The 60,948-nt window shown below is 41.8% G+C and overlaps 1 protein-coding gene across 1 annotated transcript; it reads left to right on the forward strand.

The window, feature by feature from the left end:
- Window positions 1-6,443: 6,443 nt before the first annotated feature.
- On the forward strand, window positions 6,444-60,663 carry ankfn1a (ankyrin repeat and fibronectin type III domain containing 1a). The gene is made up of 17 exons (XM_061926681.2): window positions 6,444-6,563; window positions 23,997-24,192; window positions 28,588-28,798; window positions 37,931-38,125; window positions 38,191-38,304; window positions 38,389-38,486; window positions 38,564-38,654; window positions 45,648-45,755; window positions 50,073-50,172; window positions 50,238-50,370; window positions 50,431-50,763; window positions 52,803-52,969; window positions 56,090-56,261; window positions 56,322-56,490; window positions 57,618-57,784; window positions 59,935-60,157; window positions 60,219-60,663. Exons 2-17 carry the CDS (start codon window positions 24,013-24,015, stop codon window positions 60,413-60,415), a joined length of 2,658 nt encoding a protein of 885 aa, XP_061782665.2. The 5' UTR covers window positions 6,444-6,563; window positions 23,997-24,012; the 3' UTR covers window positions 60,416-60,663.
- The last annotated feature ends 285 nt before the right edge of the window (window positions 60,664-60,948 follow it).

A 60,948-nucleotide genomic window follows, 5' to 3' on the forward strand; every position in this document is an offset into this window, starting at 1 on the left:
CTCCCTGCGTGGGTTCTAGTTGAAAGTCTTGAAATACAAAAGGGTTCTTAGTGGAACTCCCTGTGTGGGTTCTAGATGAAACCCTTGAAATACGAAAGGGTTCTTAGTGGAACTCCCTGTGTGGGTTCTAGATGAAACCCTTGAAACATGAAAGGGTTCTTAGTGGAACTCCCTGCATGGGTTCTAGATGAAACCCTTGACAAACGAAAGGGTTCTTAGTGGAACTCCCTGTGTGGGTTCTAGATGAAACCCTTGAAATACAAAAGGGTTCTTAGTGGAACTCCCTGCGTGGGTTCTAGTTGAAAGTCTTGAAATACAAAAGGGTTCTTAGTGGAACTCCCTGTGTGGGTTCTAGATGAAACCCTTGAAATACAAAAGGGTTCTTAGTGGAACTCCCTGTGTGGGTTCTAGATGAAACCCTTGAAATACGAAAGGGTTCTTAGTGGAACTCCCTGTGTGGGTTCTAGATGAAACCCTTGAAACATGAAAGGGTTCTTAGTGGAACTCCCTGCATGGGTTCTAGATGAAACCCTTGACAAACGAAAAGGTTCTTAGTGGAACTCCCTGTGTGGGTTCTAGATGAAACCCTTGAAATACAAAAGGGTTCTTAGTGGAACTCCCTGCGTGGGTTCTAGTTGAAAGTCTTGAAATACAAAAGGGTTCTTAGTGGAACTCCCTGTGTGGGTTCTAGATGAAACCCTTGAAATACGAAAGGGTTCTTAGTGGAACTCCCTGTGTGGGTTCTAGATGAAACCCTTGAAATACAAAAGGGTTCTTAGTGGAACTCCCTGCGTGGGTTCTAGATGAAACCCTTGAAACATGAAAGGGTTCTTAGTGGAACTCCCCGCATGGGTTCTAGATGAAACCCTTGACAAACGAAAGGGTTCTTAGTGGAACTCCCTGTGTGGGTTCTAGATGAAACCCTTGAAATACAAAACGGTTCTTAGTGGAACTCCCTGCGTGGGTTCTAGTTGAAAGTCTTGAAATACAAAAGGGTTCTTAGTGGAACTCCCTGCATGGGTTCTAGATGAAACCCTTGACAAACGAAAGGGTTCTTAGTGGAACTCCCTGTGTGGGTTCTAGATGAAACCCTTGAAATACAAAAGGGTTCTTAGTGGAACTCCCTGCGTGGGTTCTAGTTGAAAGTCTTGAAATACAAAAGGGTTCTTAGTGGAACTCCCTGTGTGGGTTCTAGATGAAACCCTTGAAATACGAAAGGGTTCTTAGTGGAACTCCCTGTGTGGGTTCTAGATGAAACCCTTGAAATACAAAAGGGTTCTTAGTGGAACTCCCTGCGTGGGTTCTAGATGAAACCCTTGAAACCTGAAAGGGTTCTTAGTGGAACTCCCTGCATGGGTTCTAGATGAAACCCTTGACAAATGAAAGGGTTCTTAGTGGAACTCCCTGTGTGGGTTCTAGATGAAACCCTTGAAATACAAAAGGGTTCTTAGTGGAACTCCCTGCGTGGGTTCTAGTTGAAAGTCTTGAAATACAAAAGGGTTCTTAGTGGAACTCCCTGTGTGGGTTCTAGATGAAACCCTTGAAATACGAAAGGGTTCTTAGTGGAACTCCCTGTGTGGGTTCTAGATGAAACCCTTGAAACATGAAAGGGTTCTTAGTGGAACTCCCTGCATGGGTTCTAGATGAAACCCTTGACAAACGAAAGGGTTCTTAGTGGAACTCCCTGTGTGGGTTCTAGATGAAACCCTTGAAACATGAAAGGGTTCTTAGTGGAACTCCCTGCATGGGTTCTAGATGAAACCCTTGACAAACGAAAGGGTTCTTAGTGGAACTCCCTGTGTGGGTTCTAGATGAAACCCTTGAAATACAAAAGGGTTCTTAGTGGAACTCCCTGCGTGGGTTCTAGATGAAACCCTTGAAACCTGAAAGGGTTCTTAGTGGAACTCCCTGCATGGGTTCTAGATGAAACCCTTGACAAACGAAAGGGTTCTTAGTGGAACTCCCTGTGTGGGTTCTAGATGAAACCCTTGAAATACGAAAGGGTTCTTAGTGGAACTCCCTGTGTGGGTTCTAGATGAAACCCTTGAAACATGAAAGGGTTCTTAGTGGAACTCGCTGCATGGGTTCTAGATGAAACCCTTGACAAACGAAAGGGTTCTTAGTGGAACTCCCTGTGTGGGTTCTAGATGAAACCCTTGAAATACAAAAGGGTTCTTAGTGGAACTCCCTGCGTGGGTTCTAGTTGAAAGTCTTGAAATACAAAAGGGTTCTTAGTGGAACTCCCTGTGTGGGTTCTAGATGAAACCCTTGAAATACGAAAGGGTTCTTAGTGGAACTCCCTGTGTGGGTTCTAGATGAAACCCTTGAAACATGAAAGGGTTCTTAGTGGAACTCCCTGCATGGGTTCTAGATGAAACCCTTGACAAACGAAAGGGTTCTTAGTGGAACTCCCTGTGTGGGTTCTAGATGAAACCCTTGAAACATGAAAGGGTTCTTAGTGGAACTCCCTGCATGGGTTCTAGATGAAACCCTTGACAAACGAAAGGGTTCTTAGTGGAACTCCCTGTGTGGGTTCTAGATGAAACCCTTGAAATACAAAAGGGTTCTTAGTGGAACTCCCTGCGTGGGTTCTAGATGAAACCCTTGAAACATGAAAGGGTTCTTAGTGGAACTCGCTGCATGGGTTCTAGATGAAACCCTTGACAAACGAAAGGGTTCTTAGTGGAACTCCCTGTGTGGGTTCTAGATGAAACCCTTGAAATACAAAAGGGTTCTTAGTGGAACTCCCTGCGTGGGTTCTAGTTGAAAGTCTTGAAATACAAAAGGGTTCTTAGTGGAACTCCCTGTGTGGGTTCTAGATGAAACCCTTGAAATACGAAAGGGTTCTTAGTGGAACTCCCTGTGTGGGTTCTAGATGAAACCCTTGAAACATGAAAGGGTTCTTAGTGGAACTCCCTGCATGGGTTCTAGATGAAACCCTTGACAAACGAAAGGGTTCTTAGTGGAACTCCCTGTGTGGGTTCTAGATGAAACCCTTGAAACATGAAAGGGTTCTTAGTGGAACTCCCTGCATGGGTTCTAGATGAAACCCTTGACAAACGAAAGGGTTCTTAGTGGAACTCCCTGTGTGGGTTCTAGATGAAACCCTTGAAATACAAAAGGGTTCTTAGTGGAACTCCCTGCGTGGGTTCTAGATGAAACCCTTGAAACCTGAAAGGGTTCTTAGTGGAACTCCCTGCATGGGTTCTAGATGAAACCCTTGACAAACGAAAGGGTTCTTAGTGGAACTCCCTGTGTGGGTTCTAGATGAAACCCTTGAAATACGAAAGGGTTCTTAGTGGAACTCCCTGTGTGGGTTCTAGATGAAACCCTTGAAACATGAAAGGGTTCTTAGTGGAACTCGCTGCATGGGTTCTAGATGAAACCCTTGACAAACGAAAGGGTTCTTAGTGGAACTCCCTGTGTGGGTTCTAGATGAAACCCTTGAAATACAAAAGGGTTCTTAGTGGAACTCCCTGCGTGGGTTCTAGTTGAAAGTCTTGAAATACAAAAGGGTTCTTAGTGGAACTCCCTGTGTGGGTTCTAGATGAAACCCTTGAAATACGAAAGGGTTCTTAGTGGAACTCCCTGTGTGGGTTCTAGATGAAACCCTTGAAACATGAAAGAGTTCTTAGTGGAACTCCCTGCGTGGGTTCTTTGTAGAACCTCTCATGGGGGGTTCTGGGTGGAACCTTACACACACAGTTCTAGGTAGAACCCTCCAAAAGGGTTCCAGGTGGAACCTTTATAAAAAGGTTCTACCTGGAGCCAAAAAGGGTTCTCCTATGAGGACGAGCCGAAGAACCTTATATGGTTCTACTTAGCACTTTTATTTCTAAGAGTGTAGACAGCACCGACGCTCAACAACAACACATCATTTGCAGACTATAATTACCATATTTTCCGCACCATAAGGCGCCCTGGGTTATAAGCCGAGCCTTCAATGAACGGCATATTTCAAAACTTTGTCCACCTATAAGCCGCCCGGTGTTGTAAGCCGCATCTAACTGCGCTAAAGGGAATGTCAAAAAAACAGTCAGATAGGTCAGTCAAACTTTAATAATATATTAAAAACCAGCGTTCTAACAACTCTGTTCACTCCCAAAATGTACGCAAATGTGCAATCACAAACATAGTAAAATTCAAAATAGTGCAGAGCAATAACATCAATGTTACATAATGTTGCTCGAACGTTAATGTCACAACCAGGGCCGGCCCGTGGCATAGGCCGTATAGGCAAATTCTAAGGGCGCCGTCCATCAGGGGGCGCCACGCAAGTGCCACAAATGTTGGAGAGAAAGAAAAAAAAAGAGAAAAAAAGGTGGTACTATTATTTCTAAATACAAAAAATAATCCCACGTTAATTAAAATGCAAAGTAAAGCCTATTTAATAGAAATATTATTTGTTACAACATTCCGCCCCCCCAGCACGATGCGCCCCCTCCCTTCCCGTATCATGACTCTTTTTGGACGTCACCACATCAAAAAATCAACACAAGATGTCAAAACGGCCAAAACTGTCAGGTGCCCAGGGAAGAAAAAAGAGAAAAGAAAATGAGGAGAAACAAGAAAAGACAGAGGTAGCAGGTAGGTAACGTTAGCCTACATGAAATTATTTGTCTGTTACAGAATGTGATAGTAACCTGGCTTTTTAGCATTAAGCTAATGTTACATGATTCGGCAATTGCTAATCAATAAATAGCTAGTTCTGTTTTAACGTCGGGTTAATATTGTGGAGGGGGCTAAATTGTTATGGAAAATAATAATGTAACGTTAGGTAATTACAGTACTCCCACCTTACATTCCTCAGGGACATTTGTATTAGATCTTTTAAGCAGGTGTTTTTTGTTTACATTGTTATTGCCTTCTGGTTAGCTAATGTTTGCCCTGCAGGTAATAGTCACTTTTCCACCCCTTTATATATTAGGTATAGTTGTAAGTAAAAAAAAAAAAGGTCAAAGACAAAGCTATTCGGTTTCTTGTGAGTATATACAGTTCACTGCCGATGTGGGGGGGGGCGCCACCTAAAATCTTGCCTAGGGCGCCAGATTGGTTAGGGCCGGACACAAAATAAACATAACGCTCACTTTCTGAAGTTATTCTTCATTCATAAATCCCTCGAATTCTTCTCCTTCGGTGTCCGAATTAAAAAGTTGGGCGAATACGGGATCCAAAATGGCCGGCTCCGTCTCGTCGAAGTCATTGCCTTCCGGAAAGCTCGGACCACAGTTGTGACCGAAATATCCGCCCAGGCATTTACGATCCACTGGCAGATGTTGGCATATGTCGTCCGGCGCTGTCTCCCTGTCTTAGTGAAGGTGTGTTCGCCTTCGGTCATCCATTGTTCCCACGCCGTTTGCAGTCGTGCTTTAAATGCCTTGTTGACACCAATATCAAGCGGTTGGAGTTCTTTGGTTAATCCACCCGGAATGACGGCGAGTGTTGTATTTGTGTGCTTCACTTGTTTTTTGACACCATCTGTGATGTGGGCGCGCATGGAGTCGTATATCAACATGGAACACACAAAGGAAATGAAACGTAATACCCGCGCGCTTCTTCTTCTACGGGGGCGGGTGGTTGCTTACCGTAGAAGAAGAAGCGCTTCCTCTTCTACGGGGGCGGGTGCTTACCTTGGCAGTTGCTTACCATAGAAGAAGAAGCGCTTCCTCTTCTACGGGGAAAAAAGATGGCGGCTGTTTACCGTAGTTGCGAGACCGAAACTTTATGAAAATAAATATTTATATTAATCCATATATAAGGCGCACCGGGTTATAAGCCGCACTGTCAGCTTTTGTGAAAATTTGTGGTTTTTAGGTGCGGCTTATAGTGCGGAAAATACGGTACTGCTTTGCAAAAAATATTTTGAACCCAAATAAGTGAAATGACATCATCTCCCACGGCACACCAGACTGTATAGTGTGCCGCGGCACAGTGGTTGAAAAACACTGCTTTGATGTACCTAATTGACTGGCCGCCGTGTGCACGTAGTTTGCCAGTGACGGTTGGAACGATGGACTGTTTTTCCGTCCCCTGCAACATCACATCATTTTCACGCCCGCTAATCCCCCCCCATTGTTGCCTTCTCCTGCGCCTGCCACTCCTACATGCGCGTGTGTGTGCGCCCGAGATATGAAAGGCTCTTCAAACATCTCCATCTCATCACTTCTCCTCCCTCTCGCACCGCTCTGTTCGCTCGCTCGCTGGCTCTGGTGCCGGTGGACCATGCGCCCGCCTGCTGAACAGGTGGACGCAGAGCCTGAAGGCAGCCACTGGCTCTCCTCCAGTGAGTATCAGCCACTTTCGGAGCCGCCGTCAGATGAATAGTTTTCTGGAGATGTTCTGGGGGTCGGTCTTCCACTCGCGGCGGCAAAAACACTTTCCTTCCGGGCGCCGGCGGCTGGGACTTGACTTGCTCCTGATTGTCTTGTGTCCTCCAGGACCGAGGGTAAGATCTCACGCTTGGCTCAGAGGTGGAACCGGCGCGCGGCAGGAGATGCTCTGATCCAAGAACTCCAGCCCTGGTTTTACACGGGACTCCCCGGCTCCTCGGTCAGCCTGGACAGGTGAGGACACGCGTGGAAGGTCCAAGTGACCCGCCTGCGGGATGTGACGGAAATAACGGCTTTTTTTTTTTACGAGATTGTGTCCATTTGTCAGGTCAGAAGTTAGATGGATGTTCCTCTTCCCAGAACATCTAGTCCAACATGTCCTGCTGAAATGATTGAACTCATTAAAGGGTTGGAATTAGGACTTACATTTAAAACACGTCCTTGAGGTCTACTTTTACACTCAATTATTAACACTGAATTATGCTTTAAAGTTAAAGTAGCAATGATTGTCACACACACACACTAGGTGTGGCGAAATTATTCTCTGCATTTGACCTATCACCCTTGATCACCCCCTGGGAGGTGAGGGGAGCAGTGAGCAGCAGCAGTGGCCGCGCTCGGGAATCATTTTTGGTGATTTAACCCCCAATTCCAACCCTTGATGCTGAGTGCCAAGCAGGGATGTAATGGCTCCCATTTTTATAGTCTTTGGTATGACTCGGCCGGGGTTTGAACTCACAACCTACCAGAGGTGGGACCAAGTCATTGTTTTGCAAGTCACAAGTAAGTCTCAAGTCTTTGCCCTCAAGTCCGAGTCAAGTCCCGAGTCAAGACAGGCAAGCCCCGAGTCAAGTCCAAAGTCAAGACTGGAAAGTCTCAAGTCAAGTCCTAAGTCCTGCATTTTGAGTTTCGAGTCCTTTCAAGTCCTTTTAACCACAGACTAATATATTAACACAGATTGTGTATGCTTTTCAAACGCTGTATTTATTTATTAAAACAAGTGCATTTTAAATTGCAGGAAAGAAAATTGTGCTGACATTGCACTTTATAATAGCACTATTAACCAGTCATTTTAAACATTAACTCATTCCTTTACAGAACAAGCACATTGAAAAATAAAGTGCAAATGTACTTATTTGTACAAAAGTGTTAACATTGAAAAAACATGACATATACGTGAACATAACAAAAAAGTTGTACTTTTTATATGTCAGGGCCCTATGCTGCATTGCATTTGCAAAAGACCAAATTAGCCAAGAGTCTGTCAGTCATTTGTGCACGATGGGGGCGTAGTATGATGCCACCATGGCTGAAAACTCGCTCCACTGGAGCACTGGAGGCAGGCACTGCCAAGACTCTCATGGCCACTCGGAACAGTGAAGGAAGAGTCTTCATGTTCAATGCCCAGAACAAAAGGGGGGAGAGAGTTGTTTTGGGTTGGTGCACTACTTGTAAGTGTATCTTGTGTTTTTTATGTTGATTTAATTAAAAAAAGAAAAAAAAAAATTATTTCTTGTGCGGCCCGATACCAATCGATCCACGGACCAGTACCGGGCCGCGGCCCGGTGGTTGGGGACCACTGAGGTAAACAACCAACAGTATGTCAGAAAGCTAGCTAAAACGGTACACATATTTATAATATAGTATACATTTTAACTGACCTTTATTTGACTATTTTTGTCTTTTTTTAGGTGGCTAAAATACGCGGTGCTGCTGACCGCCGTCTAACGTTACGTGTGATATATTGACTAACGTAACCCTGCTTAAAAAAAATCACTGAACAAAAAGTATGAATAAGGTAGTGAACTGCAACAGATTCCCGTGTTTGCAATAACGTTATAACGTTAGCAGTGAGTTTACAGCCTCACTGATTTAACTACACAGCAAATAAAAGTCACGTTACTTAGCCAATAAACGTTATCTTACATTCAAAACTTACCCTTCTTTGTGCAACTTCAAATGCCGGACGAAGTTGGAAGTTGTTGCCTCTCCATCAGTCATTTTGGAACCGCATGTGTTGCATACTGCAAACCGTTTTGTGTTGACCACCTCGTAATTTTTATACCCAAACAAAATTATTTTAGGTATCATTTTTTGTTCACTGGCGTGTGGTTTGGACATGTCTTCTTCGTTGGTTGTCCTGCAGTTTGATTGGATGAATGCTGTGTGATGAAAACAAAGTAGATCTAATTTGATTGGCTGTTGTACTGAGAGCACACCAGCTGACACACGCAACGCTGATAGACAAGTACACAATGAAAAATACGGAGCGCTCCCGAATAACTTTTTCATCTTTGGGTTTTGGGGAAAGTAGCAAGTCACGTCAAGTCATGTCAATTCAAAAGGCTCAAGTCCAAGTGAAGTCACAAGTCATTGATGTTAAAGTCTAAGTCGAGTTGCAAGTCTTTTTACATTTTGTCAAGTCGAGTCTAAAGTCATCAAATTCATGACTCGAGTCTGACTCGAGTTCAAGTCATGTGACTCGAGTCCACACCTCTGCAACCTACCCATCTCAGGGCGGACACTCTAGCCACTAAGGCCACTTATTGTTGTGCTATTGAAAAATGATATCAGTTCACAACCTTGTCTAATGACATTAAGTTGATTCTTTATTGGACATTTAAACATTGATTAAGAAAAATAAGAAAGGACAAAACAACATTTACATACAATTATGTTGTGCTACAATAAACCAAATTAATAATGACTGTTCTAACTAAACTGTCAATGTAAGTACAAACCCCGTTTCCATATGAGTTGGGAAATTGTGTTAGATGTAAATATAAACGGAATACAATGATTTGCAAATCATTTTCAACCCATATTCAGTTGAATGCAATACAAAGACAACATATTTGATTTAATTTAGATTTTCCTGGCTGCAACACGTGCCAAAGTAGTTGGGAAAGGGCATGTTCACCACTGTGTTACATGGCCTTTCCTTTTAACAACACTCAATAAACGTTTGGAAACTGAGGAGACACATTTTTGAAGCTTCTCAGGTGGAATTCTTTCCCATTCTTGCTTGATGTACAGCTTAAGTTGTTCAACAGTCCGGGGGTCTCCGTTGTGCTATTTTAGGCTTCATAATGCGCCACACATTTTCGATGGGAGACAGGTCTGGACTGCAGGCGGGCCAGGAAAGTACCCGCACTCTTTTACTATGAAGCCACGGTGATGTAACACGTGGCTTGGCATTGTCTTGCTGAAATAAGCAGGGGCGTCCATTTGGATGGCAACATATGTTGCTCCAAAACCTGTATGTACCTTTCAGCATTAATGGTGCCTTCACAGATGTGTAAGTTACCCATGTCTTGGGCACTAATACACCCCCATACCATCACACATGCTGCCTTTTACACTTCCGGATGGTTCTTTTCCTCTTTGGTCCGGAGGACACAACATCCACAGTTTCCAAAAACTATTTGAAATGAGGACTCGTCAGACCACAGAACACTTTTCCACTTTGTATCAGTCCATCTTAGATGAGCTCGGGCCCAGCGAAGCCGACGGCGTTTCTGGGTGTTGTTGATAAACGGTTTTCGCCTCGCATAGGAGAGTTTTAACTTGCACTTACAGATGTAGCGACCAACTGTAGTTACTGACAGTGGGTTTCTGAAGTGTTCCTGAGCCCATGTGGTGATATCCTTTACACACTGCTTGTTGATGCAGTACAGCCTGAGGGATCGAAGGACACGGGCTTAGCTGCTTACGTGCAGTGATTTGTCCAGGTTCTCTGAACCCTTTGATGTGATTACGGACCGTAGATGGTGAAATCCCTAAATTCCTTGCAATAGCTGGTTGAGAAAGGTTTTTCTTAAACTGTTCAACAATTTGCTCACGCATTTGTTGACAAAGTGGTGACCCTCGCCCCATCCTTGTTTGTGAATGACTGAGCATTTCATGGAATCTACTTTTATACCCAATCATGGCACCCACCTGTTCCCAATTAGCCTGCACACCTGTGGGATGTTCCAAATAAGTGTTTGATGAGCATTCCTCAACTTTATCAGTATTTATTGCCACCTTTCCCAACTTCTTTGTCACGTGTTGCTGGCATCAAATTCTAAAGTTAATGATTATTTGCAGAAAAAATAAAGTTTATGAGTTTGAACATCAAATATGTTGTCTTTGTAGCATATTCAACTGAATATGGCTTGAAAATGATTTGCAAGTCATTGTATTCCGTTTATGGAAACAGGGTTTGTACATCTACATGTAATTATGATGTGTTAAAATATATAAACCAAAATAATATATATATATATTTTTTTTAACAAAACTCAATAAAATGAAAATACAGTTTTACCAATTTGGTCGTATTTTTTGCACTTCTTAACTTTAGCCCCAGACTTCATCTTTTTGTTTGATATTGTTATTACTGCCACAAGTGGCAGAAAAGTGTATTACAACTGAGAGCTCGGCTGATAAACAGATATTTTTTGGCGGCCCCATAGGGGGCCCCGTGGTTAAGAGACACCAACAGATATATGGTAGAGATTTATCCAGAGTGCTTTGCGCGTGTCCGACGTAGTCCAAACTTTTTGACATGGGGGGGCCGCAGTGGCCTAAAAAAAAATTTGCCCGGGGACCAAAAGCCGCCTGCATGTAAAGTAACAATATATATATATATATATATATATATATATATATATATATATATATATATATATATATATATATATATATATATATGTATGTGTGCGAAAAAATCACAAGACTATTTCATCTCTACAGGCCTGTTTCATGAGGGGTTCCCTCAATCATCAGGAGATTTTAATGGGAGCATTCACATACCATGGTTTATATAGGGCACAGAGTGGGTGGGTACAGGCTGGCGTAGGGGCGTGGTGATTGGCTCATGTGTTACCTAGGAGGTGTTTCCGTCTGTGGCGGCATGCTGATACAATTTCGCTGCGCTTGTTGAGGGACGACAGGTCTGGACGGTAAATAATAAACAGTTTCTCTTTCAAGCATAGGTTGCATCTTTTATTACCACTATTGTAAGGTGTGCTGGATGCAAGAATTTGCCATGTTATTGAATATTCAACATTATTGTCTTTGAGGTCCCAAATGTGTTTGCTGAGTTCTGTGGTATTCCGCAGGTTTTGGTTCCTGAAAGAAGCCTTGTGATTGTTCCATCTGGTTTTAAACTCTCCCTCGGTTAATCCTACATATGTGTCGGATGTGTTAATGTCCTTGCGTGTTACCTTAGATTGGTAAACAACTGATGTTTGTAAGCACCCACCGTTGAGAGGGCAATCAGGTTTCTTGCCCTCTCAACGGGGGGTGCTTACAAACATCAGTTGTTTACCAATCTAAGGTAACACGCAAGGACATTAACACATCCGACACATATGTAGGATTAACTGAAGGAGAGTTTAAAACCAGATGGAACAATCACAAGGCTTCTTTCAGGAACCAAAACCTGCGGAATACCACAGAACTCAGCAAACACATTTGGGACCTCAAAGACAATAATGTTGAATATTCAATAACATGGCAAATTCTTGCATCCAGCACACCTTACAATAGCGGTAATAAAAGATGCAACCTATGCTTGAAAGAGAAACTGTTTATTATTTACCGTCCAGACCTGTCATCCCTCAACAAGCGCAGCGAAATTGTAACAGCATGCCGCCACAGACGGAAACACCTCCTAGGTAACACATGAGCCAATCACCACGCCCCTAGGCCAGCCTGTACCCACCCACTCTGTGCCCTATATAAACCATGGTATGTGAATGCTCCCATTAAAATCTCCTGATGATTGAGGGAAACCCCCCTCATGAAACAGGCCTGTAGAGATGAAATAGTCTTGTGATTTTTTTTCCCACACATACATATATATATATATATATATATATATATATATATATATATATATATATATATATATATATATATATAGCTAGAATTCACTGAAAGTCAAGTATTTCTTATATATATATATATATATCTTAACCACGCAAAGCTGTAATTGTAGTCTGCAAATGATGTGTTGTTGTTGAATGTCGGTGCTGTCTAGAGCTCGGCAGAGTAACCGTGTAATACTCTTCCATATCAGTAGGTGGCAGCCGCTAGCTAATTGCTTTGTAGATGTCGGAAACAGGTAAAAAGGTGTCTAATGCTTAAACCAAAAATTAACAAAAGGTGAGTGCCTTTAAGAAAAGGCATTGAAGCTTAGGGAAGGCTATGCAGAACCAAACTAAAACTGAACTGGCTACAAAGTAAATAAAAACAGAATGCTGGACGACAGCAAAGACTTACTGTGGAGCAAAGACGGCGTCCACAATGTACATCCGAACATGACATGACAATCAACAATGTCCCCACAAAGAAGGATAAAAACAACTGAAATATTCTTGATTGCTAAAACAAAGATTGTTTTTAATCATATTTATTTTATATTGTTTTAATTGTGTTTAATATTGTTGTGCAGCACTTTGGAAACATTTTGTTGTTTAAATGTGCTATAAAAAATAAAGTGGATTGGATTGGATTGAAAGTAGATGCGGTAAATATCGCTCAAAGGAAGACATGAAACTGCTACAGGAAAATACCAAAAAAAAGAGAAAAAGCCACCAAAATAGGAGCGCAAGACAAGAAGTAAAACACTACACACAGGAAAACAGCAAAAAAAAGTCCAAATAAGTCAGGGTGTGATGTGACAGGTGGTGACAGTACACCTACTTTGAGACAAGAGCTATACAGGTAAAAGCCAGTAAATTAGAATATTTTGAAAAACTTGATTTATTTCAGTAATTGCATTCAAAAGGTGTAACTTGTACATTATATTTATTCATTGCACACAGACTGATGCATTCAAATGTTTATTTCATTTAATTTTGATGATTTGAAGTGGCAACAAATGAAAATCCAAAATTCCGTGTGTCACAAAATTAGAATATTACTTAAGGCTAATACAAAAAAGGGATTTTTAGAAATGTTGGCCAACTGAAAAGTATGAAAATGAAAAATATGAGCATGTACAATACTCAATACTTGGTTGGAGCTCCTTTTGCCTCAATTACTGCGTTAATGCGGCGTGGCATGGAGTCGATGAGTTTCTGGCACTGCTCAGGTGTTATGAGAGCCCAGGTTGCTCTGATAGTGGCCTTCAACTCTTCTGCGTTTTTGGGTCTGGCATTCTGCATCTTCCTTTTCACAATACCCCACAGATTTTCTATGGGGCTAAGGTCAGGGGAGTTGACGGGCCGATTTAGAACAGAAATACCATGGTCCGTAAACCAGGCATGGGTAGATTTTGCGCTGTGTGAGGGCGCCAAGTCCTGTTGGAACTTGAAATCTCCATCTCCATAGAGCAGGTCAGCAGCAGGAAGCATGAAGTGCTCTAAAACTTGCTGGTAGACGGCTGCGTTGACCCTGGATCTCAGGAAACAGAGTGGACCGACACCAGCAGATGACATGGCACCCCAAACCATCACTGATGGTGGAAACTTTACACTAGACTTCAGGCAACGTGGATCCTGTGCCTCTCCTGTCTTCCTCCAGACTCTGGGACCTCGATTTCCAAAGGAAATGCAAAATTTGCTTTCGTCAGAAAACATGACTTTGGACCACTCAGCAGCAGTCCAGCTCTTTTTTTTCCTTAGCCCAGGTGAGACGCTTTTCGCGCTGTTTCTTGGTCAACAGTGGCTTGACACGAGGTATGCGGCAGTTGAAACCCATGTCTTTCAAGCGTCTCTTGGTGGTGGATCTTGAAGCACTGACTCCAGCAGCTGTCCACTCCTTCTGAATCTCCCCCACATTTTTGAATGGGTTTTTTTTCACAATCTTGACCAGGGCGCGGTGATCCCTATCGCTTGTACACTTTTTCTGACCACAGTTTTTCCTTCCCTTTGCCTCTCCATTAATGTGTTTGGACACAGAGCTCTGAGAACAGCCAGCCTCTTCAGCAATAACCTTTTGTGTCTTTCCCTCCTTGTGCAATGTGTCGATGGTTGCCTTTTGGACAGCTGTCAAATCTGAAGTCTTCCCCATGTTTGTGTAGGCTTCAGAACTGGACTGAGAGACCATTTAAAGCCCTTTGCAGGTGTTTTGAGTTAATCAGCTGATTAGTTTGTGGCACCAGGTGTCTTCAAAATTGAACCCTTACACAATATTCTAATTTTGTGACACACGGAATTTTGGATTTTCATTTGTTGCCACTTCAAATCATCAAAATTAAATGAAATAAACATTTGAATGCATCAGTCTGTGTGCAATGAATAAATATAATGTACAAGTTACACCTTTTGAATGCAATTACTGAAATAAATCAAGTTTTTCAAAATATTCTAATTTACTGGCTTTTACCTGTATGTCATTTCACTTATTTGGGTTCAAAATATTTTTTGCAAAGCAGTAATTGTAGTCTGCAAATGATGTGTTGATGTTGAGTGTCGGTGCTGTCTACACTCTTAGAAATAAAAGTGCTAAGTAGAACCATATAAGGTTCTTCGGCTCGTCCTCATAGGAGAACCCTTTTTGGCTCCAGGTAGAACCTTTTTACAAAGGTTCCACCTGGAACCCTTTTGGAGGGTTCTACCTAGAACTGTGTGTGTAAGGTTCCACCCAGAACCCCCCATGAGAGGTTCTACAAAGAACCCATGCAGGGAGTTCCACTAAGAACCCTTTCATGTTTCAAGGGTTTCATCTAGAACCCACACAGGGAGTTCCACTAAGAACCCTTTCGTATTTCAAGGGTTTCATCTAGAACCCACACAGGGAGTTCCACTAAGAACCCTTTTGTATTTGAAGACTTTCAACTAGAACCCACGCAGGGAGTTCCACTAAGAACCCTTTTTTATTTCAAGGGTTTCATCTAGAACCCACACAGGGAGTTCCACTAAGAACCCTTTCGTTTGTCAAGGGTTTCATCCAGAACCCATGCAGGGAGTTCCACTAAGAACCCTTTCATGTTTCAAGGGTTTCATCTAGAACCCACACAGGGAGTTCCACTAAGAACCCTTTCGTATTTCAAGGGTTTCATCTAGAACCCACACAGGGAGTTCCACTAAGAACCCTTTTGTATTTGAAGACTTTCAACTAGAACCCACGCAGGGAGTTCCACTAAGAACCCTTTTGTATTTCAAGGGTTTCATCTAGAACCCACACAGGGAGTTCCACTAAGAACCCTTTTGTATTTCAAGACATTCAACTAGAACCCACGCAGGGAGTTCCACTAAGAACCCTTTCGTATTTCAAGGGTTTCATCTAGAACCCACACAGGGAGTTCCACTAAGAACCCTTTTGTATTTCAAGACTTTCAACTAGAACCCACGCAGGGAGTTCCACTAAGAACCCTTTTGTATTTCAAGGGTTTCATCTAGAACCCACACAGGGAGTTCCACTAAGAACCCTTTCGTTTGTCAAGGGTTTCATCTAGAACCCATGCAGGGAGTTCCACTAAGAACCCTTTCAGGTTTCAAGGGTTTCATCTAGAACCCACACAGGGAGTTCCACAAAGAACTCTTTCATGTTTCAAGGGTTTCATCTAGACCTGACACAGGGGGTTCTAAAAACATCCCTTTTCAAAGGTTTTCACCGATAACCGTCTTGTCTTCTGAGGGTTCTATAAAGAACCATATTGTATTCTACAGATCAGTTTTTGTGGTCATTTATCATGTTGACATTGAACAAACATTCAAAACATTTGAATGAGAAAAACATTTATTTAAAGATAGGCACCATTATTGGCAAATGTTATCAGGCAGTATGTCCCTGGTGACACAGGATCTTACCCATGCTTTCAACAATCCCTGAAGAACTCTTTCTTCCAAAAACGGTTCTCTGGATCAAAATAGTTCTTACTGGAACCCTTAGTGTTAGTGAGAACCCTTTTAAAACCAATTATTCAGAAAAGGGGTTTTAAAGGGTTCTCTGGATCAAAATGGTTCTTACTGGAACCATTAGCGTTACCAAGAACCCTTGAAAAACCCTTTCTTTGGGAAAGGGTTTTTCAGAAGCAAATGGTTCCAGTTAGAACCTCAGCCCTTGTAGAAGAACCCTTTTAGAACACGTTCTCTTAGATTTCCATGTTATGATACATGTTCACATTATTTATTGACTGTATCTAAAAAAGATAAAAATATATTTTTATTTAAATGAAGATATGAAATAATCCTAAATGAAATACGATGACTTGGTTTATATTATTGTATATACTAGGGCAGGGGTCACCAACGCGGTGCCCAAATATTCTAATTTACTGGCTTTTACCTGTAGTGGTTATGCTTTAAAGTCATATCCAACGACATTTTACTGTCAACTGAGTTTCATTTTTTAATGATTTCTGCTGGTGGTGTGCCTCCGCTTTTTTTCAACGCAACAAATGTGCCTTGGCTCAAAAAAGGTTGAAAAAGACTAATGTGGGCCACAAGGAAGGAAACACAAATCCTATCATGGCCTGTTCAAGAACAGTGTCCACATATTTTATTATTGACTGTGCTTTGTCCCTTCGCTTCAAGATTATTACTTGCTAGTTCAAACATTAGTGCGCCAGCATCCCGGTTGTTGCCATGGTTACGGGCAGCGGTGGTTTAACTGGACGTGGCCTGAGACTTTGAAGCATAAGAAGGTGGTCCACCTGCTGTACATAAACTAGGACGCCCTATTTGTTAGGACCTTGTTTTTTAACGAGGCCTGGGAATTTGAATTAAAAGGAATGATTAATCATCATTAGCATTCTAGCCAATTCAATAAAGAGACCTTTAAGTGTCGACTCTAACGAGGAGTCATTAACGCGACGAGCCAATCAGCTCCGGTTTGTCGGCAGAGCGGCGTCCTGCGGAACAATCAGCCGGAGCGCCCCTTTTTAATCCCGGACCCCGCAGGTGTGTTCTCATCCACGGACGAGATGTTGACGGAGTCGTGCGCGGGGAAACTCTCCTCACGCGCCTGCCAGGGAAACTAGCCGTCATGTCTGAGACGTCCTCTGTAGTAGACAACAGAGGTGTGGACTCGAGTCACATGACTTGGACTCGAGTCAGACTCGAGTCATGAATTTGATGACTTTAGACTCGACTTGACAAAATGTAAAAAGACTTGCAACTCGACTTAGACTTTAACATCAATGACTTGTGACTTCACTTGGACTTGAGCCTTTTGAATTGACATGACTTGACATGACTTGCTACTTTCCCCCAAAACCCAAAGATGAAAAAGTTATTCGGGAGCGCTCCGTATTTTTCATCGTGTACTTGTCTATCAGCGTTGCGTGTGTCAGCTGGTGTGCTCTCAGTACAACAGCCAATCAAATTAGATCTACTTTGTTTTCATCACACAGCATTCATCCAATCAAATTGCAGGACAACCAACGAAGAAGACATGTCCAAACCACACGCCAGTGAACAAAAAATGATACCTAAAATAATTTCGTTTGGGTGTAAAAATTACGAGGTGGTCAACACAAAACGGTTTGCAGTATGCAACACATGCGGTTCGAAAATGACTGATGGAGAGGCAACAACTTCCAACTTCGTCCGGCATTTGAAGTTGCACAAAGAACGGTAAGTTTTGAATGTAAGATAACGTTTATTGGCTAAGTAACGTGACTTTTATTTGCTGTGTAGTTAAATCAGAGAGGCTGTAAACTCACTGCTAACGTTATTGCAAACATGGGAATCTGTTGCAGTTCACTACCTTATTCATACTTTTTGTTCAGTGATTTCTTTTAAGCAGGGTTACGTTAGTCAATATATCACACGTAACGTTAGACGGCGGTCAGCAGCACCGCGTATTTTAGCCACCTAAAAAAAGACAAAAATAGTCAAATAAAGGTCAGTTAAAATGTATACTATATTATGAATATGTGTACCGTTTTAGCTAGCTTTCTGACATACATGTTGGTTGTTTACCTCAGTGGTCCCCAACCACCGGGCCGCGGCCCGGTACTGGTCCGTGGATCGATTGGTATCGGGCCGCACAAGAATTTATTTATTTATTTTTTTTTTTTTTTTTAAATTAAATCAACATAAAAAACACAAGATACACTTACAAGTAGTGCACCAACCCAAAACAACTCTCTCCCCCCTTTTGTTCTGGGCATTGAACATGAAGACTCTTCCTTCACTGTTCCGAGTGGCCATGAGAGTCTTGGCAGTGCCTGCCTCCAGTGCTCCAGTGGAGCGAGTTTTCAGCCATGGTGGCATCATACTACGCCCCCATCGTGCACAAATGACTGACAGACTCTTGGCTAATTTGGTCTTTTGCAAATGCAATGCAGCATAGGGCCCTGACATATAAAAAGTACAACTTTTTTGTTATGTTCACGTATATGTCATGTTTTTTCAATGTTAACACTTTTGTACAAATAAGTACATTTGCACTTTATTTTTCAATGTGTTTGTTCTGCAAAGGAATGAGTTAATGTTTAAAATGACTGGTTAATAGTGATATTATAAAGTGCAATGTCAGCACAATTTTCTTTCCTGCAATTTAAAATGCACTTGTTTTAATAAATAAATACAGCGTTTGAAAAGCATACACAATCTGTGTTAATATATTAGTCTGTGGTTAAAAGGACTTGAAAGGACTCGAAACTCAAAATGCAGGACTTAGGACTTGACTTGAGACTTTCCAGTCTTGACTTTGGACTTGACTCGGGGCTTGCCTGTCTTGACTCGGGACTTGACTCGGACTTGAGGGCAAAGACTTGAGACTTACTTGTGACTTGCAAAACAATGACTTGGTCCCACCTCTGGTAGACAAAGTCTGGGGATGTTCATGCATGCCACACGTAGCAATCAGCAAGACGTCACCACTTTAGTAAGGATCTGGCCCCTGGGGGCCTCCAACCTCATTTGGAATATCCGACAGTAAAATTGCTGCAATTGAGTAATTCAGTTCAATGACCATGAACTGTACTTGGATGTGTACACAGCACAGCATTCCCATATATGACCCAATCCAAACAACTTTTCCCACTCATGGTGCAAATAAACACAAAAAGTGACACGTTTTCTTTTATTTTATTCAAGCAGGTAATACTCATTGTGTCAGCAGAAAAGTGTACAAAGAACAAACAGTAGTCACACACTATAGTTACAAGCTCAAATGACTCACAACATCAACATAAAAACACACAATAGGTAAAACAAATAAAAGCTAATGAGTTTATAAAACAGTGTCCGATAGAAACAGCCTGGAATTCAAAGTGATGAGTTCAGGTGGCCTCGGATCTTTCTGTATTTCACTCCGTGACCATGTAACCACCTGTAGCCACAGGAGTCTCCACACGTAAAAGAACATAAATAAAGGAGAACCAGACCAAGAGAGGACATATAAATAAATAAATACCATCCATCGAGAACACACAACACAAACTGCTCACTGAACTTTGTGAGTATTATAAAAAAATGTCCATGCACAACACATCATTTAAAACGACACCCATTTAAATCCCCTGCAATGCATTATATATATGTCCACTAGAGATGCGCGGATAGGCAATTATTTCATCCGCAACCGCATCAGAAAGTCGTCAACCATCCGCCATCCACCCGATGTAACATTTGATCAGAACCGCACCCGCCCGTTGTTATATATCTAATATAGACGATGCAAGGCATTAGTGAGGTTATAAAGCTTTTGCCTGTTAAAGAAAGGAGACTGATCCAATGCAGCACAGACATTCGCGTGCCACGCTGTCACGACCCAGACGCACACCAGTGCGCAATCATATGGGAGCCGCGCTGAGCGCACCTCCAAGCGCGTCTCGCTGCCGGCGACGGCCGGGTATATGGGCCCGACGCTCCAGCGCCATCCATTTTCAGGGCTAGTTGATTCGGCAGGTGGGTTGTTACACACTCCTTAGCGGGTTCCGACTTCCATGGCCACCGTCCTAGCTGCTGTCTATATCAACCAGGGTGAGCCCCACCCCTTTCGTGAGCGCACTGCGCGCGGAGTGACCCCTGTTACGCGCCCCCCGGCAACGGGGGTGGCGGGCAGGTAAGCTGCGCGGGCGCAGCGTGACGCCAGCCGCGGCGAAGGCGGACGAGGCGGGGTGTCGGTGCGGTGGGCGCGGTGGTTACCCTGGACGTGCGTCGGGCCCTTCTCGCGGATCGCCTCAGCTACGGCTCCCGGTGGGGCCCTCTCGGGGGAAGGGGCCTCGGTCCCGGACCCCGGCAAGGCGTCCCTTCTCCGCTCCGTAAAAGTGTCCATCTCTTCTTTTTTTCTTCTTCTGTTGTGGCATATGCTGCAGGTGCCTGCTCGTTTTTCGTATGTGGGTAACAACATTTAACTATGTATATATATTTACCAATTGGTTTAACTGCCACCCGCCTGAATCTATTTAAAATCTTTTTTTTTTTTATTTCAACCGCCCGACCCGACCCGACCCGACCCGCGGATAAAATCTAATTTTTTTTAATTTCATCCGCCCGATCCGCGGATAATCCGCGGACTCCGCGGTTGTGCCCGCAAACCGCGCATCTCTAATGTCCACATATGTCCACACATATACATACATATATACATATGTCCACATATGTCCACACCAGTGACGTGCAGTCACTAGAGGCAGGTGAGACGGGGCCTCACCTGCCATCATGGAAAGAAAAAAAATGTAAAAAGAAAAAAAAAAAATTAAATTGTTATATGTATCCAGTGATTATACTATAAAGTTATTTTCCATTTAACTTCACCAGTTTTAGATTATTTTCATTCAAAATCGCTGAATTTTCACATTTGCCGTTCAAATACTGAGAAGAGACGGTGCGGTGAACAGCAGCCAGTTGAGGCACGTCACTCAGTGCCTCAACATGGATTGCGCAATGACTCGGCTAACTGCTGGCCTGCTGTGCAGTGAGACCGTATTGCTATATGAATTAAATTATACATTTCCATAGTTTAGTTAGCTGAGGTATATAATGTACAGTGTATTTTGTCAACAACTGTATGTGTGTAACGTATTTCTTGTGCTGAGCGATCATAAAACGGCTGCAAAAGACGCACTGGCTGAGGCTCGCAGTAGCCCCGCCTCCTGCACCCCCGCCATAGAATTGTTATATCAACTAAAGCCAACACTTAAACTTTCCACGTGCAAGATTGAATCTATTTAAAAAAGTTATTTCATAAGAAGCCAAAAAGTGCAAAAAACAATAATGTTGGTGTTGGAGGAGTTGTGAATGACTGCAGGGCCACAACATTAGGTACACCTGCAGACTGCAGGTGTACCTAATTCACAACTCCTCCAACACGAACATTATTGTTTTTGCACTTTTTGGCTTCTTATGAAATAACTTTTGTAACCTATTTTTATGAGCTTTCCTCTTTGTGATGTTAAGTTCCTGTTATGCGCTGTTATACAGTATATGCCTTGAGCTCTTATTTTGAAGGCGCTAAGAGCGGAAGTGATGACACGGGGTGGAGCGGAAGTTTTTGAAAGAAGGTAAATAAAGTGGTCCTCGTGTAAACTGGAGCCTCCGTGTTTGTTATTTTGTAGTTTCATACGACATTTATAAACCCTCGGTTACACTTTTTTAAATAGATTCAATCTTGCACGTGGAAAGTTTAAGTGAGGGCTTTAGTTGCGGCGCATGGACTTCATTTATAAGTAAAGGTAAGACCATAATAACGTTTTTTTTTATTAAATGTGCTTTTTTGTGTGCTACAGTTTGTATGTGTAAAGTTAAGTTAAAGTAGCAATGATTGTCACACACACACTAGGTGTAATGAAATTTGTCGTCTGCATTTGACCCATCCCCTTGATCACCCCCTGGGAGGTGAGGGGAGCAGTGGGCAGCAGCGGTGGCCGCGCCCGGGAATAATTTTTGGTGATTTAACCCCCAATTCCAAGCCTTGATGCTGAGTGCCAAGCAGGGAAGAATGCTGGTATGAGCTTTTAAACATAACCCGTTAACTGCTGCCAATCAAATGGTGAATAAGATACTCTTTAGGGTTCATATGTTTGTAAATCTGACTGTGATGAAGTCAGTGCCTCACCAGCCATCAACCTCACCGCACGTCACTGATATACATATATATATATATATATACAGGTAAAAGCAAGTAAATTAGAATATTTTGAAAAACTTGATTTATTTCAGTAATTGCATTCAAAAGGTGTAACTTGTACATTATATTTATTCATTGCACACAGACTGATGCATTCAAATGTTTATTTCATTTAATTTTGATGATTTGAAGTGGCAACAAATGAAAATCCAAAATTCCGTGTGTCACAAAATTAGAATATTGTGTAAGGGTTAAATTTTGAAGACACCTGGTGCCACAAACTAATCAGCTGATTAACTCAAAACACCTGCAAAGGGCTTTAAATGGTCTCTCAGTCCAGTTCTGAAGCCTACACAAACATGGGGAAGACTTCAGATTTGACAGCTGTCCAAAAGGCAACCATCGACACATTGCACAAGGAGGGAAAGACACAAAAGGTTATTGCTGAAGAGGCTGGCTGTTCTCAGAGCTCTGTGTCCAAACACATTAATGGAGAGGCAAAGGGAAGGAAAAACTGTGGTCAGAAAAAGTGTACAAGCGATAGGGATCACCGCGCCCTGGTCAAGATTGTGAAAAAAAAAAACATTCAAAAATGTGGGGGAGATTCAGAAGGAGTGGACAGCTGCTGGAGTCAGTGCTTCAAGATCCACCACCAAGAGACGCTTGAAAGACATGGGTTTCAACTGCCGCATACCTCGTGTCAAGCCACTGTTGACCAAGAAACAGCGCGAAAAGCGTCTCACCTGGGCTAAGGAAAAAAAGAGCTGGACTGCTGCTGAGTGGTCCAAAGTCATGTTTTCTGACGAAAGCAAATTTTGCATTTCCTTTGGAAATCGAGGTCCCAGAGTCTGGAGGAAGACAGGAGAGGCACAGGATCCACGTTGCCTGAAGTCTAGTGTAAAGTTTCCACCATCAGTGATGGTTTGGGGTGCCATGTCATCTGCTGGTGTCGGTCCACTCTGTTTCCTGAGATCCAGGGTCAACGCAGCCGTCTACCAGCAAGTTTTAGAGCACTTCATGCTTCCTGCTGCTGACCTGCTCTATGGAGATGGAGATTTCAAGTTCCAACAGGACTTGGCGCCTGCACACAGCGCAAAATCTACCCGTGCCTGGTTTACGGACCATGGTATTTCTGTTCTAAATTGGCCCGCCAACTCCCCTGACCTTAGCCCCATAGAAAATCTGTAGGGTATTGTGAAAAGGAAGATGCAGAATGCCAGACCCAAAAACGCAGAAGAGTTGAAGGCCACTATCAGAGCAACCTGGGCTCTCATAACACCTGAGCAGTGCCAGAAACTCATCGACTCCATGCCACGCCGCATTAACGCAGTAATTGAGGCAAAAGGAGCTCCAACCAAGTATTGAGTATTGTACATGCTCATATTTTCCATTTTCATACTTTTCAGTTGGCCAACATTTCTAAAAATCCCTTTTTTGTATTAGCCTTAACTAATATTCTAATTTTGTGACACACGGAATTTTGGATTTTCATTTGTTGCCACTTCAAATCATCAAAATTAAATGGAATAAACATTTGAATGCATCAGTCTGTGTGCAATGAATAAATATAATGTACAAGTTACACCTTTTGAATGCAATTACTGAAATAAATCAAGTTTTTCAAAATATTCTAATTTACTGGCTTTTACCTGTATATACATATGTCCACACATACTGTATATAAACATCCTGTCTTCTCCCCGTCAGACACCTCCCGGCTGTAATGACCCAGCAGATGCAGAACCTGCAGTTGTCCCAAGCCAAGAAGTGCCCGGGTGGGCCAGCCTCCCCCAATGCCGCCAAGCGCCTCTACCGGAACTTGTCGGAGAAGCTGCGAGGAAGCACGTCGTCCTTCGAAGACACCTACTTCTTTGGGAAGACCGACCGCCTTCGCAAGGCCTCGGTGAGTTCGTCTGTCACCCAAATGTTCTTCTCGTCTTCCTGGAGTGACGGGAAACTCCATTCCTTTCACCACCGTGGGTTACTAATGTGAATGGAGTTGTGCGTGTGAACACATCTGAATTTGAATTGTACTTCTCCGGATTCGAACCCAGATCTATTTTGACTGTGGTTACACAAGGCCCCTGATCTGTTGCAGTTAATAACACTTTACCTGTTTTCCTTTTTGACTGCTGCTGGAGATCAGAGAAGGAGTTAGAGCAGACAAGAACCAGTGAGTCCTGAGTCACTATAAACTCTAGTCTGGAATGATTAGTACTAGGACTGTCTTGGACTAAGGATGTTTATAGTGGAGTCACATTTCTTAGATTCTGCTCGCTAGAGCACTGCTACTGGGCATCCCCCCAAATAAAGCAGTGGTAAATGTTGTTTTTGTCAGTCTTTTGGCAAATATTTATTTTAGTTTTAGTCATCTAATGAATTCCTCAACTAAAATGACAAATATTTCATGGACTAAAATAGAAATACAACACAGAACACATTTTGAAGTTGTCTTGAAACCACTTTTATCAAAGTTATTGCAGAGCCTCTCAAACACTAACTTTACCTGCACTCCATGAACACAACACACTTACCTTACTGTGAACACAACACACTTAACCTTACTGTGAACACAACACACTTACCTTACTGTGAATAGAACACACTAACCTTACTGTGAATAGAACACACTTACCTTACTGTGAATAGAACCCTTACTGTGAATAGAACAATAACCTTACTGTGAATAGAACACACTAACCTTACTGTGAATAGAACACACTAACCTTACTGTGAATAGAACTCACTAACCTTACTGTGAATAGAACACACTTACCTTACTGTGAACACAACACACTAACCTTACTGTGAATAGAACACACATACCTTACTGTGAATAGAACACTAACCTTACTGCAAATAGAACAATAACCTTACTGTGAATTGAACACACTAACCTTACTGTGAATAGAACACACTAACCTTACTGTGAATAGAACACACTAACCTTACTGCGAATAGAACACACTAACCTTACTGTGAATAGAACACACTAACCTTACTGTGAATAGAACACACTAGCCTTACTGCGAATAGAACACACTAACCTTACTGTGAACACAACACACTTACCTTACTGTGAATAGAACCCTTACTGTGAATAGAACACACTAACCTTACTGTGAATAGAACCCTTACTGTGAATAGAACACACCAACCTTACTGTGAATAGAACACACTAACCTTACTGTGAATAGAACCCTTACTGTGAATAGAACAATAAGAATATTTCACACTAACCTCACTGTTTGTTCTTATTTGAGCTGAGATGAAGCACTTTTATCAAATGTTGAAAAATAAACCACTCTAGTTGTATTCTATTTGGACCCAGCAGGAACTTCTTGGAGACACTTTGTGGAGTCTTCCAAGAGCACATTCTTTCCAGACTCTACATCAACTTTAAAAACATTATTCAACATCTAGATGTTGAATAATGTAGATGTAAAATAATGTAGATGTAGAATAATGTAGATGTAGATGTTGTTGGGGACACTTGAGTGTGGCTGAGAGGATCAATACAAATCTAGTTTGCAGTCTCACTAATTCGATGTCTCCTCTGTCTGAACTCTCTGTTCCCTCATTGGTGACATCTGTCGTTACATCTACTAACTCTAACATCTGTCGTTACATCTACTAACTCTAACATCTGGCATTACATCTACTAACTCTAACATCTGTCATTACATCTACTAACTCTAACATCTGTCATTACATCTACTAACTCTAACATCTGTCATTACATCTACTAACTCTAACATCTGTCATTACATCTACTAACTCTAACATCTGTCATTACATCTACTAACTCTAACATCTGTCATTACATCTACTAACTCTAACATCTGTCATTACATCTACTAACTCTAACATCTGTCATTACATCTACTAACTCTAACATCTGTCATTACATCTACTAACTCTAACATCTGTCATTACATCTACTAACTCTAACATTTAGCATATTACTGTTACTGTGCTAGCTTTTTTAAGCCTATTTTGCTCATAGTTAACATATTACTGTTACCTTGCTAGCTTTTTTTAGCTGATTTTGCTCATAGTTAGCATATTACTGTTACTGTGCTAGCTTTTTTTAGCCTATTTCGCTCATAGTTAGCATATTACTGTTACCTTGCTAGCTTTTTTAGCCGATTTTGCTCATAGTTAGCATATTACTGTTACTTTGCTAGCTTTTTTTAGCCTATTTTGCTCATAGTTAACATATTACTTTTACCTTGCTAGCTTTTTTTAGCCTATTTTGCTCATAGTTAAAATATTACTGTTACCTTGCTAGCTTTTTTAGCTGTTTTGCTCACAGTTAGCATATTACTGTTACTGTGCAACCTTTTTTAGCCTATTTTGCTCATAGTTAACATATTACTGTTACCTTGCTACCTTTTTTTAGCTGATTTTGCTCATAGTTATCATGTTACTGTTACTGTGCTAGCTTTTTTTTTAGCCTATTTTGCTCATAGTTAACATATTACTGTTACCTTGCTAGCTTTTTTTAGCTGATTTTGCTCATAGTTAGCATATTACTGTTACCGTGCTAGCTTTTTTTAGCCTATTTCGCTCATATATTTGGTTACATGACGCTATCTGGCCAGTATGCTAACTGTTAGCATTTCAATTCGGCTTTGGCTGTTGAGCATTCTCATGAAATTGCTACCGCAATTGCATTTTCTAGTTCTAGTGGTTAGAGTGTCCGCCCTGAGATGAGTAGGTCGTGAGTTCAAACCCCGGCCGAGTCATACCAAAGACTATAAAGATAATAATAATAATAATATGCCACCACATTAAACTGTAATTTGTCCCACTTAACATGCTTCAAAACTCACCATATTTGACCCACACATCAGGACCTGCGAAAATTGCCTTTTTTTAAAAAAAACGAACCACAAAACTCAAAATTGCGCTCTAGCGCCCCCTAGGAAAAAAAAAACTAGACTGCCTGTAACTCCCACTAGGAAGGTCAGAGAGACTTGAAACAAAAACCTCTATGTAGGTCTGACTTAGACCTACATTTCATAACATTCTCGGGCTAAAATCAACAGGAAGTTGGCAATTCCCCCTTCAAGACAAAAAAGTACTAAAAACAGTCACTTTTGCCTCTTTGAGCTGTAATTTGACCCCCTTAACATGCTTCAAAACTCACCAAACTGAACGCACACATCAGGACTGGCAAAAATTGTGATCTAATAAAAAAACCTAACCCCAAATCTCAAAATTGTGCTCTAGCGCAATTTTTTAATAAAACGCACAAAAAACTGCTCCTCGGATGAAAAAACTGACAAAACTGCCTGTAACTCCCACTGGGAAGGTCGGAGAGACATGAAACCCCCAGCAAAAATCAACAGGAAGTTTGCTATTCCCCCTTCAAAACAAAATTTTTGTAAAAACCGGTCACCTTCCTTCAAAAACGAACTCCTCTGAGCGCGTTTGTCGTTTCGCCTTCAAACTAACACAGGAGAGAGATTGAACCCTTGTGATTACAATGACAGAAGCGCTTTTTTTCTAACTGCTCCGGTTTTGATTTTATGACCCTTCAAAGACCCGCTGCGCTGATGCTGCTGTTTTTTTAAGATGGCTGCTTAAAAGCAGGAAGCACCAACGTGCCCACACAATGCAGACAAGGTAGGTACACTAGACAAAAGTCTTGGGACACTTCAGACTAAAAGTAGACAAAAGTATTGGGACACTTATGACTATCACTGGACAAAAGTATTGGGACAGTTAGGACGAGCACCTCCTCAATGGGCCATGCGGGCCCTAATAATATATTTTATTTGTAAAAAGCACTTTACATTGAGCAAACAACCTCAAAGTGCTACAGTGTATTAAAAAAAAAAAAAAAAAAAAACTAGAACAGCCTAATAGCTAGAACTAGTATGCATATATCTAAAAAAAAAAAACATTTTTAAAAATAAGGGTTTTTAAGCCTTTTTTTAAAAGCATCCACAGTCTGTGGTGCCCTCAGGTGGTCAGGGAGAGCGTTCCACAGACTGGGAGCGGCTGAGCAGAAAGCCCGGTCTCCCATTGTTCGTAGCTTTGGGAGCCTGCTTGGCACTCAGCATCAAGGGTTGGAATTGGGGGTTAAATCACCAAAAATTATTCCCGGGCCCCGGCCACCGCTGCTGCTCACTGCTCAAGGGTGATGGGTCAAATGCAGAGAATAATTTTTCCACACCTAGTGTGTGTGTGTGTGTGTGTGTGACAATCATTGCTACTTGAACGTTGTCTACATTGTCCTGGTTTTGAAGAAGAAACAAGTCAGCATCCCATGTCTCCACGTCTGCTCCAGACCATGCAGGGCAGCGACTGCCTCTTTGAGGCCGTGGAGCAGCAGGACCTGGACACGGTGCAGATCCTGCTCACCCAGTTCTCGGCCGAAGAGCTGGACCTCAACACGCCCAACAGCCAGGGCCTGACGCCGCTCGACATCGCCGTCATGACCGACAACACGCCCATCGCCAAAATGCTGCTGAAAGCCGGCGGCAAAGAGGGCCCGCATTGTGAGTACTCCGCGGTCCGTGTGTGTGTGGAGGTGTAGAGGGTTAAAACACTGGCCACTTTACTGCAGACCTCCTGCTGAAAGGGCCTAACCAGTAGCGCGGGGGCGGTCGCAGCTAAGTGATTTATGGTGCTGGACTCTGGGCGGCGGCACGATCCCATCCTGGTAAACAAACAGCCAGTAAACACTCCTGAGGCCTGCTGCTCTCCGTTTGTGTCATTCCTGCAGTGCCAAGTCCATCAGTCAGCTGACCCTAACCCCCTCGGTCCCACGTCGTTTAGGCGCACGCGCCAGAAAAAAAGTGTTTTAAGAATCTCTGATAAAGAAGCAAGACCACCGGACCGTTATGGCAAAATAATGATCAATAGGGCTGCAGCTAACGATTATTTTTCTATCGATTAATCTATAGATTATTTTTTCGATTAATCGGTTAATCTATAGATTATTTTTTCGATTAATCTATAGATTATTTTTCCTTTTACCGATTTTTTTATTTTTATTTAAAATGAAGAGGAAAAAAATAAATGTAGGCCAGTTTTTTCAAAAGGCATGGCTTTTATTTACAAAAAAAAAAGTATGGCCACTCAGTCAACATTGACAACAACATGACAAAATATTCTGTAACAATGTAAACATTTAAAACTTTTAACATTTAACAAAATTAAAAGTAGCTTATTTGCTTTTTAATGTGCAAATCTTAATATTCTGGAATAGTATAAGCATTTCAAAAGTAAAAGTATTGCTTATTTTGCTTTAAAATGTGCAAAAATAAAGATAAACATCCAATACAAAAAAGTGCAAAACGGAAATATTCTGTAACAAGTGTAAACATTTCAACAAAAGTAAAAGTATTGCTTATTTGCTCAAATGTGCAAAAATAAAGCTAAACATCCAATACAAAAAAGTGTACAGTGTAAACATTTCAACAAAAGTAAAAGTATTGCTTATTTTGCTTAATAACACAACAATGATAGTATGATTAAAGTGAAAGTTAATTGTTGGTTTGTACATAGTATATGTAACTGTTAATGTTGTAAAAGGTATTTGCACAACTAATTAACGTTAGCGTTTGTGACACGTCTTGTGCCGTGGGGTTCTTTCAGGACCGACAGACTGAACGCCAGACGGCTTTGCCGGGTTTACAATCTTTTAATTTTACACAAAGTCTTTTCTCTTCCAACTGCGCGGATCGCGCACCTGGGCACGATTGCGGCGTCGCTCCCGGCGCGCCCCGCCTCGCCGCTCGCTCGCCGCCGCCGCCGCCGCCGCCTCTCCACAGCGTTAAAGAGGAGCGCGTCTTTGTAAACACTGAACAGGCACGCCAAACGCGCCTCTCAGAGCGAAACGGTGCTTTAGTTTATGAATTTACAACGCAGATACAAATGACACATTCATGTTTTTGTGTAATAATGACAACGTATACGCACGCGGACGATTGACTTGTTGATGGTGATGGCAAGAACGCTGTCGGGGGTTTTCTTTTCAAATGTTCGTTCATAGCCGTTGTGCTGCTATGATAGGCCATTTCCGCTCGACACAGTGTGCATACAACAACATTATTAGGCCGTTTATTGAAATACTTCCACACTTTTGACGACTTTTGGCGTGCTTTTTTCCCCTCGCTCGCATCGTCTGCTTTGCGCTCCGCCATGACAGTAAAGTAGAGTGACGTAAATATGCGACGCGCCGACGCACAAAAACGGCGTCGACGTATTTACGTAACCGATGACGTCGACTACGTCGACGCGTCGTTTCAGCCTTAATGATCAATAACACGATTGTTCATTCATTTGAAAACGCGAGCGTTTATTGTACCAGCAACATTTGTAGTTGTCAGGTTCAAACACTGATGACATCTATTAAACAAGACAAGAAGCAAGGAATCATGCAGAGACAGAGTTCAATTTTGCTCAATGAGGAGAGACGTATTGGGCTGTACACTTAGTTACAGTTCCAACCTACGCTCTAAGGTACAGTCCCACGTGCTCCTCTATTTATTTGGGAGGTCCCTGGTTACATCACTGAGGCTGCTCCTGAAGGAAGGGGGGGCCATTTCAGCAGCCCCAGTTAGACACAATATATGATTATTCAGAAATGCAAATGTGCTGACACTCGCGATATCGCCCTGTCTCTGCTTTGTCTGCGTCACGGTACTCGATGTTCTGGACACAAACACTGATACGAGACGACTCGCAATCTTGGATTGCAAGTCGTCCCTTTGCACAGATAGAAAAGTACAACTTCAGCACAATTGTTAATAACCATAGCAACGGCCTTTAAGCATCAGAGTTGTGTGATAACTTACACATAATTGGTCTAACAGTAGTAACATTCAATTAAATTAGTAACAAATAAGAAAAAGAAAAATAAGAGCGCCTCTCAAGTTGCGACCGCTGTTTGTACATTAATGTTACATCCATGATGTCGTTCACAACAACACAATGTGTGTGTGCTGTGTGTGTATGATTGTTTGTACATTGATGTTACATCCATGATGTCGTTCACAACAACACAACAGATGACATGTGTTGTGTGTGTATGATTGTTTGTACATTGATGTTACATCCATGATGTCGTTCACAACAACACAATGTGTGTGTGCTGTGTGTGTATGATTGTTTGTACATTGATGTTACATCCATGATGTCGTTCACAACAACACAACAGATGACATGTGTTGTGTGTGTATGATTGTTTGTACATTGATGTTACATCCATGATGTCGTTCACAACAACACAATGTGTGTGTGCTGTGTGTGTATGATTGTTTGTACATTGATGTTACATCCATGATGTCGTTCACAACAACACAACAGATGACATGTGTTGTGTGTGTATGATTGTTTGTACATTGATGTTACATCTATGATGTCGTTCACAACAACACAACAGATGACATGTGTTGTGTGTGTATGATTGTTTGTACATTGATGTTACATCCATGATGTCGTTCACAACAACACAACAGATGACATGTGTTGTGTGTGTATGATTGTTTGTACATTGATGTTACATCCATGATGTCGTTCACAACAACACAACAGATGACATGTGTTGTGTGTGTATGATTGTTTGTACATTGATGTTACATCCATGATGTCGTTCACAACAACACAACAGATGACATGTGTTGTGTGTGTATGATTGTTTGTACATTGATGTTACATCCATGATGTCGTTCACAACAACACAATGTGTGTGTGTTCTAATAGCGACATAGAAGTAAAAGTATCATAACATATCAACAATAGTGCATGTAATGATTAAAGAGCACATTTATGAGCTGCATCATTACATTCAGTTTCTAAGAGTCAACATCACTTTCAAAATAAAAGCAGGTAACTTGCAGTCTTGGAGTGTTTCCTGCAGGTGTTTCCTCACATTATAAGACGTGTGAATCGTCTTTCTTCATCTAACACAGCAGCTCGTTAATTTTACCCTGCTTTCGATTTGTGGCCCCAAAGAGGAAGAGACACCTTCCATGCACACTGTCGTTACCGACGGCAACAACTTGATGGATCCGACATGTACGTCTGCTGCGCTGGTTTTAAGACTTAAAGCCGGAAGTGCGTGTTGCCAAAAACATAAGTGTGATTAAAAAGCCTTTCCCGTGTTATCAAGCAGTGAAGTTGTCAGGTTGTGTAAATGCTAAATAAAAAGAGAATACAACAAATCATTTTCAACATTTTTCAATTGAATGGACTGCAAAGACACGGTCGAATGCCTTCTCCAAGTCCACAAAGCACATGTAGACTGGTTGGGCAAACTCCCATGCACCCTCAAGGACCCTGCCCAGAGTATAGAGCTGGTCCACAGTTCCACGACCAGGACGAAAACCACACTGTTCCTCCTGAATCCGAGGTTCGACTATCCGGCGTAGCCTCCTCTCCAGTACACCTGAATAGACCTTACCGGGAAGGCTGAGGAGTGTGATCCCACGATAGTTGGAACACACCCTCCGGTTCCCCTTCTTAAAGAGAGGAACCACCACCCCGGTCTGCCAATCCAGAGGTACCGCCCCCTCGGGAAGTCCTGTGGGGAGTGCTCAGAGAGTACGGGGTATCGGACTGTCTGATTGTGGCAGTCCGCTCCCTGTATGATCAGTGCCAGAGCTTGGTCCGCATTGCCGGTAGTAAGTCGGACACGTTTCCGGTGAGGGTTGGACTCCGCCAAGGCTGCCCTTTGTCACCCATTCTGTTCATAACTTTTATGGACAGAATTTCTAGGCGCAGTCAAGGCGTTGAGGGGATCTGGTTTGGTGGCTGCAGGATTAGGTCTCTGCTTTTTGCAGATGATGTGGTCCTGATGGCTTCATCTGGCCAGGATCTTCAGCTCTCACTGGATCGGTTCACAGCTGAGTGTGAAGCGACTGGGATGAGAATCAGCACCTCCAAGTCCGAGTCCATGGTTCTCGCCCGGAAAAGGGTGGAGTGCCATCTCCGGGTTGGGGAGGAGATCTTGCCCCAAGTGGAGGAGTTCAAGTACCTCGGAGTCTTGTTCACGAGTGGGGGAAGAGTGGATGGTGAGATCGACAGGCGGATCGGTGCGGCGTCTTCAGTAATGCGGACGCTGTATCGATCCGTTGTGGTGAAGAAGGAGCTGAGCCGGAAGGCAAAGCTCTCAATTTACCGGTCGATCTACGTTCCCATCCTCACCTATGGTCATGAGCTTTGGGTTATGACCGAAAGGACAAGATCACGGGTACAAGCGGCCGAAATGAGTTTCCTCCGCCGGGTGGCGGGTCTCTCCCTTAGAGATAGGGTGAGAAGCTCTGTCATCCGGGAGGAGCTCAAAGTAAAGCCGCTGCTCCTCCACATGGAGAGGAGCCAGATGAGGTGGTTCGGGCATCTGGTCAGGATGCCACCCGAGCGCCTCCCTAGGGAGGTGTTTAGGGCAGGTCCCACCGGTAGGAGGCCGCGGGGAAGACCCAGGACACGTTGGGAAGACTATGTCTCTCGGCTGGCCTGGGAACGCCTCGGGGTCCCACAGGAAGAGCTGGACGAAGTGGCTGGGGAGAGGGAAGTCTGGGCTTCCCTGCTTAGGCTGCTGCCCCCGCGACCCGACCTCGGATAAGCGGAAGAAGATGGATGGATGGACTGCAAAGACAAGATATTTCATGTTCACACTGAGAAACTTTCTTCTTTTTTTGCAAATAATCATTAACTTAGAATTTAATGGTTGCAAAAAAGTTGTCAGAGGGGCATTTTTACCAGTGTGTTACATGGCCTTTCCTTTTAACAACACTCAGTAAAGGTTTGGGAACTGAGGAGACACATTTTTGAAGTGGAATTCTTTCCCATTCTTGCTTGATGTACAGCTTAAGTTGTTCAACAGTCTCCCTTCTCATATTTTAGCCTTCACACATTTTCAATGTCTGGACTACAGGCAGGCCAGTCTAGTACCCGCACTCTTTTACTATGAAGCCACGCTGTTGTAACACGTGGCTTGGCATTGTCTTGCTTGAAATAAGCAGGGGCGTCCATGATAACGATGGCAACATATGTTGCTCCAAAACCTGTATGTACCTTTCAGCATTAATGGTGCCTTCACAGATGTGTAAGTTACCCATGTCTTGGGCACTAATACACCCCCATACCATCACACATGCTGCCTTTTACACTTTCACACTAGAACAGTCCGGATGGTTCTTTTCCTCTTTGGTCCGGATGACACGACGTCCACAGTTTCCAAAAACAATTTGAAATGTGGACTCGTCAGACCACAGAACACTTTTCCACATTGCATCAGTCCATCTTAGATGAGCTCAGGCCCAGCGAAGCCGACGGCGTTTCTGGGTGTTGTTGATAAACGGTTTTCGCCTTCCATAGGAGAGTTTTAACTTGCACTTACAGATGTAGCGACCAACTGTAGTTACTGACAGTGGGTTTCTGAAGTGTTCCTGAGCCCATGTGGTGATATCCTTTACACACTGATGTCGCTTGTTGATGCAGTACATCCTGAGGGATCGAAGGTCACGGGCTTAGCTGCTTACGTGCAGTGATTTCTCCAGATTCTCTGAACCCTTTGATGTGATTACGGAGCGTAGATGGTGAAATCCCTAAATTCCTTGCAATAGCTGGTTGAGAAAGGTTTTTCTTAAACTGTTCAACAGTTTGCGCACGCATTTGTTGTGAATGACTGAGCATTTCATGGAATCTACTTTTACACCCAATCACGGCACCCACCTGTTCCCAATTTGCCTGTTCACCTGTGGGATGTTCCAAATAAGTGTTTGATGAGCATTCCTCAACTTTATCAGTATTTATTGCCACCTTTTACACTTTGCATCGGTCCATCTTAGATGAGCTCGGGGCCCAGCGAAGCCGGCGGCGTTTCTGGGTGTTGTTGATAAATGGCTTTGACTTTGCATAGTACAGTTTTAACTTGCACTTACAGATGTAGCGACCAACTGTAGTTACTGACAGTGGGTTTCTGAAGTGTTCCTGAGCCCATGTGGTGATATCCTTTACACACCGATGTGGCTTTTTGAGTAGTACCGCTTGAGGGATGGAAGGTCTGTAATATCATGGCTTACGTGCGGTGATTTCTCCAGATTCTCTGAACCTTTTGATGATATTACGGAGCGTAGATGGTGAAATCCCTAAATTCCTTGCTTGAGAAATGTTGTTCTTAAACAATTTGCTCAGGCGTTTGTTGACAAAGTGGTGACCCTCGCCCCCGTCCTTGTTTGTGAACGACCGAGCATTTCATGGGCGCTGCTTTTATACCCAATCATGGCACCCACCTGTTCCCAATTAGCCCGTTCACCTGTGGGATGTTCCAAATAAGCCTTTGATGAGCATTCCTCAACTTTCTCACTCTTCTTTGCCACTTGTGCCAGCTTTTTTGAAACATGTCGCAGGCATCAAATTCCAAATGAGCTAATATTTGCACAAAAGAACAAAGTTTCTCAGAGTGAACATGAAATATCTTGTCTTTGCAGTCTATTCAATTGAATATAAGTTGAAAATAATTTGTTGTATTCTCTTGGTATTTACCATTTACACAACGTGACAACTTCACTGCTTTTTACTGTATTTATTCTCAAAAATGTGCGTCATGACGTGGCCTTGAATTCTCTTCTTTCTACGTGAACAAAGGCGCGAGTCAGGAGGGTGACCTTTGACCCCCGACTGCAGGGTACACGTGTGCTGTCCACCGACATGAGAGCGTCACATGTCGGTGGACATGTGCTTGTGCGAGTAGCGCCATCAGCACGTGACTTACCTGCCAGTCACTGCCGTCAAGAGATCCATGTTTGATCTCGATGGATCCCAGCAGAGCTGAAACGAGTAACTCGAGTAGTTGGATGACAAAATACAGGTAAAAGCCAGTAAATTAGAATATTTTGAAAAACTTGATTTATTTCAGTAATTGCATTCAAAAGGTGTAACTTGTACATTATATTTATTCATTGCACACAGACTGATGCATTCAAATGTTTATTTCATTTAATTTTGATGATTTGAAGTGGCAACAAATGAAAATCCAAAATTCCGTGTGTCACAAAATTAGAATATTACTTAAGGCTAATACAAAAAAGGGATTTTTAGAAATGTTGGCCAACTGAAAAGTATGAAAATGAAAAATATGAGCATGTACAATACTCAATACTTGGTTGGAGCTCCTTTTGCCTCAATTACTGCGTTAATGCGGCGTGGCATAGAGTCGATGAGTTTCTGGCACTGCTCAGGTGTTATGAGAGCCCAGGTTGCTCTGATAGTGGCCTTCAACTCTTCTGCGTTTTTGGGTCTGGCATTCTGCATCTTCCTTTTCACAATACCCCACAGATTTTCTATGGGGCTAAGGTCAGGGGAGTTGGCGGGCCAATTTAGAACAGAAATACCATGGTCCGTAAACCAGGCACGGGTAGATTTTGCGCTGTGTGCAGGCGCCAAGTCCTGTTGGAACTTGAAATCTCCATCTCCATAGAGCAGGTCAGCAGCAGGAAGCATGAAGTGCTCTAAAACTTGCTGGTGGACGGCTGCGTTGACCCTGGATCTCAGGAAACAGAGTGGACCGACACCAGCAGATGACATGGCACCCCAAACCATCACCCAACCATGCAAATTTTGCATTTCCTTTGGAAATCGAGGTCCCAGAGTCTGGAGGAAGACAGGAGAGGCACAGGATCCACGTTGCCTGAAGTCTAGTGTAAAGTTTCCACCATCAGTGATGGTTTGGGGTGCCATGTCATCTGCTGGTGTCGGTCCACTCTGTTTCCTGAGATCCAGGGTCAACGCAGCCGTCTACCAGCAAGTTTTAGAGCACTTCATGCTTCCTGCTACTGACCTGCTCTATGGAGATGGAGATTTCAAGTTCCAACAGGACTTGGCGCCTGCACACAGCGCAAAATCTACCCGTGCCTGGTTTACGGACCATGTTATTTCTGTTCTAAATTGGCCCGCCAACTCCCCTGACCTTAGCCCCATAGAAAATCTGTGGGGTATTGTGAAAAGGAAGATGCAGAATGCCAGACCCAAAAACGCAGAAGAGTTGAAGGCCACTATCAGAGCAACCTGGGCTCTCATAACACCTGAGCAGTGCCAGAAACTCATCGACTCCATGCCACGCCGCATTAACGCAGTAATTGAGGCAAAAGGAGCTCCAACCAAGTATTGAGTATTGTACATGCTCATATTTTTCATTTTCATACTTTTCAGTTGGCCAACATTTCTAAAAATCCCTTTTTTGTATTAGCCTTAAGTAATATTCTAATTTTGTGACACACGGAATTTTGGATTTTCATTTGTTGCCACTTCAAATCATCAAAATTAAATGAAATAAACATTTGAATGCATCAGTCTGTGTGCAATGAATAAATATAATGTACAAGTTACACCTTTTGAATGCAATTACTGAAATAAATCAAGTTTTTCAAAATATTCTAATTTACTGGCTTTTACCTGTATGTTAGATCCACTATGGACTGGACTCTCACACTATTATGTTAGATCCACTATGGACTGGACTCTCACTATTATGTTAGATCCACTATGGACTGGACTCTCACTATTATGTTAGATCCACTATGGACTGGACTCTCACTATTACCAGTACCACTAGTGGCGCACGGTCCACAGTTTGTGTCTGACGGTCCATGTTTGTGTCTGATTCCCTGGGCGCGCCGCAGTCGCCAGCGGCGAGAGTCGGGAGGCCCACCTGAGCGCCCTGGTGGCGGAGGCGGAGCAGCGGGCGTCGGACCTGGCGGCGCGGGCGCAGCGTGACGGCCTGTCGCTGGAGGCGTGTCACAAGGACAAGCAGCTGCGGGCGTGGGAGTGGAGGTGCAAGCTGTACAAGCGCATGGAGACCGGCTTCCAGAACGCACGTGAGTGGTCCGCCTCCTTCCGTCTGTGGGGCAGGTGAGGCTAAGCCCCGCCCACTGTGGTCCAGGTGCTCCCGAGGCTCCCACCATGGTGCGTCTGAGTGCCGGCAGCAGCTCCTCACTGACCGTCACCTTCCAGGAACCGCAGGGTCTCACCTCCTCCGTGGTGACAAAGTACAGAGGTAGACCATGGTCACAAGGAGCATAGGAAGGCTAATGGCCCAGGGAGAACTATTGATTGTGTGTGTGTGTGTGTGTGTGTGTAGTGGAGTGGAGCTGCCTGAAGGACTTCTCGCTGCTGGCAGGAGAGATGCTGCTGGAGAACCTGCCAACGCTCAGGTGCAACATCAGCGGCCTCACCACGGTAACCACGCACTTCCTGTTTACCTGAAAGTGTCCGGTCTTGACCTTGACACGCCCCCTTCCGTCTCCTGGTGTCAGAGCCGTGTCTACTTCGTGCGAGTGTGTGCCTGCAACATGAAGGGCTGGGGACCTCCTGCCTCCTCCTCGCCGCCGTCTGCAGCGCCTTCCAGTGAGTACAGTACGCCCCTGGACGTGTTCCCGGATTTTTGGAAGTCATCTGGGCCACATCGCACTTATGTTCCACTTCTAACTATTTCCTTTACAGTGAATTGATTATTAGATTGAAGATTCAAGATGCTTTATTATTGTCCATTCTTTAACATGTACAAGACACATAAGAACTGAAATGTCATTTTGGGCACAGTCCCACTAAGAGCAGACATACGTTACAAGGGAGACAAGACGGGACCGCCGACGAATCAGCCACTTACGGCGCTCCTTAAAAAAAGGTGGGGAAAAGGTGACATTGGGAAAGGGGGAAGAGTAAAAAAAGTATCAGTCTAAGGGTGAACCCTCGGGAGGGGTCCAGACTGAGTCCAAGGAAAAAACCTCACATAGCATAGCACACATAAACATAATAACTGGGATTTATATAGCGCTTTTCTAAGTACCCAAAGTCGCTTTACATGTAGAACCCATCAATCATTCACACCTGGTGGTGGTAAGCTACTTTCATAGCCACAGCTGCCCTGGGGTAGACTGACGGAAGCGTGGCTGCAATTTGCGCCAACGGCCCCTCCGACCACCACCTATCATTCTTCATTCAATTCACCGGTGTGAGTGGCACCGGGGGCAAAGGGTGAAGTGTCCCGCCCAAGGACACAACAGCAGCGATTTTTGGATGGTAAGAGGCGGAGAGCGAACCTGCAACCCTCAGGTTTCTGGCACGGTTGCTCTACCCACTACGCCATGCCGCTCCAACATGATACATGTAATCACAACAACTCGCAACAGAGGGGGGGGTGGGGGAGGATTTGGGGCCCTGGAGGCCGGCTGCCGCTATAAAGCGCTACTCAGCCGTCCACAACCCCGAAGAGGAATTAAGCAGTGCTAAAAGGCGTTGATTGGGGGAGGGGCGGCTGCGTGCATCTGTGCCCAATTAACTTGGGTGAGGTGTTGAAATGTTTTTGTGGACTGGGGCCGATCTCAAAGTTCGACACCAGGTGTTATTGGAAAAAAAGGAAGGTCAAAAGCGTCCATCGTTGAGGAGTTTTTCAGGACAGCCTGATCCTGATAGCGTCAAGGCCATTCGAGGGAGTCAAATCGTAGATTAAGATGTTGTTTTCTTCGAGCAGTCAAAACAATGACATTCCTGCTCTCAAATTCAATTTAATTATTCCTTCTCAGCAAGCTTCTCCATGATGTGATCCATTTTGCGATTCAGATCAGAAATCGCCACAGACTGTGTTCCCAATGCCCGACCCAATCCTTCCATTGCGACGAACAGCCGTTGGGCTCCTTGAGTGGCTGCCATCGTTTTCCGAATTTGACGATACACCAGAGCAATGCCCAGCCCAATCAGCAGGTGCCCCGCGATCACGGTTCCAAATAGGTAGATGTCTTCCACGTCCTCGATGGAAAGGACTGAGAGGCACATGATTCTCCATTTGTCCCAGGAGTCTCTCACGTACCCCGCAGCAATGGTTCCATCAGGGCAGCCAGGATCCCCTGAACCACTTTTCCTTGTCGAAAAGACTTTGTCAATTGCGTCGAGAGTCCACCTGATCATACCCATGTTTGATGTTTAGATTAGAGGACAGCGCAAAGAAAGAGGCTTCAAAAAAGTTCAGACAAGACAAGGACACGAAGAAAGCAAGCAGGGAAGGAGGGAGCGGAGAAAAATGTGACCGCCCTCACTAAGAGGCAAGACAGAAAGGTTGTCTTTTCACGTACAATGTAAAAAAAACTACATTATTTTTATGCAAGGGCCACTTCTACAGTGGATTATTACATTGTCTTTTCACGGATAATGTAAAAAAAACTACATTATTTTTATATAAGGGCCACTTCTAACACAATTTCCTTTACAGTGGATTATTAGATTGTCTTTTCACATAAATGTAAAATAAAAAACGACATAATTTTTACGCAAGGGCCACTTCTAACACAATTTCCTTTACAGTGGATTATTAGATTGTCTTTTCACGTAAAATGTAAAAAAAAACTACATTATTTTTATATAAGGGCCACTTCTAACACAATTTCCTTTATAGTAAATGATTACATTGTCTTTTCACGTAAAATGTAAAAAAAAAAAAAACGACATTATTTTTATGCAAGGGCCACTTCTAACACAATTTCCTTTACAGTGGATTATTAGATTTTCTTTTCACGTACAACATGAAAAAAACTACATTATTTTTATACAAGGGCCACTTCTAACACAATTTCCTTTACAGTGGATTATTAGATTTTCTTTTCACGTACAACATGAAAAAAAACGACATTATTTTTATGCAAGGGCCACTTCTAACACAATTTCCTTTACAGTGGATTATTAGATTGTCTTTTCACGTAAAATGTAAAAAAAAAAACGACATTATTTTTATACAAGGGCCACTTCTAACACAATTTCCTTTACAGTGGATTATTAGATTGTCTTTTCACGTAAAATGTAAAAAAAAATCGACATTATTTTTATACAAGGGCCACTTCTAACACAATTTCCTTTACAGTGGATTATTAGATTGTCTTTTCACGTAAAATGTAAAAAAAAACGACATTATTTTTATACAAGGGCCACTTCTAATACAATTTCCTTTACAGTGGATTATTAGATTGTCTTTTCACGTAAAATGTAAAAAAAAACGACATTATTTTTATGCAAGGGCCACTTCTAACACAATTTCCTTTACAGTGGATTATTAGATTGTCTTTTCACGTAAAATGTAAAAAAAAACGACATTATTTTTATGCAAGGGCCACTTCTAACACAATTTCCTATTAGATTGTCTTTTCACGTAAAATGTAAAAAAAAAAAACGACATTATTTTTATACAAGGGCCACCTCTAACACAATTTCCTTTACAGTGGATTATTAGATTTTTTTTTCACGTACAACATGAAAAAAACAACATTATTTTTATACAAGGGCCACTTCTAACACAATTTCCTTTATAGTGGATTATTAGATTGTCTTTTCACGTAAAATGTAAAAAAAAAACGACATTCTTTTTATGCAAGGGCCACTTCTAACACAATTTCCTTTACAGTGGATTATTAAATTGTTTTTTCACGTAAAATGTAAAAAAAAAAACGACATTATTTTTATACAAGGGCCACTTCTAACACAATTTCCTTTACAGTGGATTATTTGATTGTCTTTTCACGTACAATGTAAAAAAAACGACATTATTTTTATACAAGGGCCACTCCTAACACAATTTCCTTTACAGTGGATTATTAGATTGTCTTTTCACGTAAAATGTAAAAAAAAACTACATTATTTTTATGCAAGGGCCACTTCTAACACAATTTCCTTTACAGTGGATTATTTGATTGTTTTTTCACGTAAAATGTAAAAAAAAACTACATTATTTTTATGCAAGGGCCACTTCTAACACAATTTCCTTTACAGTGGATTATTTGATTGTCTTTTCACGTACAATGTAAAAAAAACGACATTATTTTTATACAAGGGCCACTTCTAACACAATTTCCTTTACAGTGGATTATTTGATTGTCTTTTCACGTACAATGTAAAAAAAACGACATTATTTTTATACAAGGGCCACTTCTAACACAATTTCCTTTACAGTGGATTATTTGATTGTCTTTTCACGTAAAATGTAAAAAAAAAACGACATTATTTTTATGCAAGGGCCACTTCTAACACAATTTCCTTTACAGTGGATTATTAGATTTTCTTTTCATGTACAATGTAAAAAAAAACTACATTCTTGTATTTTTATACAAGTACTACTATATTTTACAGTGGCAGCTTTTTTTAAAGTACATAGAAAACTGCTTTTTTATGGTAAAATTCTGGCAACTAAGTTGACCTGCATGAAGTCTGCATACAATTCTAATAAAGTCAAATACAAATAAGGCAACAAGAGAAGTATCCAACACTTCTCTTTTCTAAAGTCAATGTGTAGGGCAGATATAGATCACCTACATCTTCTATATGATTTGTCTGAGTGTCTAGACAAGACAAATGCATGTTTTGTTTTGTTTTTTCAAATATTTTTATTGAATTTTGCAGACAGTACAGTATGATGGATCATGGCAACAGCAAGTTGAGGCATCTGCACATTTTACAATATGTAACATAGTAAACCCCACCCCTTACAGTACCCACCCACTTTAATTCCCAAGGTAATTGTCACCTAGTGTCCACAACAAATATAGACACACATGAATATATGCAAACTTAGATTCAATCTAACAAATATATTAAAGATAAACAAAAAATAAATAAGGTAAATAAATAAATAAATACTACATAAGATGTGCAAAAATAAATAAATAATAAAATAAAATAAATAAATAAATAAAAATAAAACGTAAAAGTAAATAAACACAGGGAGTGAGGGTCGGGGGGGGGGGGGGGGGGGGGGGCTTCAGCGGTCAGCTCTGTCTAAATTGTGTTACTCGAATCGCTTGGGGTGATGTCAAGCTTGTCTCTAATAAGGTCTAGGAGGGGGCCCCAAGTTTTATGGAAAGATGACACAGATCCTTTCTGGGAGAACCGAAGCTTCTCTAACTGGAGACACCGCAAGACATCTTGTATCCAACTGTTATGGCTCGGCGGAGACGCAAGCTTCCATTTAAAAGGAATTGTACGCCTAGCCAGCAGAGTCGTTAACGCAATGACATGACGAGCGGTTGCAGGTAAACCGTCCACCTGGGGAACGCCAAAAAGGGCAGTCAGCGGGCTGGGTGTTATTGTCCTATCGAGGGCCTGCCCAACAGTGTCGAAAATAGCCGACCAAAAACTTGAGAGTTTTGGGCACGTCCAGAACATATGCAGATGGTCAGCTGGGGATTGTCTACAGCGGTTACAAGTGTCGCTGTGGTTGGGGTATATTTTAGCCAGTCTAGCATTGGTGAAATGTGCTTTATGTAATACCTTACATTGTATTAGGCTATTACTAGCGCATATGGACGATGAATGTACCAGCCTCAAAGCCTCTCTCCACCTCCCGTCAGGTATAGGTGCTCCAAGGTCATGCTCCCATGATTCTCTGACAGGTGAAGTATTAAGTGGATTCAGAAGGCCGATTTCATTATATATGACAGATATTAAACGTCGTTGGTCAGAGTCAAAGGAGAGAAACCGATCGATTTCTGCTTCTGGGGGGCGGTTGGGAAAATGAGGAAATTGTTTTTTAATAAAATGCCTTGTTTGGAGGTATCGAAAGAAATGAGTATTAGGCAGATTGTATCTTGTTGACAGAGAAGCGAAGGAAGAGAACACTCCATCGTGGTACAGGTCATTGAGAATTTTAAGTCCGTTAGTCGACCAAGTTCGAAACGCAGAATCCGAGCAGGCAGGGAGAAAGGCGGGATTGTTCAAAATCGGAGCACCGCTGGAAGCCTTGTGCAAGCCGTGATGTTTCCTAAATTGAGTCCAAATTTTAATGGTATTTTTAACAACTGGGTTTAGGGAAGTCCCCAATGAACATAATGGTAGCTGTGAGCAAATCACCGCGTGCAGGGAACCATTAGACGATGCCACCTCTATGTGAGCCCAAGGTGGACAGGCGGCTGGGGAGTCGCAATGGGCCCAGTACAGAAGTTTATTAATATTGCAGGCCCAGAAATAATTTCTAAAGTTTGGAAGTGCTAGACCACCCTCCGCCTTAGGGAGCTGTAGAGTGGCTTTCCCAAGGCGGGCTGGCCTGTTTTGCCAAATGAAAGCAAGAAGTTGTTGATCAAGGCCAACAAAAAATGATTTGTTGAGACATATAGGGATGTGCTGAAAGAGATATAAAAAATTTCGGAAGTAAAATCATTTTTATGAGGTTAATGCGGCCAACTAGGGATAGGGGGAGGGCAGCCCACCTGGACAAGTCCGATTTACATTTGTCCAACAGTGCTTGAAAGTTTTTACGGAACAGCTCTGTGGGAGAATTCGAGACGAACACACCCAAGTATTTAAATCCTTCCTCCGAGATCTTCAAGGGGAATTGTGAGCGCGGGAGTGGCCTTGCCAAATTATTCACAAAAAATAGTTCGCTTTTCTGAATATTCAGTTTGTACCCTGACAAACGACCGAACTGATCCAGAATCGATAGTATATGGGGAAGCGAGGATGAGGGGTCTGAAACGAACAACAGAAGATCGTCGGCATATAGGGAGAGCTTATGAACCCGGCCGAAACGAGTGATACCCTTAAATTCCTCCCAATTAAATGCATGTTTTTTTTATCGATATTCGTTCGAAAGTCCATTTTTTTTGACACATCTAATAACTAAAACCCCCAACCATGTGAAAATCTCCCCGAATGTGCCCCATTCACAGTTTTTAAAGTGAACAAAGTTTAGTGATCCTCCCCAAACTTGTCCCTTTTTTTTGTTTGTGTCATTGCATAAAAATGATAAGCACAAATCAAATGTAACTTATTGTTCACATTTCTATGACTGAGACCCCTCAGAGTCCCTGGGACCAGACTTGAAAGGAGCGCTAAAGGCTTTTAAAAAATGTTTTTTTCAAATCAATAAAACGCTGCAAGGCACGATGTAGCTCCGACATTCAGCACGCTCACTAAAAATACATTCTTTATGTTTTGTAACTCAAGTCATTTAACACACAAAGCCATTCTTCTCTACTCGTCACGACTCTGCACACACTCCAGCCTTTTAGCCTTGAAGAGTTTGTGTGTGTGTGTGTGTGTGTGTGTGTGTGTGTGTGTGTGTGTGTGTGTGTGTGTGTGTGTGTGTGTGTGTGTGAGAGGGATAGGTTGTGTGGGTGTATGTTTATGCACTGATGTCCAAGTGCAGGCATGAGATGTAAAGAGAGCACACCTTGCAGATATTCATCTTTTCAGCAGACAACACTTAGTGTTTGTGAAATAACGAGCCAGATGATTGTGTTAGTCAAGCATGATTCATGAGCATTGATCACTACACACTGGGGAGCACACGGCGTGGATCAATAGTGGCGCACGGGCAAAATGCAGGCGCTGGAACAGAACATGAACGTTATGATCTTTCATCAGACTGGCGAGAGAGCGAGGGGCGGGAGCCCAGGAGGCGGAGTCACATCGAAGCCATGGAGCGTCTGCTGCAGCAGGTCCGAGCGACGCACTCGCACTACTGCTGCGGAGGTGAGCGTGCGCCCTTCTTTAGGATCAAACATACAGGTAAAAGCCAGTAAATTACAATATTTTGAAAAACTTGATTTATTTCAGTAATTGCATTCAAAAGGTGTAACTTGTACATTATATTTATTCATTGCACACAGACTGATGCATTCAAATGTTTATTTCATTTAATTTTGATGATTTGAAGTGGCAACAAATGAAAATCCAAAATTCCGTGTGTCACAAAATTAGAATATTACTTAAGGCTAATACAAAAAAGGGATTTTTAGAAATGTTGGCCAACTGAAAAGTATGAAAATGGAAAATATGAGCATGTACAATACTCAATACTTGGTTGGAGCTCCTTTTGCCTCAATTACTGCGTTAATGCGGCATGGCATGGAGTCGATGAGTTTCTGGCACTGCTCAGGTGTTATGAGAGCCCAGGTTGCTCTGATAGTGGCCTTCAACTCTTCTGCGTTTTTGGGTCTGGCATTCTGCATCTTCCTTTTCACAATACCCCACAGATTTTCTATGGGGCTAAGGTCAGGGGAGTTGGCGGGCCAATTTAGAACAGAAATACCATGGTCCGTAAACCAGGCACGGGTAGATTTTGCGCTGTGTGCAGGCGCCAAGTCCTGTTGGAACTTGAAATCTCCATCTCCATAGAGCAGGTCAGCAGCAGGAAGCATGAAGTGCTCTAAAACTTGCTGGTAGACGGCTGCGTTGACCCTGGATCTCAGGAAACAGAGTGGACCGACACCAGCTGGACTGCTGCTGAGTGGTCCAAAGTCATGTTTTCTGACGAAAGCAAATTTTGCATTTCCTTTGGAAATCGAGGTCCCAGAGTCTGGAGGAAGACAGGAGAGGCACAGGATCCACGTTGCCTGAAGTCTAGTGTAAAGTTTCCACCATCAGTGATGGTTTGGGGTGCCATGTCATCTGCTGGTGTCGGTCCACTCTGTTTCCTGAGATCCAGGGTCAACGCAGCCGTCTACCAGCAAGTTTTAGAGTACTTCATGCTTCCTGCTGCTGACCTGCTCTATGGAGATGGAGATTTCAAGTTCCAACAGGACTTGGCGCCTGCACACAGCGCAAAATCTACCCGTGCCTGGTTTACGGACCATGGTATTTCTGTTCTAAATTGGCCCGCCAACTCCCCTGACCTTAGCCCCATAGAAAATCTGTGGGGTATTGTGAAAAGGAAGATGCAGAATGCCAGACCCAAAAACGCAGAAGAGTTGAAGGCCACTATCAGAGCAACCTGGGCTCTCATAACACCTGAGCAGTGCCAGAAACTCATCGACTCCATGCCACGCCGCATTAACGCAGTAATTGAGGCAAAAGGAGCTCCAACCAAGTATTGAGTATTGTACATGCTCATATTTTTCATTTTCATACTTTTCAGTTGGCCAACATTTCTAAAAATCCCTTTTTTGTATTAGCCTTAAGTAATATTCTAATTTTGTGACACACGGAATTTTGGATTTTCATTTGTTGCCACTTCAAATCATCAAAATTAAATGAAATAAACATTTGAATGCATCAGTCTGTGTGCAATGAATAAATATAATGTACAAGTTACACCTTTTGAATGCAATTACTGAAATAAATCAAGTTTTTCAAAATATTCTAATTTACTGGCTTTTACCTGTATGTCGCACTAGCACGTGCACACACTGGACCGAGTGGGGAGGATGTAGACACGTCATGGATGGACTGACTAGCAATGTTCCCTCTAATTGTTCATGTGGAGCACATGTGAGCAACATCACACGTGGCAATACCAGCAGCACACCTGTCTCAAAGCAATCTTCTATAATAACACTCAAATGACAGGAGTCATTTTCATTAGTAATAATAGTGATTTGGCCCACTTGTAATGAAAAGAAAAGAAATGTTGTTTTTCATAAGCTATGGATTAGTATTGTACAATATGTCTGGGTGGGGGTCCTGCTTTGGAAATCATTTGTACCCCTTTCAGAGATCACATTTAAACATCCTCATGTTGCACAATGTGCATGCATGGTGTGCATTCCTCTAACTTTCTATAGTAACAGCATTCCATGATTAGTATCAATACATTAACATTAATAATAAATGACAGTAGATTAAGCACACTGACTGAGGAGTCATAGTGTAACTTTGTGTGGTGTTTTGAGTTGTCCGACTTTTTGTGTGGCCATAAAGGCACCAGTGGCTTAGTGCTATGCGTGTTGGTGACAGATGACAAGCTTTGTATGGCAGAAAATGACTCGTTTTTCCAGATAGAAGTTTTTTACTCATGTTTTTGGTGTGGTTATGGCCCAATATAAACAGTTTTGCTCAATAAAGTCATCGATATAATTCCTGTCCTCGAAGCATCTCGTTACAATAATTGAACGGTGTTGACGAACACCGTTAGGGCCGCTTGTTGTCACTGTCACTCAGAGTTGCATTGCAAAATTACACAATAAATGATGTGTTTATTTTGTTTAGAATTCAGATTTTATGGGATAGTAGTCTGTTTATTTCAATTGTTACTTTTCTCTTTATTACCTGTTGTGTAATTTATATTTACCCCATACTTGTTCCCACTACCGCACCTTAAGTTGGAGTCCTTAATCTCGTTATATGCAAATATAATGACAATAAAGTCCATCCATCCATCTTCTTCCGCTTATCCGAGGTCGGGTCGCGGGGGCAGCAGCCTAAGCAGGGAAGCCCAGACTTCCCTCTCCCCAGCCACTTCGCCCAGCTTTTCCTGTGGGACCCCGAGGCGTTCCCAGGCCAGCCGGGAGACATATTCTTCCCAACGTGTCCTGGGTCTTCCCCGTGGCCTCCTACCGGTTGGACGTGCCCTAAACACCTCCCTAGGGAGGCGTCCGGGTGGAATCCTGACCAGATGCCCGAACCACCTCATCTGGCTCCTCTCCATGTGGAGAAGCAACGGCTTTACTTTGAGCTCCTCCCGGATGACAGAGCTTCTCACCCTATCTCTAAGGGAGAGCCCCGCCACCCGGCGGAGGAAACTCATTTGGGCCGCTTGTACCCGTGATCTTGTCCTTTCGGTCATAACCCAAAGCTCATGACCATAGGTGAGGATGGGAACGTAGATCGACCGGTAAATTGAGAGCTTTGCCTTCCGGCTCAGCTCCTTCTTCACCACAACGGATCGATACAGCGTCCGCATTACTGAAGACGCCGCACCGATCCGCCTGTCGATCTCACGATCCACTCTTCCCCCACTCGTGAACAAGACTCCGAGGTACTTGAACTCCTCCACTTGGGGCAAGATCTCCTCCGCAACCCGGAGATGGCACTCCACCCTTTTCCGGGCGAGAACCATGGACTCGGACTTGGAGGTGCTGATTCTCATCCCAGTCGCTTCACACTCAGCTGCGAACCGATCCAGTGAGAGCTGAAGATCCTGGCCAGATGAAGCCAACAGGACCACATCATCTGCAAATAGCAGAGACCTAATCCTGCAGCCACCAAACCGGATCCCCTAAACGCCTTGACTGCGCCTAGAAATTCTGTCCATAAAAGTTATGAACAGAATCAGTGACAAAGGGCAGCCTTGGCGGAGTCCAACCCTCACTGGAAACGTGTCCGACTTACTGCCGGCAATGCGGACCAAGCTCTGACACTGATCATACAGGGAGCGAACTGCCACAATCAGACAGTCCGATACCCCATACTCTCTGAGCACTCCCCACAGGACTTCCCGAGGGACACGGTCGAATGCCTTCTCCAAGTCCACAAAACACATGTAGACTGGTTGGGCAAACTCCCATGCACCCTCAAGGACCCTGCCCAGAGTATAGAGCTGGTCCACAGTTCCACGACCAGGACGAAAACCACACTGTTCCTCCTGAATCCGAGGTTCGACTATCCGGCGTAGCCTCCTCTCCAGTACACCTGAATAGACCTTACCGGGAAGGCTGAGGAGTGTGATCCCACGATAGTTAGAACACACCCTCCGGTTCCCCTTCTTAAAGAGAGGAACCACCACCCCGGTCTGCCAATCCAGAGGTACCGCCCCCGATGTCCACGCGATGCTGCAGAGTCTATAAAGTCCATTCTATTCTATTCTATTCTATTCTTTAAAGTGCAGCTGATGACAGACATACTTTGATTGATTGAGACTTGAATTAGTAGATTGCACAGTACAGTACATATTCTGTACAATTGACCACTAAATAGTTTTTACACTTCTTTAAGTCCACGTTAATCAATTGATTCATACTCGTCATGTGGACGTGCTAATAATCGGTATCGGTCCTAAAAAAAACATATGTTGGATGTGGAGTTGTTTGGTCCAAAGCAATCCAAAGGCGTGGTGTTTCCTTCTCTGTGTAGACGCTTCCAAGCTGCAGAACCCCAGCAGGAAGCAGTCGGTCTCCAGAAGCCTGAAACATCTTTTCAACTCCTCCAACAAGTTTGTGAAGACGCTGAAGAGGTTGGTTTTGTGTCTTCTGGCTGGATTGTGCTGGAAGGCTTCTTATATCGCCGTTGACTCTCCAGGGGGATCTACTTGGCGGCAGTCTTCTACCACAAGGACAGTCTGCTGGTCACGGCCGAGGACCAGATCCCCATCGTGGAGGTGGACGACTCCTACAGCAGCTCCCTCACGCAAGACTTCCTGTGGTTCACCAAGGTGCGTCCTCCTCCGTCTTGTCCCGCCGAGCGGACCCATGAAGGTGTGGTCTCTCCGCAGCTGTCCTGCATGTGGGAGGACGTGCGCTGGCTGAGACAGAGCACCTCGGTGTCCATGTCCTCGTCCTCCACCCTGCAGGCCCGCCACAAGATGCTCAGCGCCGCCGGGCAGCTGCAGAACCTCCTGGGCACGCACAACCTGGGCCGGGTGCACTACGAGCCCATCAAGGATCGCCACGGCAACGTGCTGCTGGTGACCATCCGCGACACCGAGAGCCAGCACTCGCTCTTCAGCGGCAAGTGGATGCAGGTGACCAAGCTGCAGAGTCAGAGGAAGTCCCTGTCCACGCCCGAGGAGCCCTACGCCCTGGACATCCTCATCATCACCTTGCAGGTAGCCACGCCCACAACTATGAAACCAGGAGTGTCCAGCCAGGACCACGTCAATACAATACAGTTTTTACATTAAAGATACTAAAACCAATACAACATACAGTCTTGGTCAAAAGTTTATATATACTTGTAAAGAACATCATGTGGGGAAAATGTTGCATATTTTGTGTTTTTGCCATAAAAAAACAGGATTTTCTTATACAAAAAGGATATAAAACATAGTAAAAACTTTTTTTTTATTTTGACCAGTAATTCTGAATTAACTAATATATAATATAATATGATTAATATAGGCCTTTTTTTAAATCAACATTTTTATGACTCTTCTGGGTCCCCAGGGGGACAAAAAAAAATATATATATATATACAGGTAAAAGCCAGTAAATTAGAATATTTTGAAAAACTTGATTTATTTCAGTAATTGCATTCAAAAGGTGTAACTTGTACATTATATTTATTCATTGCACACAGACTGATGCATTCAAATGTTTATTTCATTTAATTTTGACGATTTGAAGTGGCAACAAATGAAAATCCAAAATTCCGTGTGTCACAAAATTAGAATATTACTTAAGGCTAATACAAAAAAGGGATTTTTAGAAATGTTGGCCAACTGAAAAGTATGAAAATGAAAAATATGAGCATGTACAATACTCAATACTTGCTTGGAGCTCCTTTTGCCTCAATTACTGCGTTAATGCGGCGTGGCATGGAGTCGATGAGTTTCTGGCACTGCTCAGGTGTTATGAGAGCCCAGGTTGCTCTGATAGTGGCCTTCAACTCTTCTGCGTTTTTGGGTGTGGCATTCTGCATCTTCCTTTTCACAATACCCCACAGATTTTCTATGGGGCTAAGGTCAGGGGAGTTGGCGGGCCAATTTAGAACAGAAATACCATGGTCCGTAAACCAGGCACGGGTAGATTTTGCGCTGTGTGCAGGCGCCAAGTCCTGTTGGAACTTGAAATCTCCATCTCCATAGAGCAGGTCAGCAGCAGGAAGCATGAAGTGCTCTAAAACTTGCTGGTAGACGGCTGCGTTGACCCTGGATCTCAGGAAACAGAGTGGACCGACACCAGCAGATGACATGGCACCCCAAACCATCACTGATGGTGGAAACTTTACACTAGACTTCAGGCAACGTGGATCCTGTGCCTCTCCTGTCTTCCTCCAGACTCTGGGACCTCGATTTCCAAAGGAAATGCAAAATTTGCTTTCGTCAGAAAACATGACTTTGGACCACTCAGCAGCAGTCCAGCTCTTTTTTTCCTTAGCCCAGGTGAGACGCTTTTCGCGCTGTTTCTTGGTCAACAGTGGCTTGACACGAGGTATGCGGCAGTTGAAACCCATGTCTTTCAAGCGTCTCTTGGTGGTGGATCTTGAAGCACTGACTCCAGCAGCTGTCCACTCCTTCTGAATCTCCCCCACATTTTTGAATGGGTTTTTTTTCACAATCTTGACCAGGGCGCGGTGATCCCTATCGCTTGTACACTTTTTCTGACCACAGTTTTTCCTTCCCTTTGCCTCTCCATTAATGTGTTTGGACACAGAGCTCTGAGAACAGCCAGCCTCTTCAGCAATAACCTTTTGTGTCTTTCCCTCCTTGTGCAATGTGTCGACGGTTGCCTTTTGGACAGCTGTCAAATCTGAAGTCTTCCCCATGTTTGTGTAGGCTTCAGAACTGGACTGAGAGACAATTTAAAGCCCTTTGCAGGTGTTTTGAGTTAATCAGCTGATTAGTTTGTGGCACCAGGTGTCTTCAAAATGTAACCCTTACACAATATTCTAATTTTGTGACACACGGAATTTTGGATTTTCATTTGTTGCCACTTCAAATCATCAAAATTAAATGAAATAAACATTTGAATGCATCAGTCTGTGTGCAATGAATAAATATAATGTACAAGTTACACCTTTTGAATGCAATTACTGAAATAAATCAAGTTTTTCAAAATATTCTAATTTACTGGCTTTTACCTGTATATATATGGCCCCCGGAGCGCACTATGGAGAGCCCCGGTTTGAACTCTATCTTTTCCTCAGGACATTTTAGCATACCAGCGCCGCAGCACCCACCGCCTGGCACCAGGTCTCTATCTGGGCTACCTGAAGCTGAGCAGCTCTGTGGACCAGATCAGGGTCTTGGTCTCCCAGAGGACACCCAACATGCTGTGTCACATCCGTGTGCGAGAAAACTCCAACGTGTCCAGGTGGGTCACATGACTCAGGAATGGAGTTATTTTTCTTTCTTCTTTTAAAAAACGAAAAAATACATACATAAAAAAATACTCTTTTTTTTTTTTTTTTTATTCCATATATATATATATATATATATATATATATATATATATATAACTAAAATAAGAATACATTAAAAAAAGGAATTATTTCCTTTTTCTTCTTTTTATATATGTATTTTTTTTTATAAAACTAAATTAAGACTAAATTGAAAAAAAACAATGAGTATCTTTTTTTCTTTTTTTTAATATATGTATTTTTCTATTTATTTTGTATATATTTATTTAATAAACATTTGTATTTAAAAAAAAAAACATTAAATCAAACAAACGAATGGATTTATTTTGTTCTTCTTTTTTTAATATATGTATTTTATGTGTTTTTTAATATATTTTTTCATTAAGAAAAATAAGATTAAATAAAAAAAAAAGGAATCTTTTTTTTATTTTTTTATTCCATATATATATATATATATATATATATATATATATATAACTAAAATAAGAATACATTAAAAAGAGGAATTATTTCCTTTTTCTTCTTTTTATATATGTATTTTTTTTATAAAACTAAATTAAGACTAAATTGAAAAAAAACAATGAGTATCTTTTTTTCTTTTTTTTAATATATGTATTTTTCTATTTATTTTGTATATATTTATTTAATAAACATTTGTATTTTAAAAAAAACATTAAGTAAGATTAAATCAAACAAACGAATGGATTTATTTTTTTCTTCTTTTTTTAATATATGTATTTTATGTGTTTTTTAATATATTTTTTCATTAAGAAAAATAAGATTAAATTTAAAAAAAAAAGGAATCTTTTTCTTTTTTCCTTCTTTTTTTAATACATGTATTTTTATTGTTTGTATATATTTTTTTGAATTATTTTCTTGGTAAAAAAAAACCAAATTAAAATAAAACAAGATTAAATGAAAAAAAAGGTATATATTTTTTTACTTCTTCTTTTTTTAATATACGGTATGTATTTTTTAATGTATTTTTTATATATTTCTCATTATTTTTGAATAAAATCTTTTTAAATATGATTAAATGGAATAAAGGAATGGATTTCTTTTTTTAATATATGTATTTTTTATTTGTTTTTATATATTGTTTTAATTATTTTTTTATAAAAACAAATTAAAGTAAAATAAGATAAAATTTTAAAAAAGGTTTTTTTTTTTGTTGTTGTTTTTTTTAATACACGGTATGTATTTTTTATATATTTTTCATTATTTTTGAATAAAAAAATTAAACTAAAATATGATTAAATGGAAAAAATTAATTATTTCCTTTTTCTTCTTCTTTTTATATATGTACTTTTTTTTATAAAACTAAATTAAGACTAAATTGAAAAAAAACAATGAGTATCTTTTTTTCTTTTTTTTAATATATGTATTTTTCTATTTATTTTGTATATATTTATTTAATAAACATTTGTATTTAAAAAAAAACATTAAGTAAGATTAAATCAAACAAACGAATGGATTTATTTTTTTCTTCTTTTTTTAATATATGTATTTTATGTGTTTTTTAATATATTTTTTCATTAAGAAAAATAAGATTAAATTTAAAAAAAAGGAATCTTTTTCTTTTTTCCTTCTTTTTTTAATACATGTATTTTTATTCTTTGTATATATATTTTTTGAATTATTTTCTTGGTAAAAAAAACAAATTAAAATAAAACAAGATTAAATGAAAAAAAAGGTATATATTTTTTTACTTCTTCTTTTTTTAATATACGGTATGTATTTTTTAATGTATTTTTTATATATTTCTCATTATTTTTTAATTAAAAAAATTTAAATATGATTAAATGGAATAAAGGAATGGATTTCTTTTTTTAATATATGTATTTTTTATTTGTTTTTATATATTGTTTTAATCATTTTTTTATAAAAACAAATTAAAGTAAAATAAGATAAAATTTTAAAAAAGGTTTTGTTTTTTTTGTTGTTTTTTTTAATACACGGTATGTATTTTTTATATATTTTTCATTATTTTTGAATAAAAAAATTAAACTAAAATATGATTAAATGGAAAAAAGGAATTATTTTCTTTTTCTTCTTCTTTTTATATATGTACTTTTTTTTATAAAACTAAATTAAGACTAAATTGAAAAAAAAACAATGAGTATCTTTTTTTCTTTTTTTTAATATATGTATTTTTCTATTTATTTTGTATATATTTATTTAATAAACATTTGTATTTAAAAAAAAACATTAAGTAAGATTAAATCAAACAAACGAATGGATTTATTTTTTTCTTCTTTTTTTAATATATGTATTTTATGTGTTTTTTAATATATTTTTTCATTAAGAAAAATAAGATTAAATTTTAAAAAAAGGAATCTTTTTCTTTTTTCCTTCTTTTTTTAATACATGTATTTTTATTGTTTGTATATATTTTTTTAAATTATTTTCTTGGTAAAAAAAAACAAATTCAAATAAAACAAGATTCAATGAAAAAAAAGGTATATTTTTTTTACTTCTTCTTTTTTTAATATATACGGTATGTATTTTTAATGTATTTTTTTTATATATTTTTCATTATTTTTGAATAAAATTTTTTTAAATATGATTAAATGGAAAAAAGGAATGGATTTCTTTTTTTTAATATATGTATTTTTTATTTGTTTTTATATATTGTTTTAATTATTTTTTTATTAAATTTTTTTTAGGTAAAATAAGATTACATTTAAAAAAAGGTTTATATTTTTTGTATTTCTTTTTTTAATACATGGTATGTATTTTTTATAAATTTTTCATTATTTTTGAATTAAAAAATTTAACTAAAATATGATTAAATGGAAAAAAGGAATGGATTTCTTTTTTTAATATATGTATTTTTATTTGTTTTTAATATTGTTTTAATTATTTATTTTTTTATTAAAAAAAATAAAAATAAAATAAGATTAAATTAAAAAAAATAATCAGAATGTATTTTTTAATTAATTTTTTTAATCCAAAAATAGATAGATAAATAAATAAATAGAACTAAAATATGATTAAATGAAAATAAAGGAATGTATTTCTTGTTGCTGGTGGACAATTCCTTCTAACGGGTGATCTGCGGCGCTGCTCGCCAGGGAGGAGTGGGACTGGATCCTCAAGCTGTCTGCGGCCGGCGAGAAAGATCCAAACGGCGAGGAGAGCGAAGAGACGCGGCCCAGGCCTGAAAGCCACGCCCCTTTGCTGTTCTACGAGCTGCAGACGGCCATCAAGTCTCTGCTGAAGCACATCAACCTACATCTGCACCAGGTGCGCCCTGGCCCCGCCCTCGCCCACCGCCCACATGACACGCTGACTTCCTGTCTGCAGGCCCGTCACTTCCGCCTCTACAGCCAGGAAGTGGTGGAGCTGGGTCACGGCGTCTCCTTCCTGCTGCTGCTGCCGGCCGCTGACGATGTTTGCTCCGCCCCCGGTCAGTCCAACCCCTACACGCCGCTGGCGGGCTTCCTGCACCTGCCGCTGCAGATGTTTGAGCTGGGTAGGTCTCCTCCACCTACTCCTCTCTGGACCTCCACCTACACACACTCCTCTCTGGACCTCCACCTACTCCATCTACACACACTCCTCTCTGGACCTCCACCTACTCCATCTACACACACTCCTCTCTGGACCTCCACCTACTCCATCTACACACACTCCTCTCTGGACCTCCACCTACTCCATCTACACACACTCCTCTCTGGACCTCCACCTACACACACTCCTCTCTGGACCTCCACCTACTCCATCTACACACACTCCTCTCTGGACCTCCACCTACTCCATCTACACACACTCTTCTCTGGACCTCCATCTACACACACTCCTCTCTGGACCTCCACCTACTCCATCTACACACACTCCTCTCTGGACCTCCACCTACTCCATCTACACACACTCCTCTCTGGACCTCCACCTACTCCATATACACACACTCCTCTCTGGACCTCCACCTACTCCATCTACACACACTCCCCTCTGGACTTCCACCTGCTCCTTCTACACACACTCCTCTCTGGACCTCCACCTGCTCCTTCTACACACATACACTCCTCTCTGGACTTCCACCTGCTCCTTTTACACACACACACACTCCTCTCTGGACCTCCACCTGCTCCTTCTACACACACTCCTCTCTGGACCTCCACCTACTCCATATACACACACTCCTCTCTGGACCTCCACCTACTCCATCTACACACACTCCTCTCTGGACTTCCACCTGCTCCTTCTACACACACTCCTCTCTGGACCTCCACCTGCTCCTTCTACACACATACACTCCTCTCTGGACTTCCACCTGCTCCTTTTACACACACACACACTCCTTTCTGGACCTCCACCTGCTCCTTCTACACACACTCCTCTCTGGACCTCCACCTACTCCATCTACACACACTCCTCTCTGGACCTCCACCTGCTCCTTCTACACACACACACTCCTCTCTGGACTTCCACCTGCTCCTTTTACACACACACACACACACTCCTCTCTGGACCTCCACCTGCTCCACCTCCGCTCACCTGCCTCTCTGGACCTCCACCTGCTCCTTCTACACACACACACACACACTCCTCTTTGGAACTCCACCTGCTCCACCTCCACTCACCCGCCTGTCTCCTCAGTGCACTTCTGCAGCTACAAGGAGAAGTTCATCAGCCTCTACTGCCGCCTGTCCTCCGTGCTGGACCTGGACGCCCTCATTACCCAGCAGGCAGTGCGGGAGGCCATCACGGATGGCGAGGTGACGACGGCCAGGCAGAGACATCAACTCATCCTGGACTTCATCCATGTGAGGACAACCTTTCTGCACTCTCTTTCTCTCCTTCCTTGCTAGCATTACATTACATCATTGTTAGGATTACATTACATCATTGTTAGGATTACATTACATTACATTACATCATTGTTAGGATTACATTCCATTACATCATTGTTAGGATTACATTACATCATTGTTAGGATTACATTACATTACATTACATCATTGTTAGGATTACATTACATTACATCATTGTTAGGATTACATTCCATTACATCATTGTTAGGGTTACAATACATTACATCATTGTTAGGATTACATTACATTACATTACATCATTGTTAGGATTACATTACATCATTGTTAGGATTACATTACATTACATTACATCATTGTTAGGATTACATTACATTACATCATTGTTAGGATTACATTACATTACATCATTGTTAGGGTTACAATACATTACATCATTGTTAGGATTACATTACATTACATTACATCATTATTAGGATTACATTACATTACATTACATCATTGTTAGGATTACATTACATTACATCATTGTTAGGATTACATTACATTACATTACATCATTGTTAGGATTACATTACATTACATCATTGTTAGGCTTACATTACATTACATCATTGTTAGGATTACATTACATTACATTACATCATTGTTAGGATTACATTACATTACATTACATCATTGTTAGGATTACATTACATTACATCATTGTTAGGATTACATTACATTACCTTACATCATTGTTAGGATTACATTACATTACATCATTGTTAGGCTTACATTACATTACATCATTGTTAGGATTACATTACATTACATCATTGTTAGGGTTACATTACATTACATTACATCATTGTTAGGGTTACATTACATTACATTACATTACATCATTGTTAGGATTACATTACATTACATCATTGTTAGGATTACATTACATTACATCATTGTTAGGGTTACATTACATTACATTACATCATTGTTAGGGTTACATTACATTACATTACATCATTGTTAGGATTACATTACATTACATCATTGTTAGGATTAGATTAGATTAGAACAGAACATTATTAGGATTAGATTAGATTATTATTATTATAATTAGATTAGATCATTATTAGGATTACATTATATTATAATTAGTATTAAATTAGATCATTATTAGTATTTGATTCTTATTAGGATTTGATTATTGTTAGGATTCTCCTTCTTCTCTTCCTTCCCTTCCTCCTACTCTTTATTATTTTTATTTTTATTATTCTTCTCCTTCTTCTTTTATTTCTCCGTTTTCTTCTTCTTCTTCTTCTCATTTTTCTTTTTCTTCTTCTTATTCTCCTCCTTCTCCTACTCCTCCTTCTCATTTTTCTTCTTCTTTTTCTTTTCTTTTTCTTTTCTTTTTCTTTTTCTTCTTTTCCTCCTTTTTATTCTCCTATTTCTTCTCCTTCTCCTTATTTTCCTTCTTCTCCCCCTTTGTCTTCTTCTTTACCTTTGTTTTCCTCTTCTTCTTTTTCTTCTTCTCCTTCTTCTTCCTCACCACCTTCTTCTTTTGCCCTTTATTCTTTTTTCCCTCTTCTACTTCTTTTTCTTCCTCTCCTTCTTCATCGTTTTCTACTACTTATTCTTTGACATTCTTTTTCCTTTCCTTCTTCTTCTCCTCTTTCTCTTTCTTACTCTCTTTCTTCTTTTTTCTTTTTCTTTTTCTTCTTATTCCCCTTCCTCTTCCTCTTCCTCTTCCTCTTCCTCTTCCTCTTCCTCTTCCTCTTCCTCCTCTGTGTAAATGCTGCCTATTTGCCAGGTCAACATTGCAAATAAAAACATGTTCCTAATTGTCTTACCTTGGATAAATAAATACATGTAGTACATCACCCAGGAACAGGAATGTCAACATTAGTTGTGTTGTTGCTGCTCGTCTACACAAGTTTTACATCACCCCCAAAATGTCACATTTATTACTTGAATACTACTTTTTGATTCCATTACTGACTTTTCCTGGAAGTGTCGTCAAAATTATACCTTTTTGTGCTTTGTTGCGTTTGTGTGGTGTTGTTGCTCATGTTGTGGTGATGTTTGTGTGGTGTTGTTGCTCATGTTGTGGTGATGTTTGTGTGGTGTTGTTGTGATGATGATTGTGTGGTGTTGCGGTGCAGCAGCTGGACGAGACGCGCCGAGACCTCCGCTGGCTGACGGACGCGCTGCAGTACGCTCGCTACAAGCACCCTCGCGGCGGCGTTCCCGTCACCTGCCTGGTGGACGCCAGCGCGGCGGGAAGCGACTCCGGCCAGCAAAAGGACGACTCCACCTCCTCCAACATGGACTCCCCGCCCACGCCGTCACCCTCGCCGGAGCCGTGCCGCAGGACGGCCATCAGCGGTGAGCGTGCCGGTCGGGTGCGTCCAGGTGAGGTTTGAACCCGGATGCTCCTCGCTCGCAGACTCGCTGCTGTGCTCGGACGAGGACGGCTTCTCGGAGGTGTTCCTGCCCACGGACAGCGACTACGACTCCAGCGACGCCCTGAGCCCCCGCGAGCTGGACCTGCTCTACTCGCCCCCCCAGGACCTGTCCCAGCAGGCCTTGCACTCTCTGGGAGGAAGTGCCCCCGACGTGCTGCAGATCCACGAGCTCAGGTGAGTCCTTTGACCACAAAGCAGGAAGTGTCGTCGTCCGACCAAAAGATGACAGTCGGTCATTCCTGTGAGAATCCTGCGTGTGACTGAAGCGTTAAAGTAGCAATGATTGTCACACACACACACTAGGTGTGGCAAAATTATTCTCTGCATTTGACCCATCACCCTTGATCACCCCCTGGGAGGTGAGGGGAGCAGTGAGCAGCAGCGGTGGCCACGCCCAGGAATCATTTTTGGTGATTTAACCCCCAATTCCAACCCTTGATGCTGAGTGCCAAGCAGGGAGGTAATGACTCCCATTTTTATAGTATTTGGTATGACTCGGGGTGGGGGGGGGTTCATTTATCCAGAACTAGCTGCAGTTTGCTCAAACAACCACCGGGTGGCATCCGTGAGCAGATAATATCGTATCATCTCTTTCTCCTTCGGACTTATCAGGTCTTCACAGGGTAGGAAACGCCATTCTTTACTCACGCTTTACGTGAGGAATGTGGCAAACATTTACCGTCAATTTTCTGACTATAAGCCGCTACTCTT

The sequence above is a fragment of the Nerophis lumbriciformis genome, linkage group LG32 (genome assembly GCF_033978685.3).
Source record: "Nerophis lumbriciformis linkage group LG32, RoL_Nlum_v2.1, whole genome shotgun sequence".
Taxonomy (NCBI): Eukaryota; Metazoa; Chordata; class Actinopteri; order Syngnathiformes; family Syngnathidae; genus Nerophis; species Nerophis lumbriciformis.

Excerpts from the sequence above, each read along its gene's own strand:
- ankfn1a (XM_061926681.2), top strand. The coding sequence starts at position 24,013 with ATGACCCAGCAGATGCAGAACCTGCAGTTGTCCCAAGCCAAGAAGTGC. Across the intron at positions 38,305-38,388 it reads CGTGGTGACAAAGTACAGAG|TGGAGTGGAGCTGCCTGAAG; the intron begins GTAGACCATGGT and ends GTGTGTGTGTAG. Across the intron at positions 50,173-50,237 it reads TTTGTGAAGACGCTGAAGAG|GGGGATCTACTTGGCGGCAG; the intron begins GTTGGTTTTGTG and ends TTGACTCTCCAG.